The sequence below is a fragment of the Patagioenas fasciata genome, chromosome 30 (genome assembly GCF_037038585.1).
Source record: "Patagioenas fasciata isolate bPatFas1 chromosome 30, bPatFas1.hap1, whole genome shotgun sequence".
NCBI lineage: Eukaryota > Metazoa > Chordata > Aves > Columbiformes > Columbidae > Patagioenas > Patagioenas fasciata.
Window position 1 is genome coordinate 1,387,893 of NC_092549.1, and position 60,046 is coordinate 1,447,938.

The 60,046-nt window shown below is 51.1% G+C and overlaps 3 protein-coding genes across 3 annotated transcripts; 2 read left to right on the forward strand and 1 right to left on the reverse strand.

Moving 5' to 3' along the window:
• Positions 1-24,863: 24,863 nt before the first annotated feature.
• LOC136113030 (olfactory receptor 14J1-like) lies at positions 24,864-25,856 on the reverse strand. Its single transcript, XM_065857975.2, has one exon. It carries the CDS (start codon positions 25,785-25,787, stop codon positions 24,864-24,866), a length of 924 nt encoding a protein of 307 aa, XP_065714047.2. The 5' UTR covers positions 25,788-25,856.
• A 9,136-nt stretch (positions 25,857-34,992) lies between these two features.
• LOC136113024 (olfactory receptor 14J1-like) lies at positions 34,993-35,949 on the forward strand. Its single transcript, XM_065857969.2, has one exon. The coding sequence runs from the start codon at positions 34,993-34,995 to the stop codon at positions 35,947-35,949; it is 957 nt and encodes a 318-aa protein (XP_065714041.2).
• Positions 35,950-45,868: 9,919 nt separating this feature from the next.
• Positions 45,869-46,792, forward strand: LOC136113008 (olfactory receptor 14A16-like). The gene has a single exon (XM_065857947.1). The coding sequence runs from the start codon at positions 45,869-45,871 to the stop codon at positions 46,790-46,792; it is 924 nt and encodes a 307-aa protein (XP_065714019.1).
• The last annotated feature ends 13,254 nt before the right edge of the window (positions 46,793-60,046 follow it).

The window sequence follows — 60,046 nt, forward strand, 5'->3', positions numbered from 1 at the left end:
ATTACCAGACAGATAAGGAGCTTTCCTGAGCCTGTCTTTTCAGTTTCCCATCCCAAGGGGCGGGGGGTGCAGGAAACAATAAAATGAAAATGAGCACCAGCATCAGATAGCCTGGACTCATCCACCTTAGTCTGACCTGTCCTGTTTTCCAACCTGCAAACAGGAAGATGCCCCCAGGCAGTGCCCTGTGAACAGGCAGGATCTGCAGGGCCAGGGGGAGGGCACAGAGGGTGGGATGGGGTCTGTGAGCACTGACAGGGAAGAGACATGGACAGGGAAACACTTCCCGGGGGGAGAATCTCCAGGCAGCAGCGAAATGATCAGAAATGAGAGGGAACTGAACCTGGAATTGTTATGGGAGGGAGAACAGAGAAAAGTCCCTGTGATCCCCTGCAGTGCAGATCCCTCTGTGAGCAGCCCCCTGGCCTCCTCTCCCACCCAGCAAGGCCTCTGCCCTCAGGGCCGGGGGCTCCAAGGCATGGAGCAGCTCCTGTGCAGCCAGAGCTCCAGTTCCTCTGCAGAGCACAGGGGCTGAGAGCAGCTGCCCGGCAATGTTGGTGTCTGGGAGGTGGCTGCACAGCTGGGGAAGGGTGACGCTGTCTGAGTGCCCGGCTGCCTCTGCCCTGGCCTCTCTCACACCCACCCTCACCGCATTTCCCTTCTTGCTCCCCTGCTCTGGGTCACTGCTGTTGTGATCTTGTTCTTGCTGTCAGGCTCTCTGGGGATGGCAGTTTCAGCTGCAGAGTCACAGCCTGATCTTGTGGGTCCTTTCCTGCAGGTGTGTCCATGGGAACATGTGTCCCAGCTTTGCTCTGACCTGTGGGGCTATGGGCAATGCAGTCTGTGGGGCTGGGAGTGAGCTCAGTCTCCCTGAATCAAATGCCATCATTAGGACCCTTGATTGTCTCGTTAAGGTTTCCTTCCAAGCTGTGAGCATCCATCCAGGATGCCAACCTGTCCAACAGCATCTGTGTGTTATCTGAATCCCAATGTAGAAGCACAGAAATGAAGCAACAGACAAAATGCTGTTTGGTTTGTGAAACAAAATCGTGTGTGTCCTGGGCTAAACGTGGGGTGCTGAGACCTTAGGAAAAGGTGAGACATGTCATGGTGTGAGATGGATCCCTCTGCTCTAAGCAGTGCCTGTTGGCTTTTCAGGGTAACGTGGGAGTGTGATCAGGCTCCATCTCAGAAAGGTGCCAGCCCGGGGCAGCTGGAGCAGGACAGAAGGACAGACCAGCTGCCTTTACTCTGCACTGACCCACAGGCATCCTCTGGTCTCGCAGGACTCGCTCTGTTCTCCCTGAGTGCAGCAGAAATGCTGAGGGTTTCTGACACCCAACAACATTCCCCAGGGTGGGAGCGGGGAAGGAGCTGCAGAAACACCAAACCTCTCCAACTCAGTTTCTCAGGCCTGGGGTGCAGATGCTGACAGTCCCTTCTGCACCAGGAGCAGTTCCAGCTGACAAAGCTGAACCCCAGGACTGGCCCCTGCCCACCCAATCACACAGGGTCACGCTGACTGATCAAGAGCCCCTGGGCAGAGACCCTGCTCTTCATTGCACACTCATCAAGCACTGACGTGGGCTCCAGCCAGAACATTCTCCTGGAAAAAAGAAAAGTGTCTCTGTCTGTGACGGGGTGGGAGGGTCTGTGGGAAATGGCCTTGGTTTTTCCCAGAGAAGTCTCCCCTAACTTGTCTCTGTCCTTTCCTCCTTGCACAGGTCCTCATGCCCACAGGCAGCAAATGGCCAACAGCAGCTCCATCACCCAGTTCCTGCTCCTGGCATTCACAGATACACGGGAGCTGCAGCTCTTGCACTTCTGGCTCTTCCTGGGCATCTACCTGGCTGCCCTGCCGGGCAACGGCCTCATCATCACCACCGTAGCCTGGGACCAGCACCTCCACACCCCCATGTACTTCTTCCTGCTCAACCTCTCCGTCCTTGACCTGGGCACCATCTCCGCCATTGTCCCTAAATCCATGGCAAATTCCCTTTGGGACACCAGGGTCATTTCCTATGCAGGATGTGCTACCCAACTCTTTTTGTTTTTATTTTTCATTTCAGCAGAGTATTCTCTCCTCACCATCATGTCCTACAACCGCTACGTTGCCATCTGCAAACCCCTGCACTACGGGACCCTCCTGGGCAGCAGAGCTTGTGTCCACATGGCAGCAGCTGCCTGGGCCACTGCTCTGCTGCACACGGCCAATACATTTTCACTGCCCCTGTGCAAGGGCAATGCCCTGGACCAGTTCTTCTGTGAAATCTCCCACATCCTCAAGCTCTTCTGCTCACACCCCTACCTCAGGGAACTTGGGCTTCTTGTGGTCGGTGCCTGTTTAGCATTTTCGTGTTTTGTGTTCATCGTGGTGTCCTATGTGCAGATCTTCAGGGCTGTGCTGAGGATCCCCTCTGAGCAGGGACGGCACAAAGCCTTTTCCACCTGCCTCCCTCACCTGGCCGTGGCCTCGATCTATGTCAGCACTGGCATATTCACCTACCTGAAGCCCCCCTCTATCTTTTCCCCATCCCTGGATCTGGTGGTGTCTGTTCTGTACTCGGTTGTGCCTCCAGCAGTGAACCCCCTCATCTACAGCATGAGGAACCAGGAGATCAAGGATGCCCTGTGCAAACTGATGACTGATATTTTCCTGAAGCAGTAGTCTTCTTGTCACCTTCTGCATAGCAGTTATAAAACAATTCATTGCATTACATCTTCTTTTTTTTGTGTGATTTGTTTGTTTCTTTGTGGTTTGTTTTTCTTCTTTAATTTTTCCTTTTTTTTTTTTTTGTGGTGGTTTATTTTTTGTCACTAGAATATTGTCATCCCCTTTGTAATTCACTCTGTTATGTGCCTTTCTGTCTGAGTGGATTTTTAAATAAAGAGTTGTTTTTATGTGTTTAACCATAACAAAGGTCACCACAAATATTTGGGAATATTTCCTGAAACCCTTACTCCAAGGTATTTTTGGAGCTGCAGGGACAGTTTGTGTGTTTGTATGGAAGGAAATCAAGTCCAGATATGGCAGTGTCACTGGGGAGCACCGTCTCTGGATCTTTGGGGGCTGTTTTTTTTCCACTTCCAGTGTTTCCTTCCCACCTCTTGTGTTGGTTCAAGGCTTGAGTGCTCTGGCAGCTTGGTCACCATCCTGCTGTGTGTGAGACCTGTAACCGCAGGCAAGGGCACTGCTGTGACAGAGCTGGCAGGCATAATGAAGGGGCAGGGCAGTGCCTGTATGTTTATGTGTTTTTACAGAGTTCCTCTCAAGAACAAGCCCAAGAAAGTTGCCCACAGATGCAAACCCCATTGTACAGCTGATCAGTGTGTGTGTGCAGGGCAGGCACACAGCAGTGTCCTCTCACAGCCAGGCCTCCTGCCAGAGACCTGCAGGACCAACAGAGCAGGGTACGACTGGTGCCCGTGTGCACTGGACACCGCTTTGGAAGGAGCCTCAGGTCAATCATCATGCATTGTCCCTCAGGACTACCATTTCTAACCCTGGCCTCTCACCTTAGCTCAGAGAGGTTGTTCTTCTTTCCATGAAGATACATTGAATGAATAGGTCTGAAGTCCATGTTGCACTGTACAGGTGAGTTGTAAACAGGCACATCATGTATGTGAGGTGAGATGAACCCAAGCGAGCACAAATGCCATCAGCTGTTCCGTGGGGGTACCATGAAGGTCTGCTTCCTGAACTGGGATCTTCTTCCTTGAACCAAGGTCCATGTGTCCATTCCTCATGATGTGGGAAATCTGAGATGAGTACAGAGCAGGTGACACACCAAAGGGATGAGATACTTCCCATCCTTTGAGTGTCGTACCAGGAGGCCAGAGGGACACTGTGACTCCTGCCTCTGTGTGAAAAAGGGACAGACTCCGTCTCTGAACATCCCTGGGTGCATAATGAGTTCTCAAGGCCAGGTCAGATCCGGATGCTTGATGGAACCCTGATATTGGTCAAACTCCTGTTGTCTTCCCTGAGCAGCAGCAACTGTAGCACAGCCAATTCAGCCCCGGTTCTAAGAATGTGTCATGTAAATCCAATATCGGGTGATAACGTGTTGGGTGTTACAAACTACTTGATCATAGAGAAGAAATGGAAAATATCTTCTGTCAGTAAGCTGGAGAACTCTCCAGTCAATGAGCAGGTTCCTATGGGGACCTGTAATTGCCCTGGTATTCACTGACCAGGGAAAGTGGCAGGTGCCAACAGTCCAGAGGATCTTGGGACAAATTCTTAACATGGCTTTTTGGTGGGCAGCAGGGGTGATTCTCGCCTGGATCTGGAAGTGGCAAACAAGGAAGAGTTGGTGAGGGATGTGAAAATCCATGTCCACCTTGGCTTTTGTGACCAGGAAACAGTGGGGTGTCAGGCACTAGAGGGGAGAGAGGAAGGCCAGCAGCAGAGCACAGGCTGGTGGGCTCCAGAATCCCACATAATAGGGGACAACTGCCAATAGAGGTGGTGACATAGAAGTAGGTTTGAAGTGTGAAGGAGCTCAGGAAATAAGATCAGCCTTACAGGACAGCCTGCTCCAAGCACAAGAATGATCTCTCTGAGTTCCCATGAAAAGAAGCATTTATCTTGTGAGACTGCCCATTCGAACTCTTGGAGCTCCAGAGCAAAAAGGTAGCACACAGGAGGTAGAAGCAGGGGGAGCTGCAAAGGAAAAATTTAGAATCCTTGTCCAGGAATATAGAGATGATGACAAAATTCCCCTGGAGATGATACCTGCAGGGGAGGCTGAGAGAAGCAAGATGAGCTGACACTGCTTCCTTTGCCAAAAACAGTGGGAACATGAGGCTGCTGCTGAACAATAAGAGTAGAATCAGACAGGACTGAGGTTCTTCATGGCTTCTTTGCTTCTTGCTTCACCAGCAAGGTCTCCTGGGACTTTGTTCCTGAAGGCAGGAGTCTGGAGAACACCCAGCAGTGGATGGGCTCAAGTCAGGGGTGACCTGAGCAAACTCAGACACCATTACAGAAAAGGAGATGGAGCATTTGACCAGCTCCCTGAACACAAGTATCGCTGTGCTCTGGCACCTGAAATTCTCAGATACAACCACCTCTTGGTCTGGAGGAGTGTGATTCCTCTTGAGGTGTCCCGGACTATGTCCTCACTCACATGGTGATTCAGGCACCCACTTTTCTGACATGTTCAGTCTTTACCAGGAGACACTCCACATCAATATGAACTGAAGGCTGCTGATGCCACCTGTTCTGGAAAGGGAGAGAAGGGCGAGCAGGGAAGGACATAAAATAAATTTGCCTTTATTGCTGTTTATAATGGAAATGCTCTCTGTTTGGCTGTTCCTGAAATCTCTCTAGTCATTCACAGCAGACTTGAAGACTTTAGGAAAATGGTGCACAGATCCTTGTCTTGTAAGAGCATTTTCGGTGTTAATGAGCCCTCTGCTGCCATGATCCTGAACTGCAGCTACTGAAACAATGAACAAACCTCTAATTAAGTGAAAGGCAGAAGCAAACCCCAAGTTTCTGAGGGTGTTTGGGAGCCCATGAAGGGCCATCACTGACACAGCTGTGAAGGAAACAACCAGTGCAGGTCCCTGTCCCTGGAGGCTGGTGAAGGAAAGAATTGGAGACACTGGTTACAGGTGGTGAAGGAAATGTGGAGGTGGCTCTGATGCCATGTCAACCCTTGATGCTTGTTTGTCACCAGAATGGTTGAACCCTTCCCTGGTAATTTTTTCTCAAATGTTTTTCAAGGCTTTTCCTGTGGTCAGTGTGAGTGTTTTGTGTTTTCAGGTGGGTTTTATGTCAAGTGCTGTTGCTTTAACTGCAAGGCTCTGGTTTTCTGTGGAGTTGGAAATGCCTGTGAGTTCCTCACAACTCATCCAGGTTCTTTCATACACCTGACAATGGTCACCAATCACCTCAATGTCCCACTCCCAAACTTGCTTGAATCCTCTATTCGGATCCATACCCCATCACACCAGGAGGTTCATTCATCCACCAGGCTCATGGATGATTCCTGAGGTCCATCCAAGTGTGGGCAGTGTGAGAGAGGAGCAGATCAGGATCAGTTCATGGGCCATGACTGAGCACAGCCACCCCAGCAGCAGCCATTCCCCATCTCCCAGTCACAGCCATGCCCACAGCATGAAAATGGCACTGCCATATATGATTAGCTCAAGAGAGGCCTTGAGTTTCTTGGTTCTTCATGGTGCTTATTATAAACTTCCTCGCTCCCTCCAGAGTTCATGGTGACATTTCTCGTCCATAACAGCCTCTTTATGACCATGTCTTACTAAATGGTTGTCTTTTTATGGTCATTTGTTCAGAAAGAATAGTCGCAGGAAAACACCCTATATGTCAAAACTGATGTCGAGTGAAATGCCGTAAAGACCTGATGAGTTACCCCTGTGTCTGTGTCTCTCCTGGAAGGAGTCTGTCCCAGAAGGGGATCCAGCTTCTGCCACTCTCTGCAGAGGCACATGAGCAGTGTCCGTGCACCTGGGGACACAAAGGGTGACGTTTGCCAGCCCACCCTTCATCTGAACCCCTTAGGTGTGTGCTTGTGGATGAGGTATGAAGCCTTATAGAGAAAATACCTATTTAATTGTCATTGCCAGAGGGGCTACCACAGATGCAGGGTACTATATTACAGATATTTAAGTGTAAGTATGTTAAATGTGTTGTTTTTTTTTTTTTTCTTTAAAAACTGACATTCCTAGACAAATTACACAAACGCTTGAAGGATTATTGATGTTTTTTAATGTGATTATCCACAGGAGGCCACCAGCTTTGCGTCTCAGGAACTGGGATGCCAGAGTTCAAGGGCAGGATGGTTTGGGCTCTGTCCTGGGATCTGGAAACTGAAACGTGCTCCCATCTCCCAACCCCCTGCCCTCCTCAGTGAGGGTGTGAGACATTCTGCCAGTGAGGGCTGAACTCACAGTCATGGCCAGTATCTTATGTCCAACTGCAGCCAATAGTGTCCTGCCAGCTCAGGATTGGAGCTTCCATTGCTGGAGGTATTTAAAGACATGGAGATGTGGCGCTTTGGGACATGGTTTAGTGGTGGTCCTGGCACTGTTTGATTTATGGTTGGACTCCATGTTCTTAAGGGTCTTTTCCAGACTACATGATTCCATAATTCTATGATTTGGGTTAAAACCATTTCAATTCCATTACCTCCAGCTTCCCTCAGAGGCTGCTGTTGTGTGGCACAACTGTCCTGGCTCTCCAGGCAGGTTGAGCACTGGTTTGGCACCTGCATTGGGAGTTTTCCCCTTCCTGGGGTAAAAGGCTGTTGAGGAGAGACAGTTGTAGGATTTGGGTCACAGGGGTTTGAAGCAATCCTTTCAAAATCTGAGCAGGATGAGCTTTGGAGCCCAGGAAAAAAGGAGATGCTCTGAAGGATGTTTTTGAACAGTGGTACTGTCACTAGTAACAGTAACAGGGACCTCCTTATTCTCACTGATGATCACGATGATCTAAATCTCTTTAATTTCAGTCCTAACAGTCATTCATGCTTTTCCAAGCATCTACTACACCTCAGTAGTTGCGTCTTGAAAGAAGTTCTTAGAACAATGCACTTTTTTAAACATTTTTTTATTATATAAAGAATACACCTCTTGGATGAAATTACTCCAAAATCATCCTTCTTTCATAACTTTTTTTTTTTCTTTTCCTGCTGTGAGGTAGAGGTGGCATAGTGGAACAGTCCCTTTTTGAGACCAAGAAGGCCAAGGAACAGATCCCAGGTCAGTGCAAAGGCACAAAGGACACCAGAATCTTTCTGTGGTGTGCACTGACACACACTGTCACCTGCATTTCCAGTCTCTGCGGTCCCAGCTGTGCAGTAGAGTCTGGAGTTCTGAGCTCCCTTCATCTGCCCTGTCTGACACCTGTAAAATGGAACTACTCCAGTCAAATGGCTGGTTTTGATTCTCTTCACAGCCTGAAGCATCACATGGGTCAGGAGATGAACCAGGATACCCAATGAGGACTCACATGTTCTGCACTTACAGTTTAGCTGTTCACTGGAACCTCAGCAGACACGTCACTTTGATATCTGGGTTCAAGGAGCTGGCCAAGAGCCTCGTCTCCATTTCTGTAACGATGGCTTTGCTGCCTGGCTGATGTGCAGACTCTGTACATGGAGGCTGACACCTCTTGAACAACCTGCTCTGAATGGGTTAACAACATGGGCTGTTCTTCCTGGAAGGGCATTAGGACAGCAAACAAGAAGACCCTGGGCAAATGAAAAGGGATGCAAAAGTTGTGGTGAAGACTGCTCGGGGACACTTGTAAAACATCCTGGCACCTTATGTGAATTATTTATGTGGTCAGGGAGAACCTGAGAGCTTTTTCTAAACTGAAAACATGAAGGGGAACGAAGCACAGTGTCATTCAGGCTCAAAGGGACCTCAGCAGGTGTCTTGACCAACCTTCTGCTCAAAGCAGGGTCAGACCAGATTACTCAGGGCTTTATCCAAACACATCCTGGTCACGTTCTGAGACAGACTGAGTGCGCACTCCTGGGAAACAGCTTCCAGTGCTTGACTGTCCTCATGACTGGAAAGTTTCTCCCTTTCTACAGCACCTTTCCAAGCCCAACAATCCAGATTGTTTTTTTACCCATCTACTTACACACTGACACAGACCATAGTATCCCACCTTGGACACAAGAATATTGTGGGGGATGATGCTGAATGCCTTGCTGACTTCCAGGTAACAGACCATCACTGCTCTGCCCACGTCCACAACCCTGTCCTTTCCTCACAGAAAGCAAAGAGGATGGACAGGCACAACCCGCCCTGGGTAAACCCCATCACCTTCTCTTCCAGAAATGGGGTCCCAGTGGACATGTTCTGGGGCACAGCCCTTAGTTCCCCTGCTCACCCATTGGCCACTTTTGAAAATTACACACACTGTGTGAGAGCTGCCAGTGGTCAGGGAGTCCCCCCAGTCTCCATGAGCTTTCCAAGATGGTGGAGAGTGGCCTCACTGTGACACCGTCCTGCTGTCTCAGCTCCTGGGATGCTGCCGCTGCTGTCCCATAGACTGGAAAGGGTTGTGTTAGTTCCAGTGACCCCTGACTTGATCCCCATCCACTGCTGGTTGTTCTGCCTCCAGTCACAGAGGCCTGGGAGACCTTGTTGGTGAAGATGGAGGACAAGAGACACAGAAAATATCACTTGTTTCCGTTATTAAATTCATTAGTGGCTACAAAGTGTCTTTATTTCTCCTTTAACTGCTCTTGCAGTAGTAACAGCTCATTATGTGGCCCTTGAATTGCCTTACAGGTCTGGACTGAGCTCTGATCTGGGCTGTTGCTGTGCTTGGAGGCTGCTGTCCTTGCAGACCAGATGAACTCACTTCTGCCACCCTGCCTGGCAGTTCATTCCACCCGTGTCACAGCTCTGTCTGCAGCACTGACAGCTCCAGCTCCCCAGTCAGGTCCCTGGCTGAGGCCATTGCCTCACATCTGGGCTGAACCACCCCAGCTGTGGCACCAGCCCAGCTCTGACCTGCCACAGGAAACCTGGTACCAAGTGTCCAAGAGCCCATGTGTGCAAAGGCTTTGCTTCAGAGCACAGACATGAGATGGCCAAAGACTGATGAATGTCTCTCTAGACCTGGCAGTATAAAACCAGAACAAAATGCCTACATTCCTTCAACTGAAGATATTCCTCCCTCAGCTTGGAGAAATCAAATCATATGCTGTAACATTCCTGGTGTCCTGTCTACTGATGGGAAAATAAAAGATGATTCTCATACCAATTTATTGTTTCATACAAAGAACACAATGCTGGAAAGAAGTGTTGCTGCAGAGGACAGAGAATCAACATCACTGATTACTTGAGGTTGTTTGAAAGGATGTGTCCCTGGAGACCCAGGGACACCTGGAGGGAGCCCAGAGGGGACAGAGAAAGGGACATCATGGGCTGCTCCTGTGCTGCTGAGCTGGGCTGGGCTCCTGGGACACAGGGAGCTCCTGGCAAGCGGCAGCGCTGCAGAGAGACAGCTCTGCCCAGGAGCAGCTCCTCTGCACACGCAGCAGGGCTGAGGGCTCTGCCTGCAGCACCAAGCTCAGAGGAGCCAGACAGAGAGAGGGAAATGCAGTCCGGGGTGGGAGGATGCTGAGAGATCACTGGAAATGAAATCTTCTAGGATATTAAGCATGTGGCTGCAGAGCATTGCATCCGCAAATCTTGGCAGGATCTCAGAAAGCTGTCACATTGCAGAGCCTAAGAGAGATGTAAGTACAGCTCTCAGAGATTCTCTGATGCAGAGGAGAGGATGTGCTGCAGAGCAGGGGTTGCCTTTTGCACTGTCAGAGTGACAAGACGTGAATGCTGTGTTCTCCCAAGGGTGGCTGTGGGGTGTAAATGTAAATGTGCAGGCAGGGGTGTCCAGGACTGTCCTGCAGAGCAGGGTCCCTGCACCCCAGGGCTGTGCTGGGGCAGGGACTCTGCCACCTGCCAGGGTCAGCGCTCAGCCTGCCCGGGGAGATCCCAGCAACACTGAGGGCAGAAGCTGTCACATGAAGGAGCAAACCCTGTGGGGCAGGAAATGTGTTTCTCCTGTGGAGAGGGTGCTGTGTGGGTCAGGGCTGCTCACAGCTCCAGATCACCCCCAGCATTTTTTGAATGGGATGCCTCAAGGACAAGATCAGTGCAAGGATTACCAGACAGATAAGGAGCTTTCCTGAGCCTGTCTTTTCAGTTTCCTATCCCAAGGGGTGGGGGGTGCAGGAAAGATAAAAAGAAAATGAGCTCTCATGCTTAAACAAGTCACTGAGACTCCTGAACTGCAACTCTGAGTGATCAGTACATCTGCCAGAAGGCTCATAACATCCCTTCACCACCCCTCTGCCAGCACCTGCATCACCTTTGCTGGACCCATCAGCCTAGTCTGACCTGTCCTGTTTTCCAACCTGCAAACAGGAAGATGCCCCCAGGCAGTGCCCTGTGAACAGGCAGGATCTGCAGGGCCAGGGGGAGGGCACAGAGGGTGGGATGGGGTCTGTGAGCACTGACAGGGAAGAGACATGGACAGGGAAACACCGCCCAGGGGGAGAATCTCCAGGCAACAGGGAAATGATCAGAAATGGGAGGAAACCAAACCCGGAATTGTTATGGGAGGGAGAACAGAGAAAAGTCCCTGTGATCCCCTGCAGTGCAGATCCCTCCTGTGAGCAGCCCCCTCCCTCCTCTCCCACCCAGCAAAGCCTCTGCCCTCAGGGCCGGGGGCTCCAAGGCATGGAGCAGCTCCTGTGCAGCCAGAGCTCCAGTTCCTCTGCAGAGCACAGGGGCTGAGAGCAGCTGCCCGGCAATGTTGGTGTCTGGGAGGTGGCTGCACAGCTGGGGAAGGGTGACGCTGTCTGAGTGCCCGGCTGCCTCTGCCCTGGCCTCTCTCACACCCACCCTCACCGCATTGTCCTTCTTGCTCCCCTGCTCTGGGTCACTGCTGTTGTGATCTTGTTCTTGCTGTCAGGCTCTCTGGGGACGGCAGTTTCAGCTGCAGAGTCACAGCCTGATCTTGTGGGTCCTTTCCTGCAGCTGTGTCCATGGGAACACGTGTCCAGCTTTGCTCTGACCTGTGGCGTGTGGGCAATGCAGTCTGTGGCGCTGTGGAATGATCTGAGTCTCCCTGAATCAAATTCCATCATTAGAACTCTTGTGTGTCTCGTTGAGGTTTTCTTCCCAGCTGCGAGCTTCCCTCCAGGATGGAAACCTGTCCTATAGCATCTGTGTGTTTTCTGAAAGCTCCATGTAGAAGTGCAGAGATGCTGCAACCAAGAAAATGCTTTTTAGGAAAGGATGAGACTTGTTTCGGTTCCATCCAACAAAGCTGAACCCCAGGACTGTCCCCTGCCCCCCGTTCCCATGCCCCCTGCTGCAGAGCAGGGCTGACTCCTCGGCAGCCAGCGGGCACAGGCCCTGCTCCTCACGGCACCTCCAGCCAGCACCACCCAGGGCTCAGACACGGAGCTGGAGGAAGGTCTGGAAAAGGACAAGGGGGTGTGGAGGAGGGGAGGGTGTATGAGAAATGGCTTTGACTTTGCTCAGAGAAATCTCCCCTAACTTGTCACTGCCTTTTCTTCTTTGGTCAGCGTCCTATGTCGAAAGGCAGCAAATGTCCAACAGCAGCTCCACCACCCAGTTCCTCCTCCTGCCATTCGCAGACACACGGGAGCTGCAGCTCTTGCACTTCTGGCTCTTCCTGGGCATCTACCTGGCTGCCGTCGTGGGCAACGGCCTCATCATCACCACCATAGCCTGGGACCAGCACCTCCACACCCCCATGTACTTCTTTCTACTCAACCTCGCCCTCCTGGACCTTGGCTTCATCTCCACCACTGTCCCCAAGTCCATGGCCATTTCCCTCTGTGACACCAGGGCCATTTCTTATATGGGATGTGCTGCACAGGTCTTTTTTTTCTTTTTCTATGCTACAGGAGAATGTTCTCTCCTCACCATCATGTCCTACGACCGCTACGTTGCCATCTGCAAACCCCTGTACTACGGGACCCTCCTGGGCAGCAGAGCTTGTGTCCGCATGGCAGCAGCTGCCTGGGCCACTGGGTTTCTCAATGCTCTGCTGCACACGGCCAATACATTTTCACTGCCACTCTGCAAGGGCAATGCCCTGGACCAGTTCTTCTGTGAAATCCCCCAGATCCTCAAGCTCTCCTGCTCACACTCCTACCTCAGAGAAGTTTGGCTTCTTGTGTTTAGTCTGTTAATTGTTTTTGGATGTTTTGTGTTCATTGTGGTGTCCTATGTGCAGATCTTCAGGGCCGTGCTGAGGATCCCCTCTGAGCAGGGACGGCACAAAGCCTTTTCCACCTGCCTCCCTCACCTGGCTGTGGTCTCCCTGTATGTCAGCACTGCCATGTTTGCCTACCTGAAGCCCCCCTCATTCTCCTCCCTATCCCTGGATCTGACGATGGCCGTTTTGTACTCGGTTGTGCCTCCAGCAGTGAACCCCCTCATCTACAGCATGAGGAACCAGGAGCTCAAGGATGCCCTGTGGAAACTGATGACTGGATTAATTCCTGAAGCAGCAAACTGCCCATCTCCTTCTGCATAGCAGTTTTAATGTAACTAATTTCAGGCCTGCCCTGTCATCTCTATTTGTTGTTGGTGGTGGTGTTTCTGTTGTGATAATGTTGTCATCTCCTTTCAAATTCACTGTCTGCTGTTCTTTTATAACCACTGACTGTGCCCTTTGTGTATTTAAACAAATTAAAGAGCCCTGTAGTGACTCTTTTTCATGGGATCCTTTCTCCAAGACCTGTTTGGAGCTGCAGGGACAGTTCCTGTGCATCGGAGGAGGGGAAAAGAGTCCAGCCTGGCAGCCCTGCCAGGGAGCACCAGCGCTTTTTCTTCCAGAGCTGTTCTGGTTCCACTCCCACGCTCTCCTTCTCATCCCTTGTGTTGGTGCAAGGCCTGAGTGCTCTGGCAGCTTGGTCCCCGTCCTGCTGTGTGTCAGTGCTGTGAGCGCAGGCAGGGACAGGCAATGGGCACTGCTGTGACAGAGCTGGCCTCACAACAGCCTTTCCAGATTGAAAGGTGATCTCCTATGGGCAGGACGGGAAGATTTAGGTCTTCTTACAGAGATTCTCTCAAGAACACGCCCAAGAAACTGGCTCATAGATTCAAACACCATTGTACATCTGATCAGTGTGTGTGTGCAGGGCTGGTACAGCAGTGTCCTCTCACAGCCAGGCCTCCTGCCAGAGACCTGCAGGACCAGCAGAGCAGGGGCTGGGCTGTGCCCCTGTGCACTGGACACCCCTCAGAAGGAGCCTCAGGGCAATCACCATGCACTGGCCCCTCACAACCTCCATTTCCAGCCCTGGCCTCTCACCCACAGAGGTTGTTCTTCCCTCCATGAATGGACAATGAATGAGTAGTTCAGCAGTCCAATGTTTCCTTTGTACAGATGAGATGTGAGCATGCACATCATGTATGTGAGGTGAGATGAACACGAGTGAGCACAAACACCGTCAGCTATTCCTGGGGGTTCCATGAAGGCTTGTGGCACAGACATGGGCCTGAGGTCACTTAATATTGGGAGCAACAGCCCATGGGAAAACACCCACTGGGATCTTCTTCTTTGAAATGAGGTCCCCGTGTCCATTCCTCATGACGTGGGACATCCCAGATGAGTGCAGAGCAGGTGACACACCACTGGGCTGAGGTGTCTCCCATCTTTTGGGATTGGCAACAGGAAGCCAGAAATACACTGTGATTCCTGCCTCTGTGTGTAAAAGGGACAGACTCTGTCTCTGAGCATCCCTGGGAGCATAAGAGTCCATGAGGTCAGCTCAGATGTGGACACCTGACAGAACCTGACATTTCTGTGTGTGACTCCAGGAACAAACCCCACTGGCTCAGTGAGATTCATCTCAACTGCCTTGGTCAGGCTCATTGCAAGTGCTCCAGTCTGCTCTGTCACCCTTGCCCGTGATTACGGACTGTGCTCTCAAAGGTGCCATAGAAACCAGAATGGTTCTGGGGTCCTTAGAAAATGCAGATGTCAAACCCATCTTCAAGAAAAGCACAAACAAGAACCGGGATAAGTACAGACTGGCTGCCCTTCCTTCCATCCTGGGAAGGGGATGGGACGCATCCTCCTGCAGCCATTTCCAGGCATATGAAGGACAAGGAAGGAAGCCAAATGGACAGGGGAAATAAAGGCATGTTGTGTACAGGGTGTTTGCAAGGCTCAGCCATGGTCTCCTTCTGGCCAGAGTGGTGCTGATGGGGCTCAAGAAGTGGATGCTGGGTGGGAAGCTGGCTGAACCATCAAGCCCAAACATCATCAGTGATACAAAGTCCTCCATGCAGCCAGTTACTGGTGTCATCTCTCAGTGACCAGCACTTGGTCAACACTATTGAACATCTCTATTCTCCTCTTCTATGATATAACAGAGAGCACTTTAAGTGCCTTGAGGATGATGCAAACCTGGGTGGAGACCTTGAGCAACCTCACCTGGTTCACCCTGCATGAGAGCAAGAGAAGATGAGTGAGACAAGGCCTCTCTTCAAACCTCAGTTTTTGTCTGATGTGACAAAATTTTTGTTTGAAGAGGTTTCTGAATAAGGAATAGGTGGAAGAATAGTAAAAAAATAAAAGGCAGAAGAGGAGATATAGAAGTTGTTAACATGAAAACAGCAGTTCCAGAGAGGAGTGGTTTTCACTCACATTGTTAATAGGAAATATATTTGACCAATTTGAACATGGTGCGGAAGCGAGATGGGTGTCTGCAGCCTGCAGGGAAAGAGAGGGAGGTGTAGGACTATGTAGAACAACCTGTGGTGGAGATGGCAAAGGGTGCTGGCAGGGCTGGAAGGGACCCACAGAACCCACGGGTCTGTCCCCTTGGCCATGGCAGTTGTCTCTGCCACTGAGGCCTAGGAGAAGACATGTTGTCCTCATGGCACTGGGGCCTCGTTGCCTCCTTGCAGCCCCATGGGGAAGCTGGAAGTTGTTGCACCAGTGTTGTCCTTCCCTGGGCCTTGCACACCCACATCCCACGGTCCCAGGAAGAGCCCTGAGCCGTATGTGAGGGACAGGATCCCCCTTCCCATTGCCTGCAGGTCATGGCTTCTCCTTTCTGCTTCAGAAAGCAAACCAAGGAGTTTCTCAGCATCAGAGCTGAAGAGAAGACTAAAAGGAGACCTCATGGTGGCTACAGCTTCCTCACAAGGGGAGAAGGAAGGGTAGGTACTGATCTCTTCTCTCTGGTGACCAATGACAGAACTCAAGGGAATGGCAGGAACATGTGCCAGGGGAGAGTCAGTTGGAGATGAGGAAAAGGTTCTTCACTCCGAGGTGCTGGACACTGAACAGGCTCCCAGGGAGGTGTCACAGCCCCAGCCTGACAGTGTTCAAGAAAAGACTGGACAATGTCCTCAGACACACAGTGTGACCTGTGGGGTGTCCTGTGCAGGGACAGGAGTTGGACTCCATGATCCTGTGGGTCCCTTCCAACCTAGGATATTCTATGATTCTATGAAACACTAGGTCAAAAGTCCAGGTTTTCATTGTACAGATGGGTTGTAACCATACACATCATGTGCATGTCCACTGTGTGCATGTGGTGAGATGAACCCAAGGGAGCACAAATGCTGTCAGCTATTCCTTGGGGTGCCATAAATGTCAGTGGGACAGAGATGGTGTTCAGGGGTCTCTTCCAACCTGCATTATTGTAGGATTCAATGAATCTTTTCCTTGGAGACCTCTTTCAAGACAGAATAGACAGAGGAAGAAGGAAAAAAGACAGCAGTAGAGATATAAAATGCCCCAGAGTAAATACAGCAGCTCCTCTGAGGAACGTTTCTCCACTCAAACCCTTGATAGGAAATCTATTGGATAAATTTGATGAAAGCAGCTCAGTTTGATCTGCTCACACACTGGACCACAAGGAGGGTGATGGCTGGGTACAATGCCATGTGGTCACTTGTGTCTCAGGAACTCATGGTCCAGTAGGAAGCCAATGGTTGTGGAGGGGACTGTGAGGTCACTTCTGCCTCTGCAGGGGACAGGCCAACAGCAGGAACATGGCTGGGAAAGGACTGTGAGGTCACACATTCCAGACCAGCAATCAGGCCCAATCAGCGTGGGTTTGTGAAAGGCAGGTCCTGCTTGACCACCCTGATCTCCTTCTATGACAAGGTGACCGGCTGAGCAGATGAGGGAAAGTCTGTCGTGGGGAGTGAATCCACCACACAGGCTGTGGGTGTTGTGTCCTTAGACTGCGGTAAAGCCTTTGACACCGTATCCCACAGCGTCTCCTGGAGAAGCTGCAGCTCATGGCCTGGATGGTGCATCTGTGATGGGTAAAGAACTGGTTGGAAGGCATTTTGTCCCCCTGGAGCCATTTGTTCACTTCCTGTTCATATGGGCATCCCATGAATGCATCACTGCTCTCTACCCCAGTGTGGACAAGCACAAGGTCTTCTCCACCTGAACCTCTCACCAATGCCACTGTTTTCTACAGCACCTTCATCCTTGACTGTGGGATGCCCAGAACAGCCCTCCCGAGACAGTTTGACAAAGCCTTTTTTCAACACCATCCCCACATCCCTGCTCAATCCCCTCATCCACAGCTTAAGGACCAGAAAGGTTGGGTGTAAGTGGAGCATTGACAAAAATGGTCAGGAAGGCTTTGAGGTGCACAGAGAGCCCATCAACATGTTGGCCTGCTGCTCTCTTCTGAACAGGCCCAGAAGACCTGGACAGGATTTGCTGTGTCCCAGAAATTCACCTGGAAGGTTGGGATATGGAGAAAAGGTTTGGTCTGGGAAGGAACAGACAGGTGCTGGTGGAACTGGCTGGTGTGACCGTGAGACATCTCTCCAACACCTCAGAAAAGTCCTGGCTCTCAGGGAGGTTGCATGGTCCTCTGAGAAAGAAAATACCAAAAATGACTTATCATAGAATCAGAGAATAATTGTGGTTGGAAGGGGCCCTTAAGATTATTAAGTCCAACCATAACCTAAATCTGGCACTAAAACATATCCCTAAGTGCATCATCTATATGTCTTTTAAACATCTTCAGTGATGGTGACTCCACAACCTTGCTGGGCAGTCTGTTCTGTTGCTTCTAAACCCTTTCCCGAAAGAATTTTTTCCTAATATCCAATCTAAATCTCCCCATGTGCAACTTGAGGCCATTTCCTCTTGTCCTATCACTTGCTACTTGGGAGAAGAGACCAACACCCACCATGATCAAACCTCCTTTCAGGCAGTTGTGGACAGCGACAAGGTCTCCCCTCAGCCTCCTTTTGTCAAGGCTGAACAACCCCAGCTCCCTCAACCGCTCCTCATAACACTGGTGCTCCAGACCCTTCACCACCCTTGTCGCCCTCCTCTGAACTCTCTCCAGCACCTCAATGTCTTCCTTGCCATGAGGGGCCTAAAACTGACCCCAGGATTGAAGGTGCAGTCTCACCAGTGCCGAGTACAAAGGGATGATCACTCCTCTAGTCCTGCTAAAGCTCTAATTGGATCAAGGCTTGAACATCTTGGTGTGACCCAGTTGGTGACAGGTTGGACTGCAGACTCCTGAGGTCCCTTCAACCTCAGTTCTCCTATGATCCCATGGTGAGGTTGGGCTCTGTTTCTAACTGGAGCAGAGCAGATGATGATGGGGCAGGATCCACCTGTGCTGTAGGTGACCATCTAAACCAACATCTCAGCCAGTGAACCAGCCAACACCTCAGTGTGACTCGCTCTGGGGAAAGTGTGAGGAGTCCTGGGCAGGGAAGGTTTAGAGGGCATGGGGCGCTATGCAAGACACAAAATAATCTTGGCTTCATGCCTGCAGGCCCATCCGATGTCAGTTAATGTCAATGAAAATTAAAATAAGAAGAACTGAAGACAAAGATCCAAAACAAAGGAAGGTGTCAACACATTTTTCTTTATTTTTCTTTGTGGGGAGGTTCTGTTCTTTGAAAAGGAAAGAGTTTTGCAGAACTGGGCATGGATTTAGGACACAAATGTCTTCAGCTCCAGGGACACAAACACCTGGTGCCAGTGTAGATGCCCTGGGTACCCCTGCCCAGGCTCCACCTGCATTGCAAGGTGCTCTGGTCTCCCCAGGCCCTGTGTGCTAGAGGCCAATCCCAGGCCAGCACCTCAGGTACACTGGGGCCCCTAAAATGGCACTGGCTGTTCATGGTGACACAACAGATGACTGATGTCTGCCTGGAAAGGTGCACTTCTTTGTTGTTGTTTTTTGGATTTGTGGGTTTTTTGTGGGGTTTTGTTTGTTTGTTTTTCTGTGTGTGTTTTTTGTGTTTGCTGTGGTTTTTTGGTTTTTTTGGTGTGTGTTTTTTTGGTGTGATTTCTGGTCTTGTTTTATTTTGTTTGTTTTTGGTTTTTTTTACTTCTTAAAACAAACAAAGGAAAAAAGAAAAGCCACAAAAGTGAATTACCGGGAAGTGTACTAAGGATAGGAGAAGATATACTGGTCTTCCCCTGTACTTCTATTACCAGTACTCTATTATTTCATCTCCCTCATCATTTGGGAGTTTCCACCTCTCCTGATTAAATGTCCCTGTCAAAGGACAACTTTCCAGCAGACTGTCTGGACATTTCCCTTCCCAGTGCTCTCAAGATTCTCCTCCACTTGCTCTTTGGTCATTCAGTTTCTCTCAACTGTCTGGTTTCTGCTTCGAGCTTCAGGGAGTTACAAACTTGCCCCATTCTTCAGAGCTCTAATTAACATGGCGATCAACACGTTCATTGTGTTTATTTCTATCCTTTCCTATCTCTCTGTCTAAACCAGTTCTTGTGTGGATGTCCCTTGTGGATGGTGGACCTCATCAGATCCAGCTTACACACACAGCTGAGGAAAGTGTTTTACTGTTTATTAAACTGTGCAGTGTTGACACAGCAGAGCAGGTGGAGCTGGTGCACAGGAGCTGCAGCATCTCCTGCGGAGCTGAGTGGAGAAGTCTGATGTGAGGAAAAGTGATGCAGTCTCTGGTGGCCAATGAGGGAACTGGCAGACTGGGGGTGGGGGTGAGGAGCGAGGTTGTCCATACAGTGTCCAGCCTCAAGGCACTGTTCTCCTGCCTGTCCAGATGTCTTCAGGAGACCCTCGGGATCAATGTCCAGTGTAGAATGCTGCTGTCATTTCTTCTATACACTGAAAAATGACAGAAAATACCCTGGAAAGAAAAAACCCTCCTTTATGAAATCTTCTTTGAAATCTTCATCACTAAGTGTCCCATTGAAACCTATCCAGTTAGTTCTACAAGTCTTGAAGATTTGAATGAAATTACAGAAAGAAACATCACTCCTTAGGGCTTTCTGTGTTTTAATGAGCCCCATGGCGTATTTGGTGCTGAGTCCATGAACCTCAGATACCAAGCACAGACTGAAGAATCTGCTCAAGAAGTCCAAGTCAGAAGCAAACTCCAAAGTACCTTGAAGCATTAATGGGCCCCACTGAGGGCTGTTACTGACAAAGCCTCCCCAGGGACTCGTTAGAGCAGATAATTGGAGGCTGTGATTGCATCAGGCAAAGGCACAGTGCAGCAGCTCTGATGCTGAGAAAACCCTTGGTTTGTTTGATGAAGGACAATGGCCAAGCCTTGAGCCCCTGCCCCTAGGAAGGGAGATCCTGTCCCTCACGTGTGGCTCAGGGCTCTTGGTGGGGATGTGGGGAGTGCGATGCCCAGTGCAGGACAATGGTGTGGCACTCCCTGGGGGTGCAAGGAGGCAATGGGGTGCCATGGCCATGACAACCATGTGTCTCCTCTTAGGCCTCTCTGTCAGGGATATCAGTCACAGCCAAGGGGACAAAGACCTTGGCTCTTGCAGGGACATCAGCCACAGCCAAGGGGACAAAGACCTTGGCTCTTTCAGGGACATCCAGCCTTGTCAATGCCCTTGGCCATCTCCACCACAGTCCATCCTACACTGTCCCAGGCCTGTGGCTGTTTCCCCACAGGCTGCAGACACCCCATGTGCTTCCCCACCTTGTTCTCACCCCAGTGTGTCCCCACCTGTGCTGCTGTCTGTCCATCCTCACCAGCTGTTCCTGGAAACACAAAGCCATGACTGATCCAGAGTCCTTCTGAATGACCACAGCACTGTGCTCAGAATGACATTTCTTTATCCTGAGCTCCACTCTGGACCTCCAGAGCTGCAGTTTCTGATGGTTTTCCTTTCTCATGCTGTTTTCCTCTACCATCTTGTAAAGAGATTTTCAAGATTCCTGAAGCTACTACTACCCTTTCTTGTCATGGTTTTACCACAACCACCAAGCAAGACCATGAGAGCTGCTCACATCCTGCTCCCAGTCCCCAGGTGGGATAAGGGAGAGAACTGAAAGGGAAGGGAGAAACTTGTGGGTTTAGGAAAAAAAAAAAAGAAAAAAAGAAAGAAAACAGTGAAAATTATACACTACAAATAATAATATACTAAAATATACATAAAGTAAAATATATGATTCTCAGTGCAATCCCCCACGTAACTCCAGTTGTGCTGAACAGACAACCCAAAAGAAGAGAGCACCCTGGTCCTGAACAGCTGATCCCAGCAAGAGAAAGTACAAGTGCAAAAGGCAGAGAGGCCCAAGGGCCAACTGAAAATCAGAAAAACATCATAAAGCGGAACTAACACTGAACTCCCAATAGAATGGAACTTCCAAACAGAGCCAACCAAAGCAGCCGGCAAACCGAAACTAACTGGCTGGAAAAGGCATCTCCAGCTTTATAGTGAGCATGACACCAATGGTAAAGAATAGCTCGTTATTGACCTGGATGTCAGTCAAGGTGCTGTCCTGTCTGTGCCCCCTCCTGCCAATTTGCACCTGCAGCTGGACTCCAGAGAAGTCCTTGGTTTCACTGACAATAGTCCAGGTAAATTAAATAGAAATAGATACATTAAATTAAGAAAATATACTCAGTGCTATCCCCCGTGTAACTTCGGTCACACAGAACAGCCAGTCCTGCAGAAGGGAGCACCTTGGTCCTGAGCAGCCCATCCCAGCAAGAGAGAGCAAAAGGGCAACAGACAGAAAGGCCCAAAGGCCAACTGCAGAATGGTAGAACCGCAAAAGGCCGAACTGACATTGAACTCCTGACAGAATGAAACTTCTGAATGGAACAACCAAACCAGCTGGAAAACCCAGAGTAACGGATGTAACAAGCCCTAAAAGCCGGCTCCAGCTTTAGACTGAGCATGACGCTAATCATAGGTAATATTTAATCGTTAAGCCTGCATGTCAGTCCAGGTGCTGTCCTGTCTGTGTCCCCTCCTGCCAATCTGCATCTGCAGCTGGATGGCCAAAGAAGTCCTTGGTTTCCCTGACAACAGCCAAGATATCAGTGAGTTCTGACATTCCTTTCATAGCAAATGGCAAACACTGTGAAGCTGCTAAAATGAAAAATGAACTCTATCCCAGGGAAGAAACAGCATTATCTCACTATTCTCATAGTAAATCTAAACAAAAGACGGTACTGGATGTGAAGGAAAATGCATTAATAATATTAACTCAGTTTCAGTAAAAACAGCACATTTCCTCAGCCTCCTCTTCACCAGGCTGAAGAAGTTTGGGTCTCTCAACATCTCCACATGTGACCCAGACTTTCTCTGGCCACATGGCAGCTCCTCCCCGTTCCTCCAGAATGGGGAACCTCACACTGGGACACACCACTCCAGATGTGACCACACCAGTGCTGAGTCAAGATGGGCAATAACTGCCCTTGTCTGGGTGGCCACGACCCTCCCAGTGCAGCCCAATGTGCTCATGGGCATATTCCTGTTTAGCACCACTGAGAACTGGCTGAACATCCAGGCTCAGAGGGTTGTGAGAAGTAGCACAAAGCGTAGCAGGAGGTACCATGAGGAGCACTAAAGGACACCATATCCCTACCCAACCTCTCCTCCTACAGGTGTCTCTTGGGTCCCTGGAACCACCTCAGTGACAAGGGGGACAGCACTGCCTGTATGGAGTGAAGGAAATGGGGTCTGGAATGAGGGTCCAGGGGCAGTTTCTCATGGTTGTTCACGCAGTGACAAGCTGGGCTGGATATTTAGAGAAAGGAACACTTCCTAGGGGCCTCCAAAAGGCATGGGGATGGTCTGCAGTTTCCTGCATGCTGCCTTTTCTGGTGGAGATCGCAGAGGCTGACAGCCCTTTAGAGGACCCAGGACAGGCCTTGTCCTTCCTCTGGTCACAGCTGGACCCCAGTTCTCCTGCTCAGCCCCAGCTCAGGATCCGTGTCTAGGGGTGACTTTTGGGGTAAGTTTGACGAGAGGGGTGCATAAGTTTGTCTTAAGGACATGTGATGAGCACCAGGACTGAAGTACCAGAGCAAAATGATGTGGCTCCTGGGCGAATACTTTCTTCAGTGCAAGTCCTGACACAGGGTCCCAGACTTGCTTTCCATGCCACCCTTCACGAGGGATGATGCACTAAGAGATGGTAAGTGGGGGACACCAATCCTTCTCCAGCTACTTCCCAGGCCTGGTGAAGCACCAGAACAGCAAGGACTTCTGGCTTTGCACCATAAACCCTGGGTATAATCTTGGGGCAGCTGCACACCAGCATTTTTCTCTCTCTGGTGCTCCTGGCCCCTCCCCTGTGCTCCCCACAGCACCCCAACCTGGCACTGATGCTCTGCAGAGCGGGTTGGCTGCAGAACCATGGGGTGAGTCCACACTGGTTGTGCTGCTCAGTGGGGGACACAGATGCACCTGGATGTGCTGCACTGTCGCTGAGCTCTTTCCCAGGGATCTAAAGCTCTCGAATGGGTTCAGAGCATTTCTTGGGACTCATTGGATTTTCCACTCACTTCGGTTCAGCAATCCCTTCCTCGTCCTTCAGGTGCCTAGAGACTGGTGCAGGAAGACGTGGCACATCTTCTGCCATTCCCTCGGTTTCTATCACTGCCATAGAGAGAAGAGCTCAGCCCTGCCCCTCCTGCTTCCCTGCTGAGGAACCTGCAGCCCCATGAGCTCTGCCCTCTGTCTACTCTGCTCCAGCTGAGCAAACCCAGGGACTTCAGCCACTCCTCATACGGCTTCCTCTCCAAACCCTTCACCAAATTCGTAGTCTCTTCTGGACACTCTCCAGTAGCTTTGTCTCATTTGTATCCTGTGTCCCCAGCCCTGCACACAGTGAATGCTCCAGGTAAGGCCAAGCAGAGCAGGACAATCCCTTCCCTGCCCGGCTGGCCATGCTGTGTTGGATGCACCAGGACACGGGTCCTTCTTGGCTCCAGGGACACTGGTAGCTCTTGTTCAACTTGCTGTAGACCAGATCCCCAGATCCCTCTCTGCAGAGCTGCTCTCCAGCATCTCGTCCCCCAGTCTGTCTCTACAACCAGGGTTGACGTGTCCCAGGTGCAAAATGGCACCCCAGAATATCTGACAGCATTGGTGCTCACTTGGGTTCATCCCACCTCTCGTACATGATGTTCACGCTCACATCTCATCTGTACAATGCACACGTGGACTTCTGACCTACTCATTCAGGGTCTTTCCAAGGAGGGACAAAGAACCTCTCTGAATTGCGGCGAGAGGTCTGGGCTGGAAATGAAGGTTGTGATGGATTAGTCCATGATGACTGGGGTAGATTGCATGGGGTGTCCAGCACCCACAAGCACAGCCCAGCCCCTGTTCTCCTGATCCTGCAGGTCTCTAGCAGGAGGTCTGGCTGTGAGAGGTCACTGCTGCGTGCCAGCCCTGCACACACACACTGATCAACTGAACAATGGTGTTTCATCTGTGGGCCACTTTCTTGGCCGTGTTCCTGGGAGTAGCTTTGAAGAAGACATAAAACTTGAGGCCCTGCCCTTAGGAGATACCTTTCTATCTGGAAAGGCTGTTGTGAGGCCAGCTCTGTCGCAGCAGTGCCCATTGCCTGTCCCTGCCTGCGCTCACAGCACTGACACACAGCAGGATGGGGACCAAGCTGCCAGAGCACTCAGGCCTTGCACCAACACAAGGGGTGAGAAGGAGAGTGTGGGACTGGAACCAGAACAGCTCTGGAAGTCCAAGCTCTGGTACTCCCTGGCAGGGCTGCCAGGCTGGACTCTTTTCCCCTTTTCCCATGCACAGGAACTGTCCATGCAGCTCCAAACAGGCCTTGCAGGAAGAATCTCTGTGAAAAAAAATGGCAGCAGAGCCCTTTATTTTCTTTAAATACGCAGAGAGCATGGGTCCATATTTATACAGCCAGTGTGTCTGAAAAAAAACAGACAATGAAGTAGAAAGGGGATGACAAAAATAACATGATTTATTAAAAAAATAAACATCACCAACACAGAAACACACAAAAGTTTGGGCCTCTAATGAGTTACATTAAAACTGTTATCTGTTAAAGAGCAGATGACAGACACTTTATTACTTTTTAAATGAATCCTGCCATTAGTTTATTCAGGGCATCCTTGAGCTCCTGGTTCCTCATGCTGTAGATGAGGGGGTTCAGTGCTGGAGGCACCACCGAGTACAGAACAGACACCACCAGATTCAGGCTTGGGGAGGAGATGGAGGGGGGCTTTAGGTAGGCAAATGAAGCAGTGCTGATGAACAGAGAGACCACGGCCAGGTGAGGGAGGCAGGTGGAAAAGGCTTTGTGCCGTCCCTGCTCAGAGGGGATCCTCAGCACGGCCCTGAAGATCTGCACATAGGACACCACAATGAAAATGAAACACATAAAAGTAAAAGATCCACTAAACTCAAGAAGCCCAAGTTCCCTGAGGTAGGAGTGTGAGCAGGAGAGCTTGAGGATCTGGGGGATTTCACAGAAGAACTGGTCCACAACATTGCCCTTGCACAGTGGCAGTGAAAATGTATTGGCCGTGTGCAGCAGAGAATAGAGAAACCCAGTGGCCCAGGCAGCTGCTGCCATGTGGACACAAGCTCTGCTGCCCAGGAGGGTCCTGTAGTGCAGGGGTTTGCAGATGGCAACGTAGCGGTCGTAGGACATGACGGTGAGAAGATACAACTCTGCTGAAATGAAAAAGACAAAGCAAAACATTTGGGCAGCACATCCCATATAAGAAATGGCCCTGGTGTCCCAAAGGGAATTGGCCATGGACTTGGGGAGAGTGGTGGAGATGCAGCCCAGGTCGAGGAGGGAGAGGTTGAGGAGGAAGAAGAACATGGGGGTGTGGAGGTGCTGGTCCCAGGCTATGGTGGTGATGATGAGGCCGTTGCCCAGGAGGGCAGCCAGGTAGATGCCCAGGAAGAGCCAGAAGTGCAAGAGCTGCAGCTCCCGTGTGTCTGTGAACGGCAGGAGGAGGAAGTGGGTGATGGAGCTGCCATTGGCCATTTGCTGCCTGTGGGCGTGAGGACCTGTGCAAGGAGGAAAAGACTGTGACAAGTTAGGGGAGACTTCTCTGAAGAAAATAAATGGGCTGTTTCTCATGGAAAACCCCGTCCACAATGAAGGGATGGTTCAGCTCATTCTCTCTTTCTACCAAGTGAGAAAAACAGTTCATCACAGTTTAAAATGCAGTTGGGCATGCAGTTTCCATGAACACAGCTCTGGGGCAAAACCGCCTGAGTTGGTGTCAGAACAAAAACTGAACCACACTCCCACCCCAACCCCACAGAGCAAGAGCTCCAGGGACAGGTGGAGAAACAGGGAAGGACACTGCAGTGCTGCCAGAAATTAAAGCAAGGACAGAAAGGCAGACGGGCATGCTGTGGAACCTTCTCCTTACCTGGCTGTGCTGCTGCCACTCACATAATGACACTGTAGAGCAAGTACTTTTAGCACCTTTTCTGTGTACCACGTTCCAGGAACCCTTCACCTGCTGAGGTGGAGACTCGTGACCTGGACCCCATGGCTTTGGGGCAGAGGCTCTGCTGGGGAGGAGAGGAGACCGGGGGGTTGCACTGGGAAATGTGTCTGCACTCGAGAGGATGTGAGAGAGGTTCCTAAATCCCATCTCCAGCATTTCTGGTAGCAGTTAACTCTTCCTGCCCATGGCTGTGCTGCCTGCAGCTGTGTCTCTGTCCCTGGGTCTGCTCCCTGTCAGTGTCACAGCCCCCGTCCCACCCGCTGTGTGCTCAGCTCTGTCCTGCTCACACCTCCTGGCACTGCCCAGGGGCAGCTCTGTGTGTGCAGGGGCTCAGGAGCAGCTCAGACAAGTTCTAACGAGAACTGGGGTCTCAGTGTCTTCTCCAAAGCAGAGAAATAAATCCCCATCTCCCACTGCACACCCAAACAACCAAGAGTGGAAAACTGAAAGCACAGACTCCTTCCCTTGCAGCTGTTCCTGTCTTGATGTTGTGGTTCAGAAGGACCCTCTGCCATGTCTGTGGGGTGATCTGGAGCTCTGAGCAGCCCTGACCCACACAGCATCCTCTCCAGAGCAGAAGCACCTTTCCTGCCCTTATGGGCGAACGCTCATTTCCCCAGTAGTTTCTGCCATGGGATCTCCCTGGGCAGGCTGAGCGCTGACCCTGGCAGGCGGCAGAGTCCCTGTCCTGGCACAGCCCTGGGGTGCAGGGACCCTGCTCTGCAGGACAGCCCTGGGCACCCCTGGGTGCTCACCCGACTTCACAGCTGTTCAACATTGCCTGACAAGAGCCCCCTCCTTACAGATCCCACCAGCTGTGCCTGTGCCAGTTTTAGGAGATGCCTCCAGGAGCTACAGCTGCATTGCCCTGCACCCAGAGACTTACCATGGCAAGGGCTGCAAAGGTTTCTCCTCCAGTGAGCTCTCAGTCATCCTCCCAGTCCTGACCACCTTTAATCTCTCTCTGCCTTGCTCGTCTCCCTGAGATCCCCAGGCAGAGCCCTCAGCCCTGCTGCGTGTGCAGAGGAGCTGCTCCTGGGCAGAGCTGTCTCTCTGCAGCGCTGCCGCTTGCCAGGAGCTCCCTCTGTCCCAGGAGCCCAGCCCAGCTCAGCAGCACAGGAGCAGCCCAAGGCGCTTTAATGACCCCTCTGGTGGATTTGGTCCTGAGTCCATGGGCCTCAGGCCCTGGAGGAAGCTGATGAAACCTCTGAAGAAGTCAAAGTCAGATTCAAACTCCAAAGTTTCTTGTAATGTTAATGGGTCCCAATGAGTTATATACTGAGAAACCATCCCCAGGGTCAGTTGCAGAAGAAAACTGGAGGCAGTGATGACATGTCAGGAAAAGCAAAGTAAAGGTGGCTCTGATGCTGAGTAAACCTGGATGTGTTTCATTAACCAAAGGGCCAAGCCCTGACCCCCAGCCCCTGGGAAGGCAGATCCTGTCCCTCCCACGTTGCCCAGGGCTCTTCCTGGGGCAGTGTGATGTGGGGCTGTGCAAGGCCAAGGGCAGGACTACGGTCCCACACCTCCCAGGTTCCTGGCTGGGGACAAGGAGGCCATGAGGCCCCTGTGCTGGAAGGACAAGGTGTCTCCTCACAGGCATCAGAGGTGCAGACAACAGCCATAGCCAAGGGGAGAAGGAGCTCATGTCTGGTGGGGCTTTCAGCCTCTTTACATCCCTTGATCACCTCCACCACAGCCTGTCCTGTGCTGTGACATCCCCTGCACCTCTTTCCCTGCAGGCTGCAGACATCCCCCCTGCTGCCCCACCTTGCTCTTGTCTGAGCATCTTCCTTCCTTTGCTGAGATCTCTCCATCCTCCCCAGCTGTCCCTTGGAGCTCAAAGCCTTGGGCTGATGCAGGCTCCCTGTGCTGACCTGCTCCACCACAGCACTGCCCTTCCAGTCACATTCCTTTCTGCTCATGTCCAGCCTGGACCTCCCCAGCTGCACTTTGGGCCATTATTTCTTTCTCACACTCTTTCCCACTATGAAGGAACCCTCCACCAGCTCTGAAACCACCCTTCAAGCACTCTCAGGCTACCCCTGCACTGCTGCAGCCTCCCCAGCACTGCTGGGCCAAAGCAGCCCAGGTCCCTCAGCATCCTACACCATGTGCACAAGGTGCTGAACCTGCCTTGGCAGAGCCCTGCACCCTCCAGTTCCTCCCTGCTTCTCCAAACTGGGAAGCCGCACACTGGCACACCCCCGTGTGTGTGGGGTCACACCAGTGCTGAACCGAATGGGATGAGAACTCCGGGTGTCTGGGTCCCCACGCTCCTCCTCATGCAGCCCCGTGTGCAGCTGCCTTGTTCATGGTGAGCGTGCACCACGGGCTGGTGTGGGGACCTTGGAGTGCCCAGGCCCTTCTCCTCAGGGTCACTGCTCAGCGTCTCAGGTCCTGCTCTGTCCTGATGGATGGGGTTATTGTCCACCCTGATACAGAACTGGTCAGTTCATCTTGTCAATATTCAGAGTTTTCTGATGCATAAATAGCAGATGCGAGGAGCTCTGCCTGGGGACAGACAATGTCAGCTGAAGGTTGAGGAGTCAGCATGAGAAGGCAGAACAACATGGGCAATGTTGTGGTGACTGAACATCAGCTACTGACTCATTGATGAGGAAGAGGAATGAGATGAGGCCTCCTTCAGACAAATGAAAGAAGCCTCATGTTTCCAGGGCCGTGTCCTCCTGGCAGACCTGAGATATCCCAATATCTGAAAGGCACCGTCATCCAGGAGGGGTTGGAGCTCATTGACAACATCTTCCTGACACGGGTGACTGAGGAGTCAGTGGGGTGAGGTGCCCTGTGGGACTTCACACTTACAAACCAGAAAGAGTTGGTCAGGATGGAACAGTCAGGGATTGGAAAGTGGAGCTGAGGCTCCTGGAAGATGATAAGAAGGCAAAGAGCAGGATTTCAGGAGAGCAAGCTTTGGCCTGCTGAGGGACCTGCTTGGGTCCTATGGGATATGACCTTGGTGTCTGCAGTGCTTTTCTCTCACATTTCCTCCCTCCTCTGTCCCGCCTGCTCTTCTGCAGCATTTTTTACCCTTTCTCAAATACAATATCACAAAGGTACTGCCAGCATCACTGAGTGGCTCAGATTTGGCAAGGAGTGGGTCCATCTTGGAGCAGCTGAAATCGGCTCTGTCTGACGTTGGTCAAACTCCTGTTGTCCTCTCAGAGAGGTGACAACTGTAGCACACTCACACTCATCCCCAGTTCCAGGACTATGTAAATCCCGTACAGGGTGACAACGTGTTGGGTGTTACAAACTACTTGATCATGGAGAAGAAATGGAACAGATCTTCAGTCAGCAACCTGAGGATGTCGCCAGTCAAAGAGCAGGTGCCCATGGGGAACTGTAATTGCCCTGACATTCACTGGCCAGGCAAAGCAGTGGGTGCCCACAGTCCAGGATGCTGAGTTATCTTCTTGACATGGCTGGCTGGGCTAACCAGGACACAGTGGGATCTGGTGAGTGACTGGACTGTCATGACTGGACACAGTGTGGGTTTAGTGCCAAGCGCTGTTGCTTTAATGACAAGGCTCTGGTTTTCTGAGGATTTGGCAATGCCTGTGACATCCCCCTAAACCCATTCAGCTTCTTTCATAGACCTGGCAATGGTCACCAATCACCTAAGCTACCCAGTCTCAAATTTGCTCGAATCCTCAATTTGGATCCATGCCCTAGCACTGAAATGCACATATTCCTTCTTCTACTGCCCTAAAATGAAAAAGAAAAATCAGTCTATTCCACATTAGCATGACCAGCTCATGCTCTTCAGGGCTTCTTCTTGCCTTTAACACAGTTACTGCTACACACAGACCACTCTCTTCCTGCACTCCCATGTGCCTCACAAACCTTTCACTCTTGTTGTTCTGTAATGGGCCAACACTCCAGGAGGTTCCTGCTTCCTCCAGGCTCATGGATGATTCCTGAGAACCATCCAAGTGTGGGTGGAGATTGGCCTCAATCCATGGGCAGAGAAGGAGTTAAGCGCTATTGCTAAGTACAAAAGATGGTTCCTGGCTGAATATCGTAGAGATCTCTCCACCAAAGGATCACAGATCATGACAGAGGACCAGCAGGATGCTGTTCGGGACCTGGGACAATAGGGACGCCTTTGGACCTGTGGTGGTAGCTAATCCTCTTTCCTCCTTATTTTTTTTCTCTTTCGCTTTTCTTGACTTTCTCTATCACTTGCCTCTTTATGGGCAGAATAATAGAGTTACATTGTTTGATTGAATTATACCCCCTTGGCATTTTGGTCGCCTTAATTTTGCGTTTCAAGGTAAACGAACCAACACGAGTCCATCACAAAATGGACCATGACAATATGGCATGCTGATTCCTGCATTCAAGGAGTTGATCAAGAGCCTCATCTCCATTGCTGTAATGGTGGCTTTCAGGTCTGGCTGATGTGCAGGTCCTGTACATGGATGCTGACAACTGTTGAACAACCTGCTCTGAAAGGATTAACAAGGTGGGCAGTTCCTTCTGGAAGGGTATTAGAACAGCAAAAAAGAAGAACCTCGCTTGGGACAAATGAAAAGGGATGCAAAGGTTGTGGTCAGGACTGTTCACGGTTACTTGTAAAGCAGCCCTGCACCTCATGTGAATTATTTCTGTGATCAGAGAGAACCTGAGAGATTTCTCTACATTGAAAACATGAAGGGGATGAAAGGACAGTGTCATTCAGGCTCAAAGGGACCTCAGGAGGTGTCTTGACCAACTTCCTGCTCAATGTGGGGTCAGATCAGATTACTCAGGGTTTTATCCTCCCTTGGATAAAAAATATTGCAGGGAATGATGCTGGATTCCTTGCTGACTTCCAGGCAACAGACCATCAATGTTGTCCCCACATCAATCCTGTTGTTTCCTCACAGAAAGCAAAGAGGATAGGCAGGCACAATGTACCCTGGGTAAACCCTGATCTTCAGGGTCTTTTCCAACTTAAATGATTCTCTGATTCTATGATTTCAGTCGGAACCATTTCAATTCCCATCACCTCCAGCTTCCCTCAAGGGCGGTTGTTGTGTGGCACAACTGTCCTGGCTCTCCAGGCAGGTTGGGCATGGGTTTGGTACCTGCATTGGGAGTTTTCCCCTTCTTGGGGTAAAAGGCCTTTGATGGGAGATGGTTGTAGAGATCTGGGGGGCAGAAGTCTGAAGTTGTCCTTTCAAAATATGAGCAGGCTGGGCTTTGGAGCTGAGAGACAACAGAGATGCTCTCAAAGATGTTTTTCAATAGTGATACTATCACCAGTAACAGTCACATGGAGCTCCTTATTCTCAGTGATGATGATAATGATGAACCAAACTTTTTAATTTCATTCCCAACAGTCATTCTTGCTTCTCAAAAGAGCTGCTACATTTCAGCAGCTGACCTTCTGCATGAAGTTCTTAGACCAGTGCTTTTTCTCTCTCTTCTACCTTTTTTATCCTTGAAAGAGTACACATCTTGGGCAGAATTGCCCCCAAATCCTCCTTCTTCCATACCTGTTCTCCTTTTTCTGGTGTGAGGCAGAGGTGGCATAGGGAAGTTGTTTCTTTTTTAGCCAAAGAAACTCAAGGAACAGAGAACAGGTCAGTTCAAAGGCACAAATGAAGACAGAAGGTGTCTTGACCAGCCTCCTGCTCAAAGCAGCCTCAGACCACATTACTCAGAGCTTTATCCAAACACATCTTGAACACTTTCTGGGGTCAAGTGGATGTGCACTCCTGGGAAACAACTTCCAGATTGTTTTTACCCATCTAATTGCACACTGACAGAGACTATAATATCCTGCCTTGGACACAAGAATATTGTGGGGGATGATGCTGAATGCCTTGTAGACTTCCAGGTCACAGACCACCACTACTCTCCCCACGTCCACAACACTGTCCTTTCCTCACAGAAAGCAAAGAGGATGGACAGGTACAACCCGCCCTGGGTAAACCCCACCACCTTCTCTTCCAGACACCCAGAAATGGGGTCCCAGTGGACATGCTCTGGGCAGAGCTCTTAGTTCCCCTGTTCACCCATTGGCCATTCTGAAAAGTGCACACACTGTGTGAGAGCTGCCAGTGGTCAGGGAGTCCCCCCAGTCTCCATGATCTTTCCAGGATGGTGCAGAGTGGCCTCCCTGTGACATGGTCCTGCTGTCTCAGCTCCTGGGATGCTGCCCCTGCTGTCCCATAGACTGGAAAGGATTGTGTTACTTCCAGTGACCCTGACTTGATCCCCATCCACTGCTGGTTGTTCTCCTCCAAATTCCTGTCTCAAGTCACAGTGGTCTGGGAGAACTTAGTGGTGAAGATGGAGGACAAGAGATACCGAGAATATAACTTTTTTCCCTGATAAAATTCATCAGTGGCCACACAGTGTATTTCTTTCTCCTTTAGGTGTTCCTGAAGCAGTAACAGCTCATTATGGGCCCTTAAATTGCCTTACAGGTCTAGACTGAGTTTTGATCTGGACTGTTGCTGTGCTTGGAGGCTGCTGTCCTTGCAGACCAGATGAACTCACTTCTGCCACCCTGCCTGGCAGTTCATTCCACCCGTGTCACAGCTCTGTCTGCAGCACTGACAGCTCCAGCTCCCCCAGTCAGGTCCCTGGCTGAGGCCATTGCCTCACATCTGGGCTGAACCACCCCAGCTGTGGCACCAGCCCAGCTCTGACCTGCCACAGGAAACCTGGTACCAAGTGTCCAAGAGCCCATGTGTGCAAAGGCTTTGCTTCAGAGCACAGACATGACATGGCCAAAGATTGATGAACTCTAGACCTGGCAGTATAAAACAAGAATAAAATTGCTAAATTCCTTCAACTGAAGATATTCCTCCCCCAGCTTGGAGAAATTATATCCTTTGCTTTAACATTCCTGATGTCCAGTCTAATGATGGGACAAGAAAATATTACGTAATAGAAAGAACACAATTCTGGCAAGAAGTGTCTGTGCAGAGGAGAGAGAATCAACATCACTTATTACTTGTGGTTGTTTCAAAGGATATGCCCCTGGAGCCCCAAGGACACCTGGAGGGAGCCCAGAGGGGACAGAGGAAGGGACATCATGGGCTGCTCCTGTGCTGCTGAGCTGGGCTGGGCTCCTGGGACAGAGGGAGCTCCTGGCAAGCGGCAGCGCTGCAGAGAGACAGCTCTGCCCAGGAGCAGCTCCTCTGCACACGCAGCAGGGCTGAGGGCTCTGCCTGCAGCACCGAGGGCACAGGAGCCAGGCAGAGAGAGGGAAACGCAAACTGGGGTGGGAGGATGCTGAGAGATCAATGAATGAGAAATCTTCTCAGATATTAAAGCTGTGGCTGCAGGGCATTGCATCTGCAAATCTTGGCAGGATCTCAGAAAGCTGTCACATTGCAGAGCCTATGAGAGATGTAAGTACAACTCTCAGAGATTCTCTGATCAGAGGACAGGATGTGCTGCAGAGCAGGGGTTGCCTTCTGCACTGTCAGAGTGACAAGACGTGAATGCTGTGTTGTCCCCAGGACGGCTGTGGGGTGTAAATGTAAATGTGCAGGCAGAGGTGCCAAGGGCTGTCCTGCAGAGCAGGGTCCCTGCACCCCAGGGCTGTGCCAGGGCAGGGACTCTGCCGCCTGCCAGGGTCAGTGCTCAGCCTGCCCGGGGAGATCCCAACAACACTGAGAGGAGAAGCTGTTGGGGGAAGGAGTGACTCCCATCAGGTCAGGGTCCTTCTGCTGCTGGGTTCTCCGTGTGTCAGGGCTGCTCACAGCTCCAGCTCACCCCCAGGACATTTGCAGAGGTTCCTTCAGGAGACACTGAGGTAGCATTTATCTGATAGGGAAGATTTTAAGGTTGGAGTTTTTTTGATTCTTGGTTGGGTGAGTGGGCAGTGGGAGATGGGAATTTATTTCTCTGTCCTGGAGAAGCTCCTGACACCCTAGTTCTTTTTAGGAGTTCTCTGAGCTGCTCCTGAGCCCCTGCACACACAGAGCTGCCCCTGGGCAGTGCCAGGAGGTGTGAGCAGGACAGAGCTGAGCACAGAGTGGGTGAGTTTGACTCTGTGAGCAGTGACAGGGAGCAGACCCAGGGACAGAGAAACAGCCCCCAGCGGGCACAGCTCCAGGCAGCAGAAACACAGGCAGGGAGAGGGAACTGCAACCAGAAATGCCATCCCCTGCAGTGCAGACACATTTTCCAGTGCAACCCCCTGGTCTCCTCCCCAGCAGAGCCTCTGCCCCAAAGCCATGGGGTCCAGGGCATGAGTCTCCACCTCGGTAGCTGGACCTTCAGGTGAAGGGTTCCTAGGACGGGGTACACAAAACAGGTTGTAAAAGCACTTGCCCTATAGTGACATCATGTGAGTGATGGCGAGCACAGCTGGGCAGGGAGAAGGTTTCCCAGCATGCCCATCTGCCTTTCTGTCCTTGCTTTATTTGTTCTGTAGTACTATAATTTTCTTCCCTGTTTCTTCACTTGTCCCTGGTGCTCTCACTGTCCAGGGTTTGGTGGGGATGTGGGTCAGTTTTTTCTCAGACACCAACACTGAGAGTCCTGTCCCAGAAGTATCCTATGGGAAACTAGATGCTGAAGCTACTTTTTTATACTGTGAAGAACCATGTCATTCAGTTGGCAGTCAAGTAGAATGGGTGGAATTGTTGCTCATTCAGGGAGGGGATTTTCTATGAGAAATGACCTTTTTTCTTCAGAGACGTCTCACCTAAACTGTCACTGTCTTTTCTTCTTTGGACTGATCCTCAGCAGAGGCAGCAAATGTCCAACAGCAGCTCCATCACCCAGTTCCTCCTCCTGCCGTTCACAGACACACGGGAGCTGCAGCTCTTGCACTTCTGGCTCTTCCTGGGCATCTACCTGGCTGCCCTGCTGGGCAACGGCCTCATCATCACCACCATAGCCTGGGACCAGCACCTCCACACCCCCATGTACTTCTTCCTGCTCAACCTCTCTCTCCTCGACCTGGGCTCCATCTCCACCACTGTCCCCAAGACCATGGCCAATTCCCTCTGGGACAGCAGGACCATCTCCTACACAGGATGTGCTGCACAGCTCTTTTTTTTTGTTTTCTGTGCTACAGCAGAATATTTTCTTCTCACCATCATGTCCTACGACCGCTACGTTGCCATCTGCAAACCCCTGCACTACGGGACCCTCCTGGGCAGCAGAGCTTGTGTCCACATGGCAGCAGCTGCCTGGGTTACTGGGTTTCTCAATGCCCTGCTGCACACAGCCAATACGTTTTCGCTACCACTCTGCAAGGACAATGTCCTGGACCAGTTCTTCTGTGAAATCCCCCAGATTCTCAAGCTCTCCTGCTCACACTCCTACCTCAGGGAACTTGGGCTTCTTGTGTTTAGTGGATCTTTAGCTTTTATCTGCTGCGTTTTCATCCTGCTGTCCTATGTGCAGATCTTCAGGGCCGTGCTGAGGATCCCCTCTGGGCAGGGACGGCACAAAGCCTTTTCCACCTGCCTCCCTCACCTGGCTGTCATCTGTCTGTTTGCCAGCACCTCCTTTTTTGCCCACCTGAAGCCCCCCTCCATCTCTTCCCCATCCTTGGACCTGGTGGTGTCTGTTGTATACTCACTGATACCTCCAACATTGAACCCCTTCATTTACAGCCTGAGGAACAAGGAGGTCAAGGATGCCCTGAGGAAACTAATGGTGGGATGCATTTCAAAAATAATAAAGTGTTCATCATCTTCTCTTTAACAGATAACAGCTTTAATGTAACTCATTAGAGGCCCAGACTTTTGAGTGTGTGTCTGTTGGTGGCGGTTTTTTTTAATCAGTCATGATATTTTTGTCATCCTCTTTCTAACTCATTGTCTGCTTTTCTTTTCAAACCCACTGGCTGTGTAAATATGGAGCCATGCTCTCTGTGTATTTAAACAAAATAGGTGGCTCTGCAGTGACTTTTTTTTTCTCTGAGATTCTTCCTCCAAGGCTTATTTTGAGCTAGAGGGACTGTCTCTGTGTCTATGGGTGTAGGGAAAAGAGTCCAGCCTGGCAGCCCTGCCAGGGAGCACCAGCGCTTGGCCTTCCAGAGGTCTTCTTGTTCCACTCCCACACTCTCCGTCTCATCCCTTGTGTTGGTGCAAGTCCTGAGTGCTCTGGCAACTTGGTCCCCATCCTGCTGTGTGTTAGTGCCGTGACCACACGCAGGGACAGTAATGGGCACTTGTGTGACAGAACTGGCCTCAGAACAGCCCTTCCAGATAGAAAGGTGATCTCCTCAGGGAAGGGCCTGAAGGTTTAGGTCTTCTTCCAAAGATTCTCTCAACAACATGCCCATTACAGTGACTGAGAGATTGAAAAAGCTAAAAAATATAGGCCTGTAGGTTTGGGGCATTCAGCAGCGTCCTGTCACAGCCAGGCCTCCTGAAAGAGACCTGCAGGACCAGCAGAGCAGGGTCTGGGCTGTGCCCGTTTGCGCTGGACACCCCGCGGAAGCTGCCCCAGGGCAATTGTCATGGACTGGCCCCTCACAACCACCATTTCCACCACTGGCCTCTCTCCCCAGCCCACAGAGATTGTTCTTCCCTCCATGGAGGAACACTGAATGAGCAGGTCAGAAGTCCGTGTTTGCATTGTTCAGATGAGATGTGAGCATGCACATCATGTATGTGAGGTGAGATGAACCCAAGTGAGCACAAACACCATCAGCTGTTCCTGGGGGTTCCATGAAGACCTGTGGGACAGACAGTGTCTCGAGGTCACTTGGAAGTAACAGCCAATGGGAAACCACTCACTGGGATCTTCTTCCTGAATCTGTGATCCCCGTATCCATTCCTCACAACATGGGACATCTCAGCTGAGTCCAGAGTAGGGTGACACATCACAGGGCTGAGGTGCCTCCTGTCCTTTGGGAGAGGCAACAGGAGGCCAGAGGGACACTGTGACTCCTGCCTCTGTGTAAAAGGGACAGACTCTGTCTCTGAGCATCCCTGGGTGCATAAGGACTCCATGAGGACAGCTCAGATGTGGACACCTGACAGAACCTGACATTTCTGTGTGTGACTCCAGGAACAAACAAGACAGACCCAATGAGACTGATCTCAGCTGCCTTGGACAAGATCATTGCAAGTGCTCCAGTCTGCTCTGTCACCCTTGCCTCTGTTTCTGGATTGTGCTCTCATAAGAACCAGGGTAAATAGAGAGGTTCTGGGGTCCTTGGAAAAGGCAGAAATCAAAGCCATGTTCAAGAATGGTAAGAACAGGCATTGGGAGAATTGCAAGTGAGTCAGCCTGCCTCTGTCCCTGGGAAGGGGATTGGATGCAAAGGTGGGTTGAGGCCTTGAACAACCTCCCCTGGTTCACCTGGCCTTGAGCAGGACAGTGAGACAAGATGAGTGAGACATGGTGGCAGTAGACATTGGTTACTGAAAGTGACCAAGATGTGTTTGGATAAAGCCCTGAGTAATCTGGTCTGACCCTGCTTTGAGCAGGAGGTTGGTCAAGACACCTCTCAAGATCCCAACCAGCCTGAATGACACTGTCCTTTCATCCCCTTCATGTTTTCAATTTAGACAAAGCTCTCAGGTTCTCCCTGGCCACAGGAATAATTCACATGAGGTGCAGGGCTGCTTTACAAGTGCCCCCAATCAGTCCAGACCACATCTTTTGCACCCCTTTTCATTTGCCCCAACCCAGGTTCTTTTTTGCTGTCTTAATACCCTTCCAGAAAGAACAGCCCCCTTCTTCATCCTTTCAGAGCAGGTTGTTCAAGAGGTGTCAGTCTCCATGTTCAGAGTCTGCACATCAGCCAGGCAGCAAAGCCACTGTTACAGAAATGGTGACAAAGCATTTGACCAGCTCCTTGAAGCCGCGGATCAGTGTGACATTGCTGAGATTCCAGGGTGCTGCAATGAGAACGATTCTTACAGACACAGACAGAGACACACAGGCACAGGGTTCTTGTTAGCAGTGAGAGCAGAGCCAGGCAGAGGTGAACTCTCTTTTATTAACAGTTCTCAACTTATGTGTTTACAGATACAGGGCTCGGCCAAGAGGCTGAACAGTTTTTTCAATAAATGTTATTCTAAACACACCACACTCATGCTGTGAGTCTTTTCAGTCACGTTCCCATACATATCTTGTGGGCGACATTCCGACCCGCTCATCCACGTGCCCAGGGCCAACATTCACACATCGTACATATGGGGTGGTTTTCCAACCCGAGACGTCATTCTCACTGTCCTGGGCTATCACTTCTTACACTCATAAAAAAAAAAAAACAGCACATACTTTTGTATAATCTGTTCAAGATCCTTTGGCTGGAACTGCACATCCTACCGTTCCCACACCTGGGAACACCTAAACTTGATGAGCAGAGCATGTGAGTCCTCATTGGGAATCCTGGCTTGTCTCCTGACCCATGTGGTGCTTAGGGCTGTGAAGAGAATCAAAACAAACTTTATGACTGGGGTAGTGCATTTTACACACCGTCACACAGGGCAGATGAAGGAAGCTCAGAACTCCAGTCTCTCCTGCACTATAAGGCTTGATACCCCATCCACAGGTACCTATCTAAATGATCCAGATAAAGGGTGATCTTGCAAAAGTCACCCTTTGTGTCCCCAGGTGCATGGACACTGCTCATGTGCCTCTGCAGAGAGTGGCAGAGGTTGGATCCCTTTCTCAGGAGAAACTCCTTGCTGGAAGGCACAGCTATGGCCTTGACTCAGCAAGGTTTTATTGCATTTCACTCTGTATCAGAGTTGATATATTTGGTGCTTTTCGGTGATAACACCTGCACAGATGATCACAAAAAGACAACAATTTCATAAGAGATGGTTACAAAGGCCCTACCAGGAACAAGTAATCTCACTGTGAGATCTGGAGGGAGAAAGACTATAACAAGCATCAGGAAGAGCCAAGAAGTTCAAGACCTCTTCTGAAGAGCGAGAGGACCTGAGCAGCAGTGACTGGCCATGTGTGGTGTGGGAGAGAGGGGACATCAGGGAACATGGGGTAGAAAAGGGTGATGGCTGATGACTTCAGCAAATCCTTACAACCATGTCTGAGACACAAGTGGAACGTGGTTGATGTCTGTGGGTGGAAGGGGAATAGGAAGCATATTTTTGGAGGTAGGTTTCCCTCGGACTAATCATATATGGCAGTGCCATTTGCATATTGCGGGCATGGCTGTGCCTGGGAGATGGGGAATGGCTGCTGCTGGGGTGGCTGTGCTCAGTCATGGCCCATGAACTGATCCTGCTCTGCTCCTCTCTTACACTGCCCACACTTGGATGGAGCCTCCTGGAGCGTTGGCCCATTACTGAACGACAAGAGTGAAAGGTTTGTGAGACACATGGGAGTGCAGGAAGAGAGAGGTCCATGCGTAGCAGTAAGTGTGTTAAAGAAGAAGACCTGAAGAGCATGGGCTGGTCATACTAATGTGGAATAGACTGATTTTTCTTTTTGATTTTAGGGCAGCAGCAGAAGGAACGTGTGCATTTCAGTGCTGGAGCATGGACCCAAATTGAGGATTCGAGCAAGTTTGGGACTGGGACAGCTTAGGTGATTGGTGACCATTGCCAGGTCTCTGAAAGAAGCTGAATGGGTTTGGAGTATCTCACAGTCATTGCCAAATCGTCAGAAAACCAGAGCCTTGTGGTTAAAGCAACAGCACTTGGCACCAAACACACCCCCAAAACACAAATACCCTCACAGTGAGCACTGTCAGAGCCTGAGAAACATAAGACAGAAAGGGTCTCCTTGGTCTGGTTCTGGGGTCAGGGCTCAGCCATCCTGATGGTAAATAGACATGAAGGGCTGACATGGCATCAGAGCCACTTCCACATCAACTTCCCCACCCGTAACCAGTGTCTCAAGGCTTTTGCTTCACCAGCCTCCAGGGACAGGGACATGCACTGGTTGTTTCCTTCACAGCTGTGTCAGTGATGGCCCTTCGTGGGGTCCCAAACACCCACAGAACTTGTGTTTTGCTTCTGCTTTTCACTTCATCAGAGGTTTCTTCATTCTTTCAGCGTCTGCAGTTCGGGATCACGGCAGCAGAGGGCTCACTAACATCTAAAATGCTCTTACAAGCCAAGGCTCTGTGCGTCACTTTCCTAAAGGCTTCAAGTCTGGTGTGGATGATTAGGGGGATTTCAGAAACAGCCAAACAGTGAGCATTTCCATAATAAACAGCAACAAAGCAGTATTTCCTCTATTTCATTCCCTGCTCACCCTTCCCTCCCTTCCCAGAACGGGTGGCATCAGCAGTCTCCTGTTCATATTGATCCGGAGTGTCTCCTGATAAAGACTGAATATATCGGAAAAGCGGGTACCTAAATCACCACGTGGGTGAGGAGAAAGGCCAGGACACCTCAAGAGGAGTCACACACCTCTGGACCGAGAGGTGGGTGTTCCTGGGAATCTCAGGTGCTGTGCACAGTGATACTTGTGTTCAGGGACCTGGTCAAATGACCCATCTCCTGTTCTATAATTTTGTCTGAGTTTCTCAAGTAACACTTGACTTGAGCCCCATCCACTCCTGGGTGTTCTCCAGTTATGTACAAGACTTCTCTGGATTCCACCAGCCTGTGCTCTGCTGCTGGCCTTCTTCCCTCCTCTCTGGTGCCTGGGACCCCACTGTGTCCTGGTCACAACAGCCAAGCTGGACACTGATGTTCACATCCCTCACCAGCTCTTTCTTGTTTCCCAGTTTCAGAACCAGGTGAGCATCACCCTTGTTGGCCAGGCAGCCATGTCAATAAGATAACTCAGCATCCTGGACTGTTGTCACCCACTGCTTTGCCTGGCCAGTGAAAGTCAGGGCAATTACAGTTCCCCACAGGAACCTGCTCACTGACAGAAGACTTTGTCAGGTTGCTGACAGAAGATCTTTTCCATTTCTTCTCCATGATCAAGTAGTTTGTAACATCTGACACGTTGCCACCCTGTACTGGATTTACATAGTCTTGGAACAGGGGGTGAGTGTGGCTGTGCTACAGTTGTCGCCTCTCTAAGAGGACAACAGGAGTTTGAGCAATGTCAGACAGAGCCGATTTCAGCTGGACCCACTCCTTGCCAAATCTGAGCCACTCAGTGATGCTGGCAGCACCTTTGTGATATTGTATTTGAGAAAGGGTAAAAAATGCTGCACAACAGCTGTGCTCTTTGCCTTGTGATCATCTCCCAGGAGCCTCAGCTCCACTTTCCCATCCCTGACTGTTCCATCCTGACCAACTCTTTCTGGTTTGTAAGTGTGAAGTCCCACGGGGCACCTCACCCCACTGACTCCTCAATCACCCGTGTCAGGAAGATGTTGTCAATGAGCTCCAACCCCTCCTGGATGATGGTACCTTGCAGATATTGGGATATCTCAGGTCTGCCATGAGGACAGGGCCCTGGAAACATGAGGCTTCTTTCATTTGTCTGAAGGAGGCCTCATCTAATTCCTCTTCATGACCAGTGGGTCAGTAGCTGATGTCCAGTGGCCACAACATTGCCCATGTTGTTCTGCCCTCTCATGCTGACTCCTCAACCTTCAGCTGACATTGTCTGTCCCCAGGCAGAGCTCCTCGCATCTGCTATTTACCCATCAGAAAACTCTGAATATTGACAAGATGAACTGACCAGTTCTGTATCAGGGTGGGACAATAACCTCATCCATCAGGACAGAGCAGGACCTGACACGCTGAGCAGTGACCCTGAGGAGAAGGGCCTGGGCACTCCAAGGTCCCCACACCAGCCCGTGGTGCACGCTCACCATGAACAAGGCAGCTGCACACGGGGTTGCATGAGGAGGAGTGGAGATGATCAAACAATGTAAAGAGGCTGAAAGCCCCCACCAGACATGAGCTCCTTCTCCCCTTGGCTATGGCTGTTGTCTGCACCTCTGAGGGACCTGGGCTGCTTTGGCCCAGCAGCGCTGGGGAGGCTGCAGCAGTGCAGGAGTAGCCTGAGAGTGCTTGAAGGGTGGTTTCAGAGATGGTGGAGGCTTCCTTCATAGTGGGAAAGAGTGTGAGAAAGAAATAATGGCCCAAAGTGCAGCTGGGGAGGTCCAGGCTGGACATGAGCAGAAAGGAATGTGACTGGAAGGGCAGTGCTGTGGTGGAGCAGGTCAGCACAGGGAGTCTGCATCAGCCCAAGGCTTTGTGCTTCAAGGAACAGCTGGGGAGGATGGAGAGAGCTCAGCAAAGGAAGGAAGATGCTCAGACAAGAGCAAGGTGGGGCAGCAGGGGGGATGTCTGCAGCCTGCAGGGAAAGAGGTGCAGGGGATGCCACAGCACAGGACAGGCTGTGGTGGAGATGATCAAGGGATGTAAAGAGGCTGAAAGTCCCAACACACATGAGCTCCTTCTCCCCTTGGCTATGGCTGTTGTCTGCACCTCTGATGCCTGTGAGGAGACACCTTGTCCTTCCAGCACAGGGGCCTCATGGCCTCCTTGTCCCCAACCAGGAACCTGGGAGGTGTGGGACCATAGTCCTGCCCTTGGCCTTGCACAGCCCCACATCACACTGTCCCAGGAAGGGCCCTGGGCAACGTGGGAGGGACAGGATCTGACTTCCCAGGGGCTGGAGGTCTGGGCTTGGCTCCTTGGTTAATGAAACACATCCAGGTTTACTCAGCATCAGAGAGACCTTTGCGGCAATTAGGATCGACACATATCGGGACGCAGACAGAAATTCATGCAGAGGCAGAGATCTTGTTCAGGAAGGAGCGCAGAGCCTGGCCAAGCGGAGAGCTGACCTAGGCCTAGGATTAGGCTGCTTGCTTTATTCACCATTGACAATTTATAGGATTTACAGATACAGGCATGGACTAAGATGTTTACAAAAAGGTGTTTTTCCACTAATTGTTATTAAGAACACACTAAACTCAAGTGATATTTGTCTCACTTGTTTTTCCACTCATTCACAGACCAGACCCAAGGACATTCACACATCCCATGCACTTGGGGGCGGTTATCGGGCCCGAGATACCATTCTCACGAGTCTGGGCTATAACTTTTTACAGTTACGAGAAACGTACTTCAAAGTAATCTGTCCAAGGACCTTTATATTTTACTATGTTACTATTATGTCTTCGACCATCTGGATGATCATGTTAGTATTGATCTTCCTTTATCATCCAGGTGGTTGGAACCGCACATCTTGCTTTCCCACATTTTACTTTCCAACAGACCTTTGCTTTGCTCTACCTGACCTGTCATCTCTGCCTCCAGTTTTCTGCTCTAACCAACCCTGGGGACAGTTCCTCAGTAGTGTTCCCCAATGGGATCCATTAGCTTTACAAGAAACTTTGGAGTTTGAATTTGACTTTGACTTCTTGAGAGGTTTCTTCAGCTTCTCCTCAGGGTCTAAAGTTCACGGACTCAGCACCAAACCCACCAGAGGGGTCATTAAAGCGCCTTGGGCTGCTCCTGTGCTGCTGAGCTGGGCTGGGCTCCTGGGACAGAGGGAGCTCATGGCAAGCGGCAGCGCTGCAGAGAGACAGCTCTGCCCAGGAGCAGCTCCTCTGCACACGCAGCAGGGCTGAGGGCTCTGCCTGGGGATCTCAGGGAGACGAGCAAGGCAGAGAGAGATTAAAGGTGGTCAGGATTGGGAGGATGACTGAGAGCTCACTGGAGGAGCAATCTTTGCAGTCCCTGACACGGTAAGTCTCTGGGTGCAGGGCAATGCAGCTGTAGTTCCTGGAGGCATCTCCTAACGTTAGCACAGGCAGAGCTGGTGGGTTCTGTGAGGAGAGGGTTCTAGTCAGGCAATTTTGCACGGCAGTGAAGCCGGTTGAGCACTGGGTGCCCAGGGTTGTCCTGCAGAGCAGGGTTCCTGCACCCCAGGGCTGTCCTGCAGAGCAGGGTCCCTACCTGGGGAGATCTGGATGGTGCTGTGGGGAGTAGCTGTTGGGTGAAGGAGTGACCTCTATCAGGGCAGAAAAGGTGCTTCTGCGGTGGAGAGGGTGCTGTGTGGGTCAGACGTGCTCATACCTCCAGATCACCCCCAGGACTTTTCTGAGTGAATGACCCTGTCTTTTCAGTTTGCTGTCCCAAGGGATGGGAGGTGCAGGAAAGGATAAAATGAAAATGAGCTCTCATGCTAAAAAAGGCACTGAGATACCTGAACTGCAACTTTGAGTGCTCAGTACATCTACCAGAAGGCTCATAACATCCCTTCACCACCCCCCTGCCTGTGGACAGCACCTGCATCACCTTTGCTGGACGCATCATCTTTGATCTTAGCTGACCTCTTTTCCAACCTGCAAACAGGAAGATGCCCCCAGGCAGTGCCCTTTGAACAGGCAGGATCTGCAGGGCCAGGGGGAGGGCACAGAGGGTGGGATGGGGTCTGTGAGCACTGACAGGGAAGAGACATGGACAGGGAAACACCTCCCAGGGGGAGAATCTCCAAGCAGCAGGGAAATGATAAGCAATGAGTGGAAAGTAAACCCGGAGTTCTTAAGGGAGAAAGTAGACAGAAATGTCTGTACGATCCCCCACAGTGCAGATCCCTCCTGTGAGCAGCCCCCTGGCCTCCTCTCCCACCCAGCAAAGCCTCTGCCCTCAGGGCCGGGGACTCCAAGGCATGGAGCAGCTCCTGTGCAGCCAGAGCTCCAGTTCCTCTGCAGAGCACAGGGGCTGAGAGCAGCTGCCCGGCAATGTTGGTGTCTGGGAGGTGGCTGCACTGCTGGGGAAGGGTGACGCTGTCTGAGTGCCCGGCTGCCTCTGCCCTGGCCTCTCTCACACCCACCCTCACCGCATTGTCCTTCTTGCTCCCCTGCTCTGGGTCACTGCTGTTGGGATCTTGTTCTTGCTGTCAGGCTCTCTGGGGACGGCAGTTTCAGCTGCAGAGTCACAGCCTGATCTTGTGGGTCCTTTCCTGCAGGTGTGTCCACGGGAACACGTGTCCAGCTTTGTTCTGACCTGTGGGGTGTGGGCAATGCAGTCTGTGGGGCTGGGGTTTTTGAGCCATATGTGTCCTGGGCTAAACGTGGGGTTCTGAGACCTCAGGAAAGGGTGAGACATGTCATGATCTGAGTTGGATCCCTCTGCTCTCAGCAGTACCTGGTGGTTTTTCAGGGTAACATGGGAGTGTGATCAGCCTCCATCTCAGAAAGGTGCCAGCCCAGGGCAGCTGGAGCAAGACAGAGGGACAGAGCAGCTGCCCTCACTCTGCACTGACCCACAGGCATCCTCTGGTCTCGCAGGACTCGCTCTGTTCTCCCTGAGTGCAGCAGAAATGCTGAGGGATTCTGACACCCAAGAACTCTCCCCAGGGTGGGAGGGGACAAGGAGCTGCAGAAACCCCAGACCTCTCAAACTGGCTTGTGCTGTCCTGGTTCCTTATCACTGGGAGAACAAACGCTGACAGTCCCTTCTGCACTAGGAGTGGTTCCATCGGACAAAGCTGAACCCCAGGACTGGCCACGGCCCCACCCAAGCACACAGGGTCCGGCTGACTGCTCAAGAGCCCCTGTGCACAGACCCTGCTCTTCATTGCACACTCATCAAGCATTGACGAGGGCTCCAGCCAGGACCTTCTCCTGGAAAAAGAAAAGTGTCTCAGTGTGATGGGGTGGGAGGGTCCGGGGGAAATGGCTTTGGATTTTCCCAGAGAAGTCTCATCTAAACCATCACTATATTTTCCTTCTTGCACAGATCCTCATGCCCACAGGCAGCAAATGTCCAACAGCAGCTCCATCACCCAGTTCCTCCTCCTGCCGCTCGCAGACACACGGGAGCTGCAGCTCTTGCACTTCTGGCTCTTCCTGGGCATCTACCTGGCTGCCCTGCTGGGCAACGGCCTCATCATCACCACCATAGCCTGGGACCAGCACCTCCACACCCCCATGTACTTCTTCCTGCTCAACCTCTCTCTGCTTGACCTGGGTTGCATCTCCACCATTGTCCCCAAGTCCATGGCCAATTCCCTCTGGGACACCAGGGCCATTTCCTATGCAGGATGTGTTATCCAGGTCTTTCTCTTTATCTTTGCAATGTCAACAGAGTATTGTCTTCTGACCATCATGTCCTACGACCGCTACATTGCCATCTGCAAACCCCTGCACTACGGGACCCTCCTGGGCAGCAGAGCTTGTGTCCCCATGGCAGCAGCTGCCTGGGCCACTGGGTTTCTCAATGCTCTGCTGCACACGGCCAATACATTTTCACTGCCCCTGTGCAAGGGCAATGCCCTGGACCAGTTCTTCTGTGAAATACCCCACATCCTCAAGCTCTCCTGCTCAGGCACCTACCTAAGGGAAGCTGGGCTTATTGTGGTTAGTGGCTGTTTATTTTCTATGTGTTTTATTTTAATTGTGCTGTCCTATGTGCAGATCTTCAGGGCCGTGCTGAGGATCCCTTCTGAGCAGGGACGGCACAAAGCCTTTTCCACCTGCCTCCCTCACCTGGCCGTGGTCTCTCTGTTTGCCAGCACCTCTTTTTTTGCCTATCTGAAGCCCCCCTCCATCTCCTTCCTGTCCTTGGACCTGGTGGTGTCTGTTCTATACTCACTGATACCTCCAACATTGAACCCCCTCATTTACAGCCTGAGGAACAAGGAGGTCAAGGATGCCCTGAGCAAACTAATTGCTGGAAGCATTTAAAAACTAATAAAGTGTCCGTCATCTGCTCTCTAACCGATAACAGCTTTAATGTAACTCATCAGAGTCCCAGATTCTGTGTCTGTGTGTTGGTGGTATTTATTTTTTAATAAATCATGATATTTTTGCCATCCCCTTTCTAATTCATTGTCTGCTTTTGTTTTCAAACCCACTGGCTGTATAAATATGCAGCTTGTTGCAGCCACAAGGTGGCAACAGCGACCTGGTTCAGGAACAGCACGATGGCCACCCCCAGGCCGCTCGGGTCATCAGCCCGCAGACACCAATGTGGTGGGCGGCAAATGGCGTTTATTGGCAGGTAACACAGCAATATATACCTTGAGTTTACAACGTCACTTCCGTCTGCTTGGATCACACACCACACACCACTACCTATCAAGGGAGGTGCTACTGCCTTTCAGTACAGTGCGAGATCTTCCGGCCGCCAGACCCTACCTACCAACACCCCATCCACTGCTGGTTGTTCTCCAGATTCCTGTCTCCAGTCACAGAGGCTTGGGAGACAGCAATTTCTCAGAAGAAAGATTTCTCCTTTGAGAGTGCTGGTAAGAAATGTATTTTGCTGAGTAACTGGACACAAACATATATTTTTCCTATATATTTACCAACAAAATAAATACATTTTTTCCTTATGATCTTGTAGAAAGATGGATAACACAGATCTGTTGAGATCACTGTCAACATGGCCGTCTAAAAAGAGAACAGTTCAATTAACCTTTTTCTTCTTCTTTCCTCCATCAGGCAAGAGTGGCCAACAGTTTCCAGCATCACTCAATGTGTGCCAACGGTAAAAGTGGCACTGACAGTCCATGGCAGTGGATTGTTTGGTGCCTTCGACTCTGTGCAAGACACAAGGGTTATCGTTCTTAATGCTGGAGGCTTTGGTAGGAGAGAAATCTAGAGAGCATTTTAAAACAATGGAGAGAAAAACAGACCAAATGAAAGATGTAGAGTGAAGGAAATGTCTTCTTGCAACTTTAAGTATCAAACGTTGTTGGTGTTGTAATTGCCCTTTCTTTGTTTTGAATACTTTAAACACAGTCTTTTCCCATCATATCAAAATGAGACTTTTCAGGATGTGCATTAAGAGCAAGAGGAGAACTTCTGATCCTCCACTACATTTGCCTTCTCAGCACTCCCTCTGTTATCTGTGCATCTGATCTCCCTCATCCTCCAGGTATTTCCTCCTGCCCTAACTAAACTGACCGTGTCTGAAGTCCCATTTCCAGCAGCTGATCTGCACTCTTTATTTCCCTTCCTCTTACTCTTTGTTCACTGAGACACTTTTCCACAATCCAGTTGTTGCTTTCAGCTTCAAGGAGTTAAAAGCTTCCTTGTTTTTCAGTAGTCTGTCTAATTATGTCTTTAGCCAACCCTTTTATTGTGTTTACTGTTAAACTTCCTTTCTGTCTAACACATTTCTTGCACGGTTCTGCCTTGGAGAAGGTGAACCTCAGTGCTGGCAGTTTGTCCTTGTCATACAGTTGAGGAGTGTGTTTTCTTTTAATCATGACTCTTTTCAGTGTTATTTTGTTTGTTCAAAGGTAAAGCAAAGTCCCTCTTTGCTGTGTGCAGCCAGGTCTCCAAGGAGAGCAGGTGGGAGCTGGTGCAAAGGAGCCGGCACATCCAGCTGCAGACTGCAGGGGAGAAGTCTGGTGTAAGGAAAAGGGATGCAAGGCCCAGGGGGCCATGAGAGAAACGATGGGGCTGGGGAGGTGAGGAGCAAGGTTGTGCACACGGTGTGAGACCTCATGGGACAGCTTCTCCAGCCAGTCCAGACCTGCTTAGGAGAGACCCTGGATCCACATCAGATAATGCTGAAATCACCTCTTCTCCAAACTAAAAAGTATTAAAATACCCCCTTTACAATAAAAGACTTTTTTATCAGAAGCTTCTTGAAATCTTTCTCCATAATTACAACAAGAAAACTCTCTAATTAACTATATAAGATTGGAAGGAAATTACAAGAAGAGACATGGCTTGTTAGAGCTTTCTTCAGTGTAATGAGCCCCATGGTGCATTTGGTGCTGAGTCCTTGAACATTACTCAGGTGCTGAGAGGAGATTGCACAAACCTTTCCAGAAGTCAAAGCCAGAAGAAAAAAGTACTAAGTACCTTGAAGTATTAATGAGTTCCACTGAGGGCAAGTACCAGCAAAGCCTCCCCAGGGTCTCGTTAGAGCAGAGAATTGGAGGCCATGATGGCAGAAAAACAAAGGGAAATGTGCAGGCAGCTGAGGTGCTGAGAAAAGCCTGGTTTTGTTGGGTGAAGCAGAGAGGCCAAGGCCTGACCCCCAGCCCCTGGGAAGGCAGATCCTGTCCCTCACACATTGCTCAGGGCTCTTCCTGGGCCAGGGGGATGTGGGCTGTGTGATGCTGAGTGAAGGACAATGGTGTGACAGCTCCCAGCCTTACCGGGGGTGTGCAAGGAGGCCATGAGGTGCCCCAGTGCCTGAGGACAACATGTCTCCTCACAGGCTTTGGTGGCAGAGGCCATTGCCATAGCCAAGGGGACAAAGACTTGCATTCTCTTGGTGACATCCAGCCTTGCCAGTGCCCTTTGCCATCTCCACCACAGCTTGTCCTACACTGTCCCACAGCTGTTTCTGTTTCCCTGCAGGCTGTAGACACCCATCTCACTTCCTCCCCTTGCTCTTACCCTGGTATTTCCATACATTTACTGGTGTGTCTCCACTCTCATGCTCTGTTCCTTGAAACACGAGGACATGGACTGATCTCATGCTCCTTCTGGATGATTTCTCGTAACACAGCACTACCCTTTGGGTGACATTTCTTCCTCCTCATGTCCAGTCTCCACGTTCCAAGCTGCTCCATGTGGCAGTGTTTCTCTGCATTCGAGTTGTGGCTGCACCATCGTCAAGTACAAGGGGATGATCGTTGCCCTGGTTCTGCTTACTACACTATTCTTGATGCACACCAAGAAGCCATTGGCCTTTTTGGCCTCCTGGGCACACACTGGCCCATGTTCAGTCATTTTCGATCAATATCCTGAGGTCTTTTGCCATCAGGCATCTTTCGAGCCACTCTCCTCCAAGCCTTTATTGTTGCATGGGGTTGTTATGACCCCAGTACAGGAACTGGCACATGGCCGTGTTAAACCTCAGACAAATGGCCTCAGCCTAATGAACCAGCAGCTCCAGATCGCTCTGTAGAGTCTTCCTACATTCCAGCAGATCAACACTCCCACCCAATTTGGTGTCATCTGCAAACTTACTGAGGGTGCACTTGATCCCCTCATCCAGATCATTGATAAAGAGATTAAACACAACCGGCCCCAGTACTGAGCCCAAGAAACCACCACTCATGACCAGCCACCAACTGGATTTGGCTCCATTCACCACAACTCTTTGGGCCCGGCCCTCCAGCCACTTCTTTACCCATTGCAGATACATCATCCAGGCCATGAGCTGCAGCTTCTCCAGGAGATGCTGTGGGATACGGTGTCAAAGGCTTTACTGCAGTCTAAGGACACAACACCCACAGCCTGTGTGGTGGATTCAGACTTTCCCTCATCTGCTCAGCCGGTCACTTTGTCATAGAAGGAGATCAGGCTGGTCAAGCAGGACCTGCCTTTCACAAAGCCATGCTGACTGGGCCCGATTGCTGGTCTGGTATGCGTGACCTCACAGTCCTTTCCCAGCCATGTTCCTGCTGTTGGCCTGTCCCCTGCAGAGGCAGAAGTGACCTCACAGTCCCCTCCACAGCCATTGGTTCCTACTGGATTATGAGTTCCTGAGACACAAGTGACCCAGCCATCACCCTCCTTGTGGTCCAGTGTGTGAGCAGATCAAACTGAGCTGATTTCATCAAATTTATCCAATAGATTTCCTATCAAGGCTTTGAGTGGAGAAATGTTCCTCAGAGGAGCTGCTGTATTTACTCTGGGGCATTTTATACCTCTGCTTCTGACTCTGTTTTTTGTTGTTCTTCCTCTGTCTATTCTGACATGAAAGAGCTCTCCAAGGAAAAGATTCATGGAGTCCTACAATAACACGTTGTAAGAGACCCCTGAACACCATCTCTGTCCCACTGACCTTTATGGAACCCCAAGGAATAGCTGAGAGCATTTGTGCTCACTTGGTTCATCTCACCACATGCACACAATGGACATGCACACGATGTGTGTGTTTACATCTCATCTGAACAATTAAAACATGGACTTTTGACCTAGTATTTCATAGAATCATAGAATGTTCTGAGTTGGAAGAAACCCACAAGGATCATGGAGTCCATCTCCTGTCCCTGCACAGGACACCCCACAGGTCACCCCGTGTGTCTGAGGACGTTGTCCAGTCTCTTCTTGAACACTGTCAGGTTGGGTCCGTGACACCTCCCTGGGAGCCTGTTCAGTGTCCAGCACCTCTGGGGGAAGAACCTTTTCCTCATGTCCAACCTGACCCTCCCCTGGCACATGTTTCTGCCATCATCTGGGTTCTGTCATTGGTCACCAGAGAGAAGAGATCTGTACCTTCCCTTCCTTCTCCCCTTGTGAGGAAGCTGTAGCCACCATGAAGTCTCTTTTTAGTCTTTTCTTCAGCTCTGATGGTGAGAAACCCCTTGGTTTGCTTTCTGAATCAGAAACGAGGAGCCATTACCTCCAGGCAATGGGAAGGGGGATCCTGTCCCTCACACACGGCTCAGGGCTCTTCCTGGGACCGTGGGATGTGGGTGTGCAAGGCCGAGGGAAGGACAACACTGGGACAACAACTTCCAGCTCCCCATGGGTGACCTCTTGCACTACAGCACTGCCCTTCCAGTGACATTTCTTCCTCCTGATATCCAGTCTCCCCTTCCCAGTCTGCACGTGGTGGCTTTTATTTTTTCTCTCTTGGTTTTTCCCACCACTTGAGAAAGCTTTATCACCTCAGAAACTGCCCGTCAAACATGGAAACCAACTGGTTAGTCTTCTTGTGGTCTTGCAGTTGACCAGAGAGAAGTCACCTCACTGTGATCTTCTAAATCCCATGAGTGATGCTGGCCTTTCAGCTTCTCTGACAGACACAACCATGTTCCTGCTGCTGTGCCATCATCATCTCAAGCAGAATGGACATGACAACCCATCTCCAAGGCCTCTTCCTGGGTAGGGCCTGTGGGTACTTAGGCAGAGGTTCTTTCCCAGCCATGTCCCTGCTGCTGGGCTGTCACCTCCAGAGATAGAACTGACCTCACTGTCCCCTTCACAGCCACAGGATTCTGACTGGATTATGGATGTCTGAGACACAACTGACCTCATAATACCACATCCATCCATCCCTTCCTTAGCACCCAGGACCTGACCAAGACTGAATCATGCTCTACACATTCCTACACCTGCTCCTCTTTCCCACAGGCTGTAGACGCCCATCTTGCTTCCTCACCTTGTTCAAATTTGTCAAATTTGAGTTAAATGTGAGTGAAAAGCACTCCTCACTGGAACTCCTGTTAACACCCTCTATATCTCTTCTTCAGCCTTTCTTTTTTTTCTTTTTTTTTTTGTTTTTTTCCTGTTCTTCTATCAAATTCAGTCAAATCACAGGATAACTCAGGTTTGCAGAGAGCCCTTGTCTCACTCATCTTGTCTCACTCTCCTGCTCTGGGCAGGGTAAACCAGGTGAGATTGCTCAAGGCCTCCACCTAGGTTTGCATCATCCTCAAGGCACTTAAGTGCTCTCTGTTATATCTTAGAAAGGGAGAATAAAGATGTTCAACAGTGTTGGCCCAAGTGCCGGTCACTGAGAGATGACATCAGTAACTGACTGCATGGTGGACTTTGTCCCACTGATGATATTTGGGCTTGATGGTTCAGCCAACTTCCCACCCCGCATCCACTTCTTGAGCCCCATCAGCACCACTCTGGCCAGAAGGAGACCATGGCTGAGCCTTCCAAACACCCTGTACACAACATGCCTTTCTTTCCCCTGTCCATTTGGGTTCAGCAGTCCCTTCCTTGTCCTTCATATACCTGGAAATGGTTGCAGGAGGACACGTCCTATCCCCTTCCCAGGGAGGGAGGTAGGGTGGCCAGCCTGTTATTCTCCCAGTTCCTATTCCTGCTCTTCTTGAAGATGGGTTTGAGATCTGTGTTTCCTTAGGACCCCAGACCCATTCTGGTTTCTAGGGCCCTTTTGACATCACAATCTGGAATCACAGGCAAGGGTGACAGAGCAGACTGGAGCACTTGAAATGATCCTGTCCAAGGCAGCTGAGATGAATCTCACTGATCCAGGGTTCTGTCAGGTGTCCACATCTGAGGTGACCTCATGGGCTCCTTATGCACCCAGGGATGCTCACAGACAGAGTCTGTCCCTTTTACACACAGAGGCAGGAGTCACAGTGTCCCTCTGGCCTCCTGTTTCCACTCCCAAAGAACGGGAGACACCTCAGCCCTGTGCTGTGTCACCTGCTCCGCACTCATCTGAGATGTCCCATGTCATGAGGAGTGGACACGGAGGATCACAGTTCAAGAAAGCACAACCCAGTGCTGCATTCAGGTGATTTCCCATGGGATGTTACTTCCAACATGAAGTGACCTCAATACCTTGTTTGTGCCACAGGCCTTCATGGAGCCCTAAGGAATGGTGTTTGTGCTCACTCAGGTTCATGTCACCTCATGTACATGATGTGCGTGCTCACATCTCATCTGTACAAAGCAAACATGAACTGCTAAACTGCTCATTCTGTGTCCATCCATGGAGGGAAGAACAACCTCTGTGAGCTGGGCTGAGAGGCCAGGGCTAGAAATGGTGGTTGTGGGGGGCCGGTCCATGGTGATTGACCTGCGGATCCTTCTGAAGGGGTGTCCAGTGCAGATGAGCACAGCCCAGCCCCTGCTCTGCTGGTCCTGCAGGTCTCTGGCAGGAGGCCTGGCTGTGAGAGGACACTGCTGTGTGCCAGCCCTGCACACACACACTGCTCAGATGTACTCTGATGTTTCAACCTCCTTTCTGCTTTCTTGTGTGAGTTCTTGAAAGAAAATTCAAGAAGACCTAAGCCTTTTGGCAGTGCCCTAAGAAGATCACTTTTCTTTATAGAAGTACTGTTACAGAGGCCAGCTCTGTCACAGCAGTGCCCATTGCCTGTCCCTGCCTGCGCTCACAGCACTGACACACAGCAGGACGGGGACCAAGCTGCCAGAGCACTCAGGCCTTGCACCAACACAGGGGATGAGAAGGAGAGTGTGGGAGTGGAACGAGAACAGCTCTGGAAGAACAAGCGCTGGTGCTCCCTGTCAGGGCTGCAGTGCTGGACTCTTTTCCCCTCCACCCATGCACACTGAAACTGACCCTGAACATCCAAAATGTCCTTGCAGGAAGGATATAGTGAAAAACAAATCACTACAGGAACCTTTATTTTATTTAGAGAGAAGAAGAGCATGGCTCCTCTTTTAAACAGCCAGTGGTTATGAAAGAAAGGAGACAGAGAATTAGAAAGGGCATGACAATATTATCAGAATTAAAAACAAAAACAAAACCAAAAACTAGCCAAAGCCAACAGAAAATACAGACAACAGGCAGGGCCTCTAATTAGCTACATTAAAGTTGCTATATAGAAGCAGATGGGAAGTTTATTGCTCCAGAAAACACTAAGATATGAATTTCCTCAGGGCATCCTTGAGCTCCTGGTTCCTCATGCTGTAGATGAGGGGATTCACAACTGGAGGCACCACTGAGTACAGAACAGACACCACCAGATCCAGTGAAGGGGAGGAGATGGAGGGGGGCTTTAGGCAGGCAAATGAACCAGTGCTGACAAACAGGGAGACCACGGCCAGGTGAGGGAGGCAGGTGGAAAAGGCTTTGTGCCGTCCCTGCTCAGAGGGGATCCTCAGCACGGCCCTGAAGATCTGCACATAGGACAGCACAATGAACACAAAACACCCAAATGCTACTAATACAATAACTGCAAGAAGCCAGACTTCCCTGGTGTAGTAGTGTGAGCAGGAGAGCTTGAGGATCTGGGGGATTTCACAGAAGAACTGGTCCAGGGCATTGCCCTTGCACAGTGGCAGTGAAAATGTATTGGCCGTGTGCATCAGAGCACTGAGAAACCCAGTGGCCCAGGCAGTTGCTGCCATGTGGACACAAGCTCTGCTGCCCCCGAGGGTCCCGTAGTGCAGGGGTTTGCAGATGGCAACGTAGCGGTCGTAGGACATGATGGTGAGAAGAAAATACTCTCCACCAACCAAGAAACACATAAAGAAGACCTGTGCAGCACATCCTGAGTATGAGATGGCCCTGCTGTCCCAGAGGGAGTTTGCCATGGACTTGGGGACAATGGTGGAGATGGATCCCATGTCGAGGAGGGCGAGGTTGAGCAGGAAGAAGTACATGGGGGTGTGGAGGTGCTGGTCCCAGGCTATGGTGGTGATGATGAGGCCGTTGCCCAGCAGGGCAGCCAGGTAGATGCCCAGGAAGAGCCAGAAGTGCAAGAGCTGCAGCTCCCGTGTGTCTGTGAACGCCAGGAGGAGGAACTGGGTGGTGGAGCTGCTGTTGGCCATTTGCTGCCTGTGGGCATGAGGACCTGTGCAAGGAGGAAAGGACAGAGACAAGTTAAAGGAGACTTCTCTGAGGCAAATAAACAGGCTGTTTCTCATGGAAAACCCCCTCACCAATGGAGGGATGTTTCTGCTCATTCTCTCTTTCTACCAAGTAAGGAAACCAGTTCATCACAGTTTAAAATGCAGCTTGGACATCTAGTTTCCATGAAAACACCTCTGAGGCAAAACTCCCTGAGTTGGTGTCAGAACATAAACTGACCCACCCTGCCACCCCAACCCCAGAGAGCAAGTGCTCCAGGGACAGGTGGAGAAACAGGGAACAACGCAGTGCTACCAGAAAAAGCAAGGACAGAAAGGCCGACGGGCATGCTGTGGAACCTTCTCCTTACCTGGCTGTGCTGCTGCCACTCACATAATGACATAATGACACTGTAGAGCAAGTACTTTTAGCACCTGTGTATCACGTTCCAGGAACCCTTCACCTGGAGGTCCAGTTGCTGAGGTGGAGACTTGAGATGTGGACTCTATGGCTTTGGGGCAGAGGCTCTGCTGGGGAGGAGAGGAGACCAGGGGGTTGCACTGGGAAATATGTCTGCACTCGAGAGTATGTCCCTTAATCCTGTCCGCAGCATTTCTGGTAGCAGTTAACTCCTCCTGCCCATGGCTGTGCTGCCTGCAGCTGTGTCTCTGTCCCTGGGTCTGCTCCCTGTCAGTGTCAGAGACCCCGTCCCACCCGCTGTGTGCTCAGCTCTGTCCTGCTCACACCTCCTGGCACTGCCCAGGGGCAGCTCTGCGTGTGCAGGGGCTCAGGAGCAGCTCAGACAAGTCCTAACGAGAACTGGGGTCTCAGTGTCTTCTGCAAAGACAGAAATAAATCCCCATCTCCCACTGCACACCCAGACAACCAAGAGCGGAAAACTGAAAGCACAGACTCCTTCCCTTGCAGCTGTTCCTGTCTTGATGTCGTTGTTCAGAAGGACCCTCTGCCATGTCTGTGGGGTGATCTGGAGCTCTGAGCAGCCCGGACCCACACAGCACCCTTCAACCCCACAATCTCCCAGCCTGCCCTGCCAGGGGTCGCTCCTTCCCCCCACAGCTGCTGCCATGGGATCTCCCCGGGCAGGCTGAGCGCTGACCCTGGCAGGCGGCAGAGTCCCTGCCCCAGCACAGCCCTGGGGTGCAGGGACCCTGCTCTGCAGGACAGCCCTGGGCACCCCTGGGTGCACAATTTGCTTCTCAGCTTTTCGAAGTTGCTGAAAAAGATCCCTGTCCTTACATATCCCACCAGCTGTGCCTGTGCCAGTTTAAGGAGATGGCTCCAGGAGCTACAGCTGCATTGCCCAGCACCCAGAGACTTACCATGGCAAGGGCTGCAAAGGTTTCTCCTCCAGTGAGCTCTCAGTCATCCTCCCAGTCCTGACCACCTTTAATCTCTCTCTGCCTTGCTCGTCTCCCTGAGATCCGCAGGCAGAGCCCTCAGCCCTGCTGCGCTGTGCAGAGGAGCTGCTCCTGGGCAGAGCTGTCTCTCTGCAGCGCTGCCGCTTGCCAGGAGCTCCCTGTGTCCCAGGAGCCCAGCCCAGCTCAGCAGCACAGGAGCAGCCCAAGGCGCTTTAATGACCCCTCTGGTGGGTTTGGTGCTGAGTCCATGGGCCTCAGACCCTGAGAGGAAGCTGATGAAACCTCTCAAGAAGTCAGTTTCAAACTCCAAAGTTTCTTGCAATGTTAATGAGTCCCACTGAGGATCACTACTGAGGAAATGACCCCAGGGTCTGGTTAGAGAAGAAAACGGGATGCAGTGACAACAGGTCAGGAAAAGCAAGGTGAAGTTCTCTTAGATGATAAGTAAACCTGGATGTGTTTCATTAACCAAAGGGCCAAGCCCTGACCCCCAGCCCCTGGGAAGTCAGATCCTGTCCACCAATGTTGCCATGCACCCCTCCTGGGCCAGTGTGATGTGGGGCTGTGCAAGGTCAAGGGCAGGACTATGGTCCCACACCTCCCAGGTTCCTGGTTGGGGACAAGGAGGCCATGAGGCCCCTGTGCTGGAAGGACAAGGTGCCTCCTCACAGGCATCAGAGGTGCAGACAACAGCCATAGCCAAGGGGAGAAGGAGCTCATGTCTGTTGGGGCTTTCAGCCTCTTTACGTCCCTTGATCATCCCCACCACAGCCTGTCCTGTGCTGTGGCATCCCCTGCACCTCTCTCCCTGCAGGCTGCAGACATCCCCCCTGCTGCCCCACCTTGCTCTTGTCTGAGCATCTTCCTTCCTTTGCTGAGATCTCTCCACCCTCCCCAGCTGTTCCTTGAAGCACAAAGCCTTGGGCTGATGCAGACTCCCTCTGCTGACCTGCTCCACCACAGCACTGCCCTTCCAGTCACATTCCTTTCTGCTCACGTCCAGCCTGGACCTCCCCAGCTGCACTTTGGGCCATTATTTCTTTCTCATGCTCTTTCTCACTATGAAGAAACCTCCACCACCTCTGAAACCACCCTTCAAGCACTCTCAGGTGACTCCTGCACTGCTGCAGCCTCCCCAGCGCTGCTGGGCCAAAGCAGCCCAGGTCCCTCAGCATCCCACACCATGTGCACAAGGTCCTGAACCTGCCTTGGCAGAGCCCTGCACTCTCCAGTTCCTCCCTGCTTCTCCAAACTGGGAAGCCGCACACTGGCACACCCCCGTGTGTGTGGGGTCACACCAGTGCTGAACCGAATGTGATGAGAACTCCAGGTGTCTGGGTCCCCACGCTCCTCCCCATGCAGCCCCGTGTGCAGCTGCCTTGTTCATGGTGAGCGTGCACCACGGGCTTGTGTGGGGACCTTGGAGTGCCCAGGCCCTTCTCCTCAGGGTCACCGCTCAGCGTGTCAGGTCCTGCTCTGTCCTGATGGACAGGGTTGTTCTCCTGCCCTGATACAGCCCTGCTCAGTTCCTGGGATCAGCAGACTGAAGCCAGCTCAGCTGGAGCTGCGAGTGAAATCTCAAAGTTACAGAGGTCGAAGAGGGTAAAGAGAGGGGCTTCTGGTCGCATTTTCGATTTCGCTGCTCGGAAGTCCCCAGCAGCCCTTGCGGAGGCGGCTGACGTTACCACGGCAATGGTGATCACATCCCCTCCCCTTTGCCTTGAAAAAGCTTCTAGGAGGGCAGAGATGCACCAGGCACTGGGAGGTGAACGAGGTTATGGGGCAGGTGAGCACGACCCACGCTGTGCTGCAGCAGTGACCGTGGTAGCTCGTGCAGTAGGGCACAGAGGTTCTGTCCCTCCTTGCTGCTCGACCTCTCACCTGTTGCTGGTGACACACACTGGGGTGCGGCAGGGCCAGCAGACAGGACACCACCAGCTCTTGTAGGTCAGATTATCAGGGGTTTTGTCTGGGTGTGGTTTTTTTCCCCGGTTTAACTAAAGGCAGCAGTGGTTTCTAGAAAAGGAAAGCTGTTGCTGCTAACACAAAGAGTGTGTCTACACAGACACTGCCCTCCAAGGAGGATGCAGCCACCCAGGTGTCTGGCTGTGCAGAGTGTCTGTGCCCGGCATTGGTACCAGAGGATGGTATGGGAGGCACCTGTGTACAATGTGACCAGGGCAATGACTTACTGTGCCCAGTGGCAGAGCTTAAGGAAGAGGTGTAGAGACTAAGGTGCATTAGGGAGAGTGAGGAGGAAATTGACTGGTGGAGTCAAACCCTTTTGACTCCTTAGGGTGGGCAACAGGAGATGGCGAAGCCCTGTCCCTCCTGCCATAAGGCAGATAGAGCAGACCTAATTGATGGGGAGGAATGGGAATAGGTCCCTGATCGGAGAGGTAAAAGAACCCTCTCTTGAACCCCATCACCACCCCTGGTGCCCTTAACAAATAGATATGAGGCCCTGGACCCAGAAAATCAGGCAGAGAACAGCCAAGAAGATGTGCCTGGATGGACCATCCTCCTGGATGGACCTCATCTACAAAACGGATTACAACTGCAGCTGTAAGAAAAAAACAAACAAGGGTGGTTGTAGTCGGCGACTCCTCCTGAGGGGAGCAGAGGGCCCTGTATGTCGCCCAGACCCATCCCACAGGGATGTCTGCTGCCTTCCTGGGGTCGGGCTGAGGGACATTAATAGAAGACTTCCGGAGCTAATTCAGCCCTCAGACTGTTATCCCCTGTTAGCAGTCCAAGCTGGCAGCGAGGACATTAATAGAAGAAATGCCAAGATAATTAAAAAAGACTTTAAAGCACTGGGTCGGTCAGTTCATGGAACAGGAGCACAGGCGATATTTGGCTCAGTTCCTGTGCTGTGTGGGATAGATGAGGAGATAAATAATGAGAGGAGTAGAAAAGCCCATCTCATTAACAGGTGGCCAAAGGATTGGTGTCACCATCAACATTTTGGGTTTTTTGACCATGGGGCAAACTCCATGGTATCTGGTCTCCTCATATGAGATGGGCTTCATCCTTCTAGGAAGAGCAAGAGAACTATAGCCCAGAAGTTGTCGGGGCTGATCAGGAGGGCTTTAAACTGGGTTTGAAGGGGGAAGGGATTGAAACTGGGCTCTCCAAAGATCAGCCTAAGGACGGAAAGCCTGAATTAAGAGTGAAATTAGCAGCCCACTTGAAGTGCATGTACACTAATGCACGCAGTATGGGCAACAAGCAAGAGGAGCTGGAAGCCATCGTGCAGCAGGAAAGCTGTGACATAGTTCCATCACAGAAACATGGTGGGATGACTCATACGACTGCAGGGCTGCTATGTGTGGCCACAAG

Bases quoted from the DNA above. Each gene is read 5' to 3' on its own strand.
- LOC136113030 (XM_065857975.2), bottom strand. From the start codon at position 25,787: ATGGCCAATGGCAGCTCCATCACCCACTTCCTCCTCCTGCCGTTCACA.
- LOC136113024 (XM_065857969.2), top strand. From the start codon at position 34,993: ATGTCCAACAGCAGCTCCATCACCCAGTTCCTCCTCCTGCCGTTCACA.
- LOC136113008 (XM_065857947.1), top strand. From the start codon at position 45,869: ATGTCCAACAGCAGCTCCATCACCCAGTTCCTCCTCCTGCCGCTCGCA.